General features: G+C 43.0%; 3 protein-coding genes across 4 annotated transcripts; 1 reads left to right on the top strand and 2 right to left on the bottom strand.

Moving 5' to 3' along the window:
* Window positions 1-8,869: 8,869 nt before the first annotated feature.
* LOC120022714 (terminal nucleotidyltransferase 4A-like) lies at window positions 8,870-25,055 on the bottom strand. The gene is made up of 12 exons (XM_038966700.1): window positions 24,656-25,055; window positions 24,489-24,535; window positions 24,262-24,382; window positions 15,144-15,251; window positions 14,013-14,141; window positions 13,634-13,847; window positions 13,330-13,456; window positions 13,033-13,136; window positions 12,649-12,812; window positions 12,381-12,527; window positions 11,675-11,839; window positions 8,870-11,301 (listed from the first exon to the last, which is right to left on the bottom strand). The coding sequence occupies exons 1-12, from the start codon at window positions 24,743-24,745 to the stop codon at window positions 11,122-11,124; spliced, it is 1,596 nt and encodes a 531-aa protein (XP_038822628.1). The 5' UTR covers window positions 24,746-25,055; the 3' UTR covers window positions 8,870-11,121.
* A 3,859-nt stretch (window positions 25,056-28,914) lies between these two features.
* srd5a1 (steroid-5-alpha-reductase, alpha polypeptide 1 (3-oxo-5 alpha-steroid delta 4-dehydrogenase alpha 1)) lies at window positions 28,915-36,765 on the bottom strand. Its single transcript, XM_038966701.1, has 5 exons — window positions 36,341-36,765; window positions 35,865-36,031; window positions 35,533-35,634; window positions 30,960-31,110; window positions 28,915-30,830 (listed from the first exon to the last, which is right to left on the bottom strand). Exons 1-5 carry the CDS (start codon window positions 36,649-36,651, stop codon window positions 30,764-30,766), a joined length of 798 nt encoding a protein of 265 aa, XP_038822629.1. The 5' UTR covers window positions 36,652-36,765; the 3' UTR covers window positions 28,915-30,763.
* A 381-nt stretch (window positions 36,766-37,146) lies between these two features.
* nsun2 (NOP2/Sun RNA methyltransferase 2) lies at window positions 37,147-45,360 on the top strand. 2 transcript variants are annotated; one of them, XM_038966698.1, is made up of 19 exons: window positions 37,147-37,705; window positions 38,181-38,338; window positions 39,375-39,479; window positions 39,569-39,674; window positions 39,797-39,868; window positions 40,027-40,111; window positions 40,489-40,684; window positions 41,140-41,214; window positions 41,290-41,420; window positions 41,507-41,580; window positions 41,837-41,967; window positions 42,250-42,346; window positions 42,482-42,651; window positions 42,718-42,810; window positions 42,982-43,117; window positions 43,868-43,960; window positions 44,055-44,193; window positions 44,306-44,345; window positions 44,497-45,360. In XM_038966698.1, the coding sequence occupies exons 1-19, from the start codon at window positions 37,625-37,627 to the stop codon at window positions 44,807-44,809; spliced, it is 2,295 nt and encodes a 764-aa protein (XP_038822626.1). In that variant the 5' UTR covers window positions 37,147-37,624; the 3' UTR covers window positions 44,810-45,360. The 2 variants fall into 2 exon arrangements, with proteins under 2 accessions (XP_038822626.1, XP_038822627.1); XM_038966699.1 differs by having other exon boundaries at window positions 37,150-37,705; window positions 43,880-43,960.
* Window positions 45,361-71,749: the final 26,389 nt, after the last annotated feature.

Below are 71,749 nucleotides of genomic sequence, written 5' to 3' on the forward strand. Positions count from 1 at the left end.
GGCCCAGTTCTTCATCTCCTTCTCCCTAGGCCTTTGCCAGGTTTCTTTGGGCAGCCGGCCACGCTTCCTTATCCCATCTGCTGTCCATCTGGGGCTGTCTTTGTGAGTGCAATATAAGATCAACTTTATTGTCTTGGACACAGTGCTGCTTAGGGTTTTAAAATTCTGTTAACTTTCTCAAAAATACCAGTATTACCAGAAATCCTGGTTAGAATATTTCTGGAATCAGTAAGGAATAAGCAGGAAATCTGGAATCCTCCAAACAGCATTTCTGGAAAACCTGGGAAAATTGGAAAAATTGCCTGAATTTATTATAAAAAGATTAATCACATTCCAAAACATGCATCCTGTTTGCAACAAGGCTCTAAAGTAATATTACAAAAAATGTGGCAAAGCAATTAACTTTTTGTTCTTAATACAAAGTGTTATATTTGGGGAAAATCCAATATAACACATTACTGAGTACCACTCTCCATATTTTCAAGCATAGTGGTGGCTGCATCATGTTATGGGTATGTTTGTAATCGTTAAGGACTGGGTTTTTCAGGATAAAAAAATAAATGGAATGGAGCTAAGCACAAGCAACATCCTAGAGGAAAACCTGGTTCAGTCTGCTTTCCACCAGACACTGGGAGATTAATTCCCCTTTCAGCAGGACAATAACCTAAAACACAAGGCCAAATCTACACTGGAGTTGCTTACCAAGAAGACAGTGAATGTTCCTGAGTGGCCGAGTTACAGTTTTGACTTAAATCTGCTTGAAAGTCTATGGCAAGACTTGAAAATAGCTGTCTAGCAATGCCGAACAACCAACTTGACAGAACTTGAAGAATTTTTTAAATAATAAATGGACAAATATTGTACAATCCAGGTGTGCAAAGCTCTTAGAGACTTACCCAGAACAACTCACAGCTGTAATAGCTGCCACGTGATTCTAACATGTATTGACTCAGGGGTGTGAATACTGTATTTCATTCTCAATAAATTTGCTAAAATGTCTAAAAACATGTTTTCACTGTCATCATGGGGTATTGTGAGTAGAAACATCTATTTAATCCATTTTGAATTCAGGCTGTAACACAACAAAATGTGGAATAAGTCAAGGGGTAGGAATACTTTCTGAAGGCACTGTATGTGAACAGAAGGCAGGCTGGCACAGGACTGTCATGCCATTTCCAATATTTATCCCCATCTTGGATCGGTGACAAAACGTAGCTTTCCCAAGGATCTATTCACTGTGTGTATTTGGCATGGATAGTTGACAGATACTGTGTTTGTATTTGGCATGAATAGTTGACAGATACTGTGTGTGTATTTGGTATGGATAGTTGACAGATACTGTGTGTGTATTTGGCATGGATAGTTGACAGATACTGTGTGTGTATTTGGCATGGATAGTTGACAGATACTGTGTTTGTATTTGTGATGGAAATATCCCCCAACACTTGTTGGGGAAAGGAGAAACATGACAAATTGCATCTGTGTCTACCTCCCTCTTATTGTTATTATTTATCTGTCTTTCTCTCTCTCTCTCCGATGTCATTACCTAGAGGTGCTCAGTCTTATCTGAGAACCTTTGATTCTCTTCTCCCTTTCTTCTCTTTCGAGTCATCTCTCTCCCCATCCCTCCCTCCCTCATCCCTCTCTCTGAACACTAATCCAGATGAGAAACCCTTATAGGCCGGTTACTTTACAACGCAGAGGCATCTCTCATTCTCCATCTCTCTCTCGCTCAGCCTCTACTTCCTTCGCTCTCCCTCTGGAAAATTATTCAGCTCAGAAATGTAATAAGAGAACACACTTATCATATTTATTTTTATTTAAAAGCCTTTGTAATGGGGTAAGGAGGGCAAGAGAGCGTCAGAGAGAGAGAGGGGGAGGGAGAAAGAGATCAATATAATACAGAAACACACAGACACAAACAACATGGACACATACCTATTGTCAGGCAGGTATCTCAACACGATGCTGCCCATTCCTGTGGAAACACAGAGGAGAAAAACATAAAACACTTACAGTACTAGTAGAGACATGAATGGGCAAACATTAAACACAGATCATGGCTTTCAGTTGAGGCTCAACACACACCTACAGTCCATGCCTAGTGAAATTCTACACACCCCTCCCACTGGGCAAAGATGTCAATTCAACGTCTATTCCACATTGGTTCAACGTCATTTCACTGAAATGATGTGGAAACAACCTTCGTTCAACTAGTGTGTGCCCAGTGGGCTGGCAGAGTCTTCACATTTTACTGCCTTAAAAATATATATATTTTTAAGTATTACATTGGATTTTCTTCCTATCGATGTACAACCTTTAAAAAATGAAAGATAAATTATGTACAATTTTTCAAATTAATTTTTAAAAAATGAAGATGTCTTGATTGCGTATGTCTTCACACCCCAGAGTAAATACTTGGTGGAAGCACCTTTGGCAGCCATTACAGCTGTGAAACATTTTGAATAAGAATCGACCAACTTTGGACAACTCTTAGGGTAACACACAAAAACATTGCTCAAGCTTAGTATATTTGGTTGGGAGTCATTGATGTCAGGACTGAGACAGGACTGGCCATTTTGAGCCTGTAATCAAACCCACAAATGTTGATGCTCCAGATACTCAACTAATCTAAAGAAGGCCAGTTGTATCGCTTCTTTAATCAGCACAACAGTTTTCAGCTGTGCTAATGTAACAATATAGCTTCCGTCCCTCTCCTCGCCTCGAACCAGGGACCCTCTGCACACATCAACCACAGTCACTCACGAAGCATCGTTACCCATCGCGCCACAAAAGCCACGGCCCTTGCAGAGCAAGGGGAACAACTACTTCTAGGTCTCGGGACGAGTGACGTCACCGATTGAAACACTATTAGCGCGCACCACCGCTAACTAGCTAGCCATTTCACATCGGCCATACTAACAATTGAAAAAGGGTTTTCTAATGATCAATTAACCTTTTAAAATTATAAAATTGGATTAGCTAACACAATGTGCCATTGGAACACATGAGTGATGTGTTACGTTCCCCAGTTTCTGTGTTGTATTTGAGTGTGTGTGTTTCAGGAGATGGCTTCCTGGAAGCCTCCGCAACCAGCTGATTGGTTGACCCCAGGCTAATTGATGATTGGAGCTGACCCCGCCCCCTCGTCAAGAAGCAGCTGACTCTAATCACCATTGCCACCAGAAGATATAAAAGCCAGTGTTCTGTTCAGAAGAAGGGAGATCATGAGAAAGATTAGAGAGAGAGAGATTTTTTTTTTTGCTGGAGAATTAGATCGTGATATAGTGTTGGTTGTTTAACAGAAAGTGTGGTATGTAATGTGTTAGTTGTTGTTGGTAGCAGCTTTGATATGTTCTGTGTTTGTTGCTTTGTCAAAGCTTCTTTAGTGGCCTGAGTTAGTTTACTCAGTTTTGTTGTAAAGTGTTTGTGAAATTGTTAATAATTATTCTGTTTCATTTGTTCCCAGGGGGGAAGGGGAAGGCACTTAGGGAGTGCTTAGGCAAGAGGCCCGAGGGCATACATATACCCGTAGTATATTCAATGTCTAGGCACACTAGGTAAGACCTGGGCGGACCACCCCCTGTATTTTGGTTAGGGCACCAGGTGGTGCTAAGTGGGTAGGCAGGTTAGATAGGAGAGGGGGAGCTTTGATATTTACTTTCTTTCCTTTGGTTCCGTCCAGCCCCTTTTCCCCATATTACCGTGTAGGAAATAAATCCTAGTAACGGTAAATTCTGACTTTTGTCATCCTTATTCGCACCTACAGTCCATACCTCTTTCACTTCACGGGGAGTTGAGTTGTAGCAGGGAGTTGCGTTCCCTCTTTATAGATGCGTGCGTAACATGATGGTTGCTGATAATGGGACTCTGTAGGCCTATGTAGATATTCCATAAAAGAATCTGCCGTTTCCAGCTACAATAGTCATTTACAACATTAACAATGTCTACACAGTATTTCGGATCAATTTGATGTTATTTTAATGGACAAAAAAATTTGCTTTTTTTTCAAAAACAACATTTCTAAGTGACCCCAAACTTTTGAACGGTAGTGTATACAGTACAGTTAAAATATATTTTTTGTGATACAAGACATTTCTGGGTTTAAAAAAAAGTTAAACTTGCTTTTTGCCGGAGTATGATGACATGGTTCTATACATAACTGAGTGAAGCATTAAATCTGTTTTTGGTTTGGGTATGGTGTCTGGCGGGGTGTGTTTGTCTGTTTGAAGTGTATGCAAATAGATTATACAAGTGGTTAGGCATTTAAAACACAAATGTTTCTTTAGAAGAGAAGTAGACAATTTCTCCTCAACCATGAAAGACTATGATGCATGTTGTTGATGTTAGTACTGTCTGTGCGGTTAAAGGCATGCTGCTTTGTTTTGAGTCAGCTGCAGCTTTGCTAGGTCTTTCTTTACTGCACCTGACTATATCACCAGACAGGAAAACCCACCTCAGTAGGTTGTGTAGATCAGTAGGAAAAACCATCTTATTTATTCCCTTTTGAGATTAAATTTGAAAAAGGCAACAAAATGTGAAGACTGCAAAGGGTGGGTAGACTTACACTGGCGACTATTTTCTTGGCCTGTGGGTGAGTGTCGGGACTCCTGATTATACGCCACAACATCAAATAGAGCCTAGGGAACTCTGAAGAATAGTTTTGAAGAACAGCAATTTGCCATGTTGCAAACTGGATTCAAGGCTATGGGCACAGATAGAACAATGAGACATATTTCCCCGGATGTATAAATGTGAAGCATTCATTTGTCGTTTCCACGCACTACCAAATATGGTGATGAGAGGAAGCCCAGTGGGCAGCAGTGGAAGAAGATGGAGCAAGATATATTTTTGCACCCATTCTGCTAATTTTCTCATTGATGAAACATTTGATATCCATACAGTTATGGTTCCAAAACTAAAACTTGTAACAAAGATGGACTGCACTTTGTAGAGTTTACCCTTTGCCAAAGTTTCATTTTTTTGTTGTTATTGCACACGCGGAGTTCAGAGTAGGCAGTCCCTAATGGAAATATGGAAATAAATACTAGAATTGGTCAATAGGATCTCACCAGCTCATGCTTGGCTCTGCCCACCTCCTTGCTTGTTCTGCCTACTATGAAATGACAGGCTCTGGTCTATCTTGGGTTAGTTATACAAATCTTTGCTATGGTTGTGCACCTAGTGTGCCACCTAGCGTAGATGAGCATTAGTACAGGATCACATTTGACCTAATTTTATAATCACGCTTTTCTGTATCTTGTAGAGAAGGGACTTACGCACATACAAAAACAAGACAAGATCACTATGATAACTGGCAGTTTTATGATGTTTATTAAAAAATAAAATAGAAAAAAATATACTGGTACATAAAAAAATGTTCAAAACAAAAGCCAGGCTGTCACTCTGTGACCGCCGCTAGTTTGGCGACCATTTTAGGAGTTCCTCTTCAGATGAGTTGGCCATGACAGAAGAGCCGCCACCTTTCACAAAATGGCGTCCGTTAAGTTTAAAATCCCTCATTGTGATGCAATGGAGTGCATTACATTGCATCTATGTGTACATGTGTTTCTTGTTCTCAATGGTCTAAAGAGGCTTCCTCTCCTCCACATCTCTCCGATCAGTAGGGTTTTAGATCGGTGAAAACAAAATGGCAGATCTACCAAAGGATTGGCTTTTACCTGTTCCAATTTCTTTCAGATCAGATAAAGGACATGAGGGGAGGAAGCTTGTGTAGACCATTGGGATGCACACAGAGTTGAATCCATACAGACGTCACACTACATTTCAGTCTTAATAGAATCTGTAAAAATGGTGGACAACTGACAGGCTTGACAAATCTCCAACCAGAGATAGTGTTTGAGCTCATCTCTGACAGATGCTGGTTCTATTCTCTAAAAGCAGACACAGTTTGAGTCCCAAATGGCACCCTATGTCCTATATAGCCCAGCTACCTTCCACAAGACACTCAAAGATCTAATCAAAAGTAGTGCAATACCTTCAGAACAGGATGCCATTTGGGGCCGACGACCCTGTCAAAGGCGGTATATTGGCCAGGTCGAGTTTTGATTGGTGGTTAAAAGTTGCTATAGTAACATTACAGAGAGTGACGTTGGCGCCTAACACTGTCTCAGTAAGGGTAGAGGACTCTAGTGCACTAGGAAGGGTATGAAGTCGTCCACTACAGAGTGCAAGTCGCTCCTCATGTGCACTCAAATGACACCCTAACCCCTATATAGGGCCCTACTTTAAAACAGCACTAGAGTACAATAGCATGCACTATATAGAGAATAGGGTGTCATAAAAAATAAAAATAAAGTCTTGCTATTCGCTCAGACAAGCCAGACATACAGATACCTGACCACTTAAACACACATCCCCTTCCATAGACTTTCTGCCAGATAGAAATACAAAACTAGAGACTTTTAAAACATCAGGACTTGCATACAAAGACAGAGTTTTGTGGTTCACTTGTAACCGGGCTGAGGCTGGCTAACCACCATCTAGCCTAGCCCACCAATTACAGGCCTAGTCGTTCAAACTGGAGTTTACAGTAACGTCACTCCGATCCAAGAAGCAGTGGTTGTCATTGGAAACAGAAATACTGGGGCACTCAAAAATAACCCACTTGCATAGTAATAACATCATATGTTCAGTGTGTAGCTACCGCGCTGAGCCTCAGCCACACACAGTCACTCGTGTGTGTGTGTGTGTGTGTGTGTGTGTGGGGCTGTATACTTGCAGAGACGAGACACACACACAATTAAACACAAAGAAAAGACAAACAACTAGCGGAAGTACCTGGCAATCAAATATACACTAGATTCCAGAATGGAATCAAAATGATTCCCTTTCCTCATTTCCTCCACTGTTCCAGAAGTCTCCAGAACTTTCTCCCCCGCTAAGAAGAAAGACCCTATTGCCTTTAGAGCACCTAGTCTTTTAGGGCATGTCTAAATGGTACCCTATCCCCTACGTAGTTCACTACTTGACATAGGGGGTAAGGTGCCATTTCACACCACTCACCAATTTTCAGGTCATTTTTGCTGTTCCTTAATCTAACTCCACCCCCATACCATGCACATCTTTAAAAAATGACAGACATACACCAACAGAAACACACTTGGAGCATACAATATGTACTTGGCCTTGTGCCAAACTCCTGCAATGGGAAAGAGTTTTCAGCCCTAGTCTATACTAGGACTGAGTAGCGGAAATGGCACAAACGTTAGGTGACTAAGTCCTCCTATGACTGATATGCGTGCACAAACACACACACTCACTCACCAAATAAAGATAAGGGTTTTAAAAACAACAGCTATGGTATTGGGTGTGACTAAGAGCTCAGTCCACTGTGTCTCTGCTATAGTAAGAGCTCAGTCAGTCAGTCAGTCCACTGTGTTTCTGCTATAGTAAGAGCTCAGTCAGTAAGTCAGTCAGTCCACTGTGTTTCTGCTATAGTAAGAGCTCAGTCAGTCAGTCAGTCAGTCAGTCAGTCAGTCAGTCAGTCAGTCAGTCAGTCAGTCCACTGTGACTCTGCTATAGTAAGAGCTCAGTCAGTCAGTCAGTCAGTCCACTGTGACTCTGCTATAGTAAGAGCTCAGTCAGTCAGTCAGTCAGTCCACTGTGACTCTGCTATAGTTAGAGCTCAGTCAGTCAGTCAGTCAGTCAGTCAGTCCACTGTGTTTCTGCTGTAGTAAGAGCTCAGTCAGTCAGTCAGTCACTCAGTCCACTGTGACTCTGCTGTAGTAAGAGCTCAGTCAGTCAGTCAGTCAGTTCACTGTGAATCTGCTATAGTAAGAGCTCAGTCAGTCAGTCAGTAAGTCAGTTCACTGTGACTCTGCTATAGTAAGAGCTCAGTCAGTCAGTCCACTGTGACTCTGCTATAGTAAGAGCTCAGTCAGTCAGTCAGTCAGTCCACTGTGTTTCTGCTATAGTAAGAGCTCAGTCAGTCAGTCAGTCAGTCAGTCAGTCAGTTCACTGTGATTCTGCTGTAGTAAGAGCTCAGTCAGTCAGTTCACTGTGACTCTGCTGTAGTAAGAGCTCAGTCAGTCAGTCAGTCAGTCAGTCAGTCAGTCAGTCAGTCAGTCAGTCAGTGTCAGTCAGTCAGTCAGTCAGTCAGTCAGTCAGTCAGTTCACTGTGACTCTGCTATAGTAAGAGCTCAGTCAGTCAGTCAGTCAGTCCACTGTGTTTCTGCTGTAGTAAGAGCTCAGTCAGTCAGTCAGTCAGTCCACTGTGACTCTGCTGTAGTAAGAGCTCAGTCAGTCAGTCAGTCAGTTCACTGTGACTCTGCTATAGTAAGAGCTCAGTCAGTCAGTCAGTCAGTCAGTTCACTGTGACTCTGCTATAGTAAGAGCTCAGTCAGTCAGTCAGTCAGTTAGTTCACTGTGACTCTGCTATAGTTAGAGCTCAGTCAGTCAGTCAGTCAGTCCACTGTGTTTCTGCTGTAGGAAGAGCTCAGTCAGTCAGTCAGTCACTCAGTCCACTGTGACTCTGCTGTAGTAAGAGCTCAGTCAGTCAGTCAGTCAGTTCACTGTGAATCTGCTATAGTAAGAGCTCAGTCAGTCAGTAAGTCAGTTCACTGTGACTCTGCTATAGTAAGAGCTCAGTCAGTCAGTCAGTCAGTCCACTGTGACTCTGCTATAGTAAGAGCTCAGTCAGTCAGTCAGTCAGTCCACTGTGACTCTGCTATAGTAAGAGCTCAGTCAGTCAGTCAGTCAGTCCACTGTGTTTCTGCTATAGTAAGAGCTCAGTCAGTCAGTCAGTCAGTCAGTCAGTCAGTCAGTCAGTCAGTCAGTTCACTGTGACTCTGCTATAGTAAGAGCTCAGTCAGTCAGTCAGTCCACTGTGACTCTGCTGTAGTAAGAGTTCAGTCAGTCAGTCAGTCCACTGTGACTCTGCTGTAGTAAGAGCTCAGTCAGTCAGTCAGTCAGTCCACTGTGACTCTGCTGTAGTAAGAGCTCAGTCAGTCAGTCCACTGTGTTTCTGCTGTAGTAAGAGCTCAGTCAGTCAGTCAGTCCACTGTGACTCTGCTGTAGTAAGAGTTCAGTCAGTCAGTCAGTCAGTCCACTGTGACTCTGCTGTAGTAAGAGCTCAGTCAGTCAGTCAGTCAGTCCACTGTGACTCTGCTGTAGTAAGAGCTCAGTCAGTCAGTCAGTCAGTTCACTGTGACTCTGCTATAGTAAGAGCTCAGTCAGTCAGTCAGTCAGTTCACTGTGACTCTGCTATAGTAAGAGCTCAGCCAGTCAGTCAGTCAGTCAGTTCACTGTGACTCTGCTATAGTAAGAGCTCAGTCAGTCAGTCAGTCAGTCAGTCAGTCCACTGTGACTCTGCTATAGTAAGAGCTCAGTCAGTAAGTCAGTCAGTCCACTGTGTTTCTGCTATAGTAAGAGCTCAGTCAGTCAGTCAGTCAGTCAGTCAGTCAGTCAGTCAGTCAGTCAGTCAGTTCACTGTGACTCTGCTATAGTAAGAGCTCAGTCAGTCAGTCAGTCAGTCCACTGTGTTTCTGCTGTAGTAAGAGCTCAGTCAGTCAGTCAGTCAGTCCACTGTGACTCTGCTGTAGTAAGAGCTCAGTCAGTCAGTCAGTCAGTCAGTCAGTTCACTGTGACTCTGCTATAGTTAGAGCTCAGTCAGTCAGTCAGTCAGTCCACTGTGTTTCTGCTGTAGTAAGAGCTCAGTCAGTCAGTCAGTCACTCAGTCCACTGTGACTCTGCTGTAGTAAGAGCTCAGTCAGTCAGTCAGTAAGTCAGTTCACTGTGACTCTGCTATAGTAAGAGCTCAGTCAGTCAGTCCACTGTGACTCTGCTATAGTAAGAGCTCAGTCAGTCAGTCAGTCAGTCCACTGTGTTTCTGCTATAGTAAGAGCTCAGTCAGTCAGTCAGTCAGTCAGTCAGTCAGTCAGTCAGTCAGTCAGTCAGTCAGTCAGTCAGTCAGTTCACTGTGATTCTGCTGTAGTAAGAGCTCAGTCAGTCAGTCCACTGTGACTCTGCTGTAGTAAGAGCTCAGTCAGTCAGTCAGTCAGTCAGTCAGTCAGTCAGTCAGTCAGTCAGTCAGTCAGTCAGTCAGTCCACTGTGACTCTGCTGTAGTAAGAGCTCCATCTAGTGAGACAATGTGAGATTACAGACATTTAACCTGTCAACAATAGAGGTTGCATTGCAGTAGTCTGAAGTGACTTAGCTCCTTCTGATTCTTCCTTTTCACACATTATAAAACACCCATGGGGGGGGGTTCAACTATACTTTGACACCAACAAGATACACACAACTCACCAATTGACACACACTCATGACACAGACACACACTCCGTCACACACTCTCCAGACCGGAGGCCATCTGGGGAAAGGTTCTGTAAACTCTTGGCAAAAAAAATACAATCTTAAAAGCATAACACCAAAATTCCTTTACATACACGAATAATAAAATTAAATAAAGATTGATAAGATAAAAAAAAAATAGAACACATTATTGCACAAATTAGAAACCGTCCATTGTGTGAACACTGAATAAGATACAGCTTGGCTGCGGGGTTCAAGTACAAAGGCCTTCACAACGCAACCCAGTCAAAAAAACAAAAATAAACACGACACTGGGCTTTCGCTACTTCCACCTGGCAAAGATGTCACTATCCTCAGTCTCCTTGAACGTATGTGAAAATGGGCAAAGCGCCATTATTTTAATATTAATGTGAACAATAAACATTAACAAAAAGAAAACAAAATGTGGATCCCAAACAGGAAGTGAAAGAGCAGACTGGAGAGCTGCGGAAAAGTTCTGGGGTCAGAATGCACGTTGGGTTGCGCTGCGTTCTGTTCGCTAGCCGCACTGCTCGTTCCCGTATCGTTGGCCGTTGGTTCATTGTGCAGTAAAAAACATGCAGAAATGGGGAGAGGATGAGCGATGGAGAAAGAGTTTTCCCAGAGCTACACTTCTTTCCCTCCTCGGGGCCAAAGTTCAGCAGCCCAAATTGTTGAATGAATCCCAATGCTGGTCTGGTGCCTCTGCCTGCCTGTCCTCCAAGTTGAACAGCAGGGAGCATTGTCTCGTGAAGTTGTCTTCCCAATCAGTCAGAATGAGAGAGGGATGAAGGCAGGAGGAGAGGAAAAGGGGGATGTTTTATCCTTTATCTGCTCAGGCTTACTGGCAGGCTGTCCCTCTTCCGACGGCGCCAGGTGTTGCGGTACTGCGTGTGTGAGTGTGTGTGGGCGTGTGTGAGAGGGTGCGTGTGGGCGCGGTTGGCCAGGGCGGGACTGTGGACCACAGCTGGATTGTGGAAGCCTTTCACGTGAAACTTAGGACCATTCTGGAGAGAGAGAGAGAAGCGATGAAGAGTTAGAATTCAAGTCATTGAGTGTTTGAAACCTGAATCAACACACACACACACACACAGACACACACTAAAAGCAAAGTGCTCTACGAAAGGAATCCTATATTCAGTTAAATCTTGCAGATATTCAATACAACAATGTAATCATGAAACCAAGAGGGACAGATTGAGAGAACAGAGAGAAACAGGGGGAGGAGAGAAAGAGGGAGAAAAGAAAGCAAGATGCGTTGGAAAGCAAAAAAGAGAGCAGAAATAAGAAAGTGAGAGGTGAGGAGTCTTAAAGGAGAGAGAAAGACAAAGAGGTTGCCCCAGTCTAGTGTGTGTAGCCGTTATTGCGGCCGGCGCCTACCTGGTGTGTGTAGCTGGTGGGGTGGGGGCTGGACAGAGGCTGGGGGTTGGATGGGACATGAGGGTTATGGTGGGCAGGGTGGTGGGTAGGGGGGGTCATGTCTATACCCACCTGTCTGACAGGTAAGGAGTGCATCGTCAGGCCACTGGGCAAAGACATACACGCCTGGAAGGAAGGGGCGGGAGAGACATTTTGAGCCATCACACGTCCAATCACAAACAGCTTTAGATCACCATTTCACAATCCCTGTTACTGGGATGTGAGTACTAAAAACACAAGGCATGGAGACCATTTCATAGAATTAAAAAAAATATATAGATATGACAAATCTTAATGATAAGATGGAGCTGGAAATTCAGGAATGCTGTTTTTTCTTTTTTATAAACGTAAAAGGTAGACTCTGCTGTATGATGCTGGCACAAGCAGCACCGCAGACATTAAGATGCAAGACTTTGTGGATACCTGTGGATGTGCACGGATGCACTTCACCCTGCTACAACGTGGTATCTACGGGACCAAAACAGCAGAGAAGTTTAGCCTTGTGCTTCAACGCTCTTAGTTGTTGCGGAAACTGGCCAGATATTGTTTATACTTAATGCGTTGCTGAGTCTACCTTTACTGTCCCACTCACAGAACATGTTGATCCATCACGCTAAACTCTCCCATCTCTAACAACACAAAGGTCAGTAGCTTCTAGGTTCTGTACCTGTGAGCCAGGGGACATGATGAGGTGCTGCTGGTTGATGCCAGGCTTGCCCAGTGCCAGGCCCAGGGGTAGAGTCATACCCAGAGACTGGAGGGTGTAGGGGGGCAGTGCCGGAGGGCGGCCAGGGCATGGCGTCGAATCAGAGTCCTGAAACACACAGCAGAGGGGAGGGCTTAAAACAGCTGTCAAATCATTACACAATTGCATTTATATAGTTCATCATAAAGACTGCAGTGTGTGTGTTTATTGTATGTGTCTGTGCCCTTACGTTGTCTGACCCGGAAAGAGAGGAGACCGAGGAGGCTGAGGAGTGTTGGTGAGGACTGGACAGGGACATGGGGGAGTCTGCACTGTGAGGGGAGACTGAGTCCCTCTGTTCCTCCACACCTAAACCCAACACACACCGTGCTGGGTCCTGCTCCAGGACAGAACCTAAAGAGAGAAACAGGTTATTATACACAGCAACACACACTTCCCAAAGTACCATACGAGACAACAAAAGGTTACCCTTGCACACACAGATCAATATATGCACACAAAACCTGCCATAAAAGAGTCAAGACTTATTTTACGCAGAGGTTACACACACAGGTTATTTCGTACACACACACACACACACACACACACACACACACACACACACATCTCTTACCCCGGCTCTCCATGCGGGCGAGGTGCCTTCCTCCCCACTTCGTCATGATCCACTCCCTGTAGTCAATCACTTCCTGGGTCACCTTGATTATCCTCCCCAAAGTGCTGCAGGGATAGTGAGAAACAGGAAAGGGCAGGATTTAAAATGTTGCACAGCAGTGGATTAGTTACACTTTCCAACACAACCACCATATTTATTTGACAATCTTTACTTTGATAACTTCTGTACTTATTCATGTACAAACATTTCTAGGCCCGGTTGGACACAGAAGACATTCTGAAAGAGGGGGGAACGAACCTGTCGATGTCCTTATTGGGGTAGGAGCGTGCTAGCGGTGACACGGCGTGACCAAGGACGATGTAAGCGTAGTCAAACACCTGCTTGACTTGCATGGCTCCGTACGAACTCCTGCCAACGTCGTTACCTGGAACACACACACACACGGTTAAAACACCTAAATCGGCCCATACAAACTATGGCCAACACCATTACCAATGGAAAACACACACATTCGCTCAAACACTGTCCAGCACACCGTCAGATGCACGCACATACACTCAGTCCTGCACACCATTAGATGCGCACACACACACACACACACCTGGCATCAGTGGGTCCTCTATACAGAGCATGGAGGGTCTGTAGCCGTTGGTCATAACCTTCGTCATGTCCTCCTTGGCCATGTAGGCCCCTCCGTTCTTGACGCGGATGCCCGTCTTCAGATAGTTAAAATGGCGGCCGTACAGCTCAAAGAACTCAATCAGCAGGATGCCAAGGTTGATGTTGGGGCTACTGGCGTCAATTCTTGGGTGGAGCTGGATGGATGGATGGATGGATAGATAGAGAGATAGAGTGAGAGAATAGGCAGACATGTTATGACAATATTACAAGTGCCATAACTGTACACTGTCATACTAGATTACACAAAGTGTGTGTGTGTGTGTGTGTGTGTGTGTGCGTACGCTCGTTTGTGTGTGTACCTGGAGGAAGCTAATGACCATCAGGATGAGGCAGTAGGAGCTGATTCCGCCAGTGAACACCTCGCTGAGATCTCTCTGGAGCAGAAACTGCTTCAGCACAAAGATCAGGTAAGGCAGCACGGGATACCTCTGTAGGGGCCCGAGAGAGAAAGGGGGGAAGGAGGGCGAGAGAGATTAAAAACAGTAAGGAGAGAATCGAATCCCTGCTCAATTTACACAATCATTGAGGAGCAGAGCACCTATTAAAAGTGGGAATTATTTCAAATTAGACGATGAAAAAGTCTTTATTTAATGAAAATATGTAACTTAGTATGAGGATCACTACTTGAAATACAATTCGCCCTCCTTTTTACAGGTTCTCATTTTTAAATCATATGCTGATTTTGGGGCTGCGGTTGTCAATGGGACAAAGACTCATACGTTATGGTTCTGGTGACGTTGGATTATGTCATTGAATAAAGGACAGGTCAGAGAAATTCCTTTACTGACAGCATATTGTAGGCCTATCACCAAATCTCCACCTAACCCCTAGGGCATAGGCACTACTGCAGAACTAATGAGATTGGCTAGAGAAGTAAAAGCACGGTTCATTTGAGCGGGAAAACCCTACATTACAGCAGACGACACCACTCTGAACCAATGTGCAGGTGTACATTCTCTGTTCTCACCCAATATGGAACATTCCATCTCAAATCCAAAATGCTGGAGTATAAAGTCAAATTTAAAATGCATACAGCGCCTTCAGAAAGTATTCACACCCCTTGACTTTTTCCAGATGTTGTTTTACTGCCTGAATTTGAAATTGATTACATTTAGATTTTGTGTCACTGGCCTACACACGCACATACAACATCCCATAATGTCAAAGTGGGATTATGTTTTTTTAATGTTTTTTACTAATTAACTCAAAATGAAAAGCTGAAATGTGTTAAGTCAATAAGTATTAAACTCCTTTGTTATGGCAAGCCTAATAATAAGTTCAGGAGTAAAAATGTGCTTAAGTTAAAATAAGTTGCATGAACTCACTCTGAGTGCAATAATAGTGTTTCATATGATTATTGAATGACTACCTCATCTCTGTCTTGGGAAAATGAAGCTAAAATAAAAAACTACGAATGCTACTGTTCTCACCTTTGTGTAGTCCTTGATGAAGAGAGCAGCTTTGACTCCCGTCTCCACATTGAAGCTGATGTCCACTTTGACGTCTGTCTCCTGGTCAGTCAGCTTGATGATTGGCACCTGGGAAAAAGAAGAGAAACATTGACTTTTCATAAAAATAAACAAAGTTTATTTCACATCCATTTCACTTTCATTCCCGCTCAATTCTCAGATCCAATCCTCAGTGCACACTTGTTGTACATTCAACTAAGTCTCATCTACTTGTTTATCCTGTTCAATTCTGACGCTCTCTGGTGTCATTTTCTAAGCGACACAAATTGTAACCTACCCTAATTAGATATAATTTTGAAATCGAAATGTAAGTCCTACAAACACATGCTTAGCACTGTTAGAAGGGTAAGTGCCGTGGGATTCTGATATATCTGTACAGCAACGTCATGACTATTAAAGAGGCGGAGCCGGCTCCACAAGGGGGCAAAAACGGCTTAGCCCCTCAGTTTAAACTTGTGCCCCCTCAGCTTAAGTTCTATGTCCCTATATAAAAATAGCAAAAATGTTTAAATGATGATGATGATTGAGTGACAGGTTGGCGCAAAATCTGTATTTCTGCTGCACTGCGTCAGTACAACGCACCGCAGTGTGTGAAGGGGGATATGGAAAGCCACTGGGGTGGTTAGGTAAGACTCCTTTGGGTGGTTGGCTAAATGGATAACGCGATACTCCTCCGCCTGTAATATTTCATTTATAAGGGTGGGGTCATGTTTACCGTTGAAGCTGCTTCAAGCAACTCCGCTTCACGCCCTACCACTACAGAGTTTAGTTAGCTTCTTAGCTAGCTGTAAAAAGTGCTAGTGTTATTAGCAGTACAGTAGTCCAGCAGGACAGAGGAGAAGAGACTGAGTGTAAAATACTTCTTGGATGCCGTCATTGGTGAAATGTCAGAACGATTCAGCGAACACAACAGCCAAATGGTGGAGGCCCTGTGTGCCTTTGACCTGGAGAGCCATGACTTTCTAGATGTGAAAAAGGTGAAACCACTGCTAGAGTTAAGCAAAACTAATTTGGTGGGAGCAGAGTTTAGTGTTGCTCGCCAGTTGGGCTGAAAAAGAATCACCCGCTCCAGCTCCAATGAGGACCCCACTATACACTGCAATGATTCTCTGGTTCTCTCTCCGCTATGCTGACCGTGCTTACTGCACTGACACATGGATCTCATTTTCCACTGACAAACATGTTCAGACAGCACAGAAGAAGCACACTACATCTGAGGAAAGCTCAACTAATCCAACTGTCATTTGAAGGGGATCTTACAATAATATTTCAGGGATAATGGAATGATCAATTACTCAGGAAGTTCCACAGAGCATCAAGGAGGCTGCAACTCTTCTGAAAAGAAACAATCTTGCTGGTTGGTTTTTATCAAAATCTTGGTGGTAGAGAACGTGGCGTCATTTCAGCAAAAACCTAGGATATGGAATGGCAAAATGACTACCTTAGCCAACAGCCTAGGTTTAACAGCCTCGTTTAGTGTGTAGAAGGCTGTCCATGGTGCTGATAGAGCGCAGCGGACAATTCACACCAACTGGTCACTTCTTGGTCAAAAGCACTCAAATGGTCTCGGAAATTGAACGTGTGTTTATTGTGGTACAGCATGATATAAGCGGAAATCTGTATAATTCCAATGCAAGAATCCAAATTATGCCCCAGGGTATAGCTACAGTACATACAGTTGAAGTCGAAAGTTCACATACACCATAGCCAAATACATTTAAACTCAGTTTTTCACAATTCCTGACATTTAATCCAAGTAAAAATTCCCTGTCTTAGGTCAGTTAGGATCACCACTTCATTTTAAGAATGTGAAATGTCAGAATAAAAGTAGAGTGAATAATTTATTTCAGCTTTAAATCCTTTCATCACATTCCCAGTGGGTCAGAAGTTTACATACACTCAATTGGTATTTGGGTGCATTGACTTTAAATTGTTTAACTTGGGTCAAACGTTTCGGGTAGCCTTTCACGAGCTTCCCACAATAAGTTGGGTGAATCTTGGCCCATTCCTCCTGACAGAGCTGGTGTAACAGAGTCAGGTTGTTAGGCCTCCTTGCTCGCACACGCTTTTTCAGTTCTGCCCACAAATTTTCTATGGGATTGAGGTCAGGGCTTTGTGATGACCACTCCAATACCTTGACTTTGTTGTCCTTAAGCCATTTTGCCACAACTTTGGAAGTATGCTTGGGGTCATTGTCCATTCGGAAGACCCATTTGCGACCAAGCTTTAACTTCCTGACTGATGTCTTGAGATGTTGCTTCAATATATCCACCTAATTTTCCTCCCTCATGATGCCATCTATTTTGTTTAGTGCACCAGACCCTCCTGCAGCAAAGCACCCCACGACATGATGCTGCCACCCCCGTGCTTCACGGTTGGGATGGTGTTCTTCGTCTTGCAAGTCTCCCCCTTTTTCCTCCAAACATAACAATGGTCATTATAGCCAAACAGTTCTATTTTTGTTTCATCAGACCAGAGGACATTTCTCCAAAAAGTACGATCTTTGTCCCCTATGTGCAGTTGGAAACCGTAGTCTGGCTTTTTTATGGCGGTTTTGGAGCAGTGGCTTCTTCCTTGCTGAGCGGCCTTTCAGGTTATGTCGATATAGGATTAGTTTTACTGTGGATATAGATACTTTTGTACCCGTTTCCTCCAGCATTTTCACAAGGTCCTTTGCTGTTGTTCTGGGATTGATTTGCACTTTTTGTACCAAAGTACGTTCATCTCTAGGAGACAGAACACGTCTCCTTCCTGAGCGGTATGACGGCTGCGTGGTCCCATGGTGTTTATACTTGTGTACTATTGTTTGTACAGATGAACGTGGTACCTTCAGGCATTTGGCAATTGCTCCCAAGGATGAACCAGACTTTTCTTCTGAGGTCTTGGCTGATTTCTTTTGATTTTCCCATGATGTCAAGCAAAGAGGCACTAAGTTTGAAGGTAGGCCTTAAAATACATCCACAGGTACACCTCCAATTGACTCAAATGATGTCAATTAGCCTATCAGAAGCTTCTAAAGCCATGACATCATTTTCTGGAATTTTCCAAGCTGTTTAAAGGCACAGTCAACTTAGTGTATGTAAACTTCTGACCCACTGGAATTGTGATACAGTGAATTATAAGTGAAATAATCTGTCTGTAAACAATTGTTGGAAAAATTACTTGTGTGATGCAAAGTAGATGTCCTAACCGACTTGCCAAAACTATAGTTTGTTAACAAGAAATTTGTGGAGTGGTTGAAAAAAGAGTTTTAATGACTCCAACCTAAGTGTATGTAAACTTCTGACTTCAACAGTATCTGTATGTTTCCGTATGGAAATAGATAAATTCTATTATGGTTTCAATGGTAGCTTAGTGGTTTTTGTGATTGTAAATGGAAATGTACGTATTAGAAACATGGTTATGGTAGGCTGGCATTGCTTAATTGATTGTGTGGGTCAAATTTGATCCACAAAAGTGGAATGTGTCATATGAAAGCGTGCTGCTGAATTCATGAGCGCCATGATTTTCCATGTTTGAAGCAGGCCTATAGGCCTATTTATTTAGCAAGACAGCTGAGCGTGGCTGCATCTCACTGTAGCAGGATGTTTTGGTTATTTGGATCTCCAATCGCCTTTTATTTACTGCTTTGTTTACTGTTAATGTAACTAGCCTGAATGTAGATTGTGTTATGCCTTTATTGATCTGATATTTTGTTTACTCGGCCTACTTGGTACCAGTGTTTCTTTCGCATTAATTTGTTCGCATTCACAGTTGCCAAACTGATATTCACCCCAAAAAATGTGCATGCATGAATGAATAACTAGGCTACTACTTTAGCATTTAATTTCGTTTGCATTATTTTGGGAAGACAGCGGTGTGTATAGGCTGCATTCACATAGGCTGTTTAATATGTTAATTACCCCCATCTACAATGCCTTCAGAAAGGATTCACATCTCTTTACTTTTTTTCACATTTTTAGTGTTACAAAGTGGGATTAAAATGGACTTAAATGGTCATATTTTATCTAAAAAACACACAGCCATCATATTTAACGATCTACACAAACTACTCTAACATCACAGGGGAAGAAAAATTCTAACATTTGTAAAAAGAAAAAAGAAAAAGAAAAAAAAAGAAATACAGCATCAGTCAAAAGTTTGGACACCTACTCATTCAAGGGTTTTTCTTTATTTTTAAAAACTATTTTCTACATTGTAGAATAATAGTGCAGACATCAAAACTATAAAATAACACAAGGAATCATGTAATAACCAAAAAAGTTTTTAACAAATGAAAATATATTTTATATTTTTCAAAGTAGCCACCCTTTGCCTTGATGACAGCTTTGCACACTCTTGGCATTCTCTCAACCAGCTTCACCTGAAATGTTTTTCCAATAGTCTTGAAGGAGTTCCCACACATCCTGAGGACTTGTTGGTTGCTTATCCTTCACTCTGCGGTCCAACTCATCCCAAACCATCTCAATTGGAGGCCAGGTCATCTGATGCTGCACTCCCATCACTCTACTTCTTGGTCAAGTAGCCCTTACATAGCCTGAAGGTGTGTTGGGTCATTGTCCTGTTGAAAAACAAATGATAGTCCCACTAAGCGCAAACCAGATGGGATGGCCTATCACTGCAGAATGCTGTGGTAGCCATGCTGGTAAAGTGTGCCTTGAATTCTAAATAAATCACCAACAGCGTCACCAGCAAGCACCCCCACACCTCCTCCTCCATGCTTCACGGTGGGAACCACACATGCGGAGATCATCCGTTCACCTACTCTGCGTCACATGGCGGTTGGACTCATCAGACCAAACACATCAAATTTGGAGGACAGATTTCCACCGATCTAATGTCCATTGGGCGTGTTTCTTGGCCCAAGCAAGTCTCTCCTTCTTATTGGGTCCTTTAGTAGTGGTTTCTTTGCAGCAATTCGACCATGAAGGCCTGATTCACACTGAACAGTTGATGTGTCTGTTACTTGAACTCTGTGAAGCATTTATTTGGGCTGCAATTTCTGAGGCCAGTCACTCTAATGAACTTGTCCTCTGCAGCAGAGGTAACTCTGGGTCTTCTTTCCTTGTGGCGGTCCTCATGAGAGCCAGTTTCATCATAGAGCTTGATGGTTTTTGCGACTGCACTTGAAGAAACTTTCAAAGTTCTTGAAATGTTCCGCATTGACTGACCTTCATGTCTTAATGTAATGATGGACTGTCGTTTCTCTTTGCTTACTTGAGCGGTTCTTGCCGTAATATGGACCTGGTCTTTTACCAAATAGGGCTATCTTCTGTATTCCATCCCTAGACAACCATTTTTCAGGCATTAAGAAGGAAATTAATTCCACAAATTAACTTTTAACCTTTCTAGCCCAGGGGTTCCGCTAGCGGAACACCCACAACATTCCGCTGAAAAGGCAGCGCGCGAAATTCAAAAATATTTTTTTGAAATATGTAACTTTCACACATTAACAAGTCCAACACAGCAAATGAAAGATAAACATCTTGTTAATCTACCCATCGTGTCCGATTTTTAAAATGTTTTACAGTGAAAACACAACATATATTTATGTTAGATCACCACCAAATCCAAAAAACACACAGCCATTTTTCCCAGCCAAAGATAGTCACAAAAGCAGAAATAGAGATAAAATTAAATCACTAACCTATGATAATCTTCATCAGATGACACTCATAGGACATCATGGTACACAATACATTTATGTTTTGTTCGATAATGTGCATATTTATATCCACAAATCTCGGTTTACATTGGCACCATGTTCAGAAATGCCTCCAAAATATCCGGAGTAATTACAGAGAGCCACGTCAAATAACAGAAATACTCATCATAAACTTTGATGAAAGATACATGTTTTACATATAATTAAAGATACACTGGTTCTTAATGCAACCGCTGTGTCAGATTTTTTTTTTAACTTTAGGAAAAAGCATACCATGCAATAATCTGAGACGGCGCTCAGAAATACACAACATTTCTCCGCCATGTTGGAGTCAACAGAAATACAAAATTACATCATAAATATTCCCTTACCTTTGATGATCTTTCATCAGAATGCAGTGCCAGGAATCCTAGTTCCACAATAAATCGTTGTTTTGTTCGATAATGTCCATTACTAGTGTCCAATTAGCTACTTTTGCTAGCACTTTTAGTTCACATGTCCAAACGCTGGCGCCGGTCCAGGCAAACTCGGACGAAAAACTTCAAAAAGTTATATTCCAGGTCGAATAAACTGGTAAAATTAAGTAGAGAATCAATCTTCAGGATGTTGTTATCATATATATCCAATAACGTTCCAACATGGCCATATCATGACTAGCGCGCGTGACCAGGAACTAGCATTCTGCCAGACCACTGACTCAAATAGCTGCCATCCGGCCCCACATCACACTAGAGGCTTCATTCCACGTTCTACTGACTGTTGACATCTAGTGGAAGGCGTAGGAAGTGCAGATCCATATCTTACTGGGATGTGAATACACGATGATTTTAACATCAACCAGCCCCAGAATTTCCACTTCCTGTTTGGAAGTTTGCCTGCCATATGAGTTCTGTTATACTCACAGACATAATTCAAACAGTTTTAGAAACATCAGAGTGTTTTCTATCCAATAGTAATAATAATATGCATATATTAGCATCTGGGACAGAGTAAAAAGTTAAGGCACAACTGTTAATTGAAAAGCATTCCAGGTGACTGATGCATAAAGCTGGTTGAGAGAATGCCAAGAGTGTGCAAAGCTTTCATCACGGCAAAGGGTAGCTACTTTGAAGAATCTCAAATCTAAAAAATATTGGTTACTACATGATTCCATACGTGTTATTTCATAGTTTTGATGTCTTCACTTTTATTTTTCAATGTAGAAAATAGTAAAAATAAAGAAAAACCCTGGAATGAGTAGGTGTGTCCAAACGTTTGACTGGTACTGTATATAAATAAACAGTAACACATCTTTATTTTATAAGTATTTAACTCAGAGTCAATACATGTTAGAATAATCTTTGGCAGCAATTACAGCTGTGAATCTTTCTGGGTAAGTCTTCAAGAGCTTTCCACATCTGGATTGTGCAACATTTGCACATTATTCTTTAAAAACATTATTCAAGCTCTGTCAAATTGGTTGTTGATCATTGCTAGACAACCATTTTTCAGGTTTTGCCATAGATTTTCAAGCAGATTTAAGTCAAACCTAACTCTGTCATGGTCTTCTTGGTAAGTAACTGCAGTATATGTTTGGCCTTGTGTTTTAGGTTATTGTCCTGCTCAAATATGAATTCATCTCCCAGTGTCTGGTGGAAAGCAGACTGAACCAGGTTTTCCTCTATGATTTGCATTACATTACGTTTCTTTTTTAACCTGAAAAACTCCGTCCTTAACGATTACAAGCATACCCATAACATGATGCAGCCACCACTATGCTTGAAAATAGAGGGTGGTACTCAGTAATGTGTTGCATTGTGTTCAGGACAAAAAGGGAATTGCTTTGCCACATTTTCTGCAGTATTATTTTAGTGCCTTGTTGCAAACAAGACGTGTGTTTGAATATTTTTTATTCTGTAGAGGCTTCCTTCATTTCACTCTGTCAATTAGGTTAGTATTGTGAAGTAACTATAATGTTGATCCATCCTCAGTTTTCTCCTATCACAGCCATTAAACTCTGTAACTGTTTTAAAGTCACCATTGGCCTCATGGTGAAATCCCTGAGCGGTTTCCTTCCTATCTGGCAACTGCGTTAGGAAGGATGCCTGTTTCTTTGTAGTGACTGGGTGTATTGATACACCATCCAAAGTGTGATAACTTCACCATGCTCAAAGGGATATTCAATGTCTGCATTTTTTTTTACCCACCATTGTTTGTGAGACATTGGAAAACCTCCCTGGTCTTTGTGTCTGAACCTGGGTTTGAAATTCACTGCTTGTCTGAGGGACCTTAAAGATAATTGTATGTGTGGGGTACAGAGATGCGGTAGTCATTACAAAAATAATGTTAAACATTATTATTATACACAGAGTCAATGCAACTTATTATGCGACTTGTTAAGCACATTTTTACTCCTAAAACGTATTTAGGCTTGCTATAACAAAGGGGTTGAATACTTATTGACTGAAGACATTTCAGCTTTTCATTTAATAAATTTGTAAAAAAAAAAAAAAATTACTAAAACATAATTACACTTTGACATGAGAGTTATTGTGTGTAGGCCAGTGACAAAAATGTTTACAAAATTGTCCCTTAGTTGGGGAATAAGAGATTTGAACGTCTAGGTTTGAAATAAAATAATCAATTACCATTCCAAAAGGACACAGCCATTTTAAAAGCGCAGGGCTTGTGGAAGGTGCCATGCTTTAATTTTTCATCTTACAGGAATGATATACATAAAGCTGAAGTTGTAATCTTTTTACTGGTATAATCAGATCTCATGTTTGATTTCCAGTTCGTACACTGGAAGATCACATGTGTCTTTGGAACACGGAAAATAGATGCGTCTGGTTTGATCTGGTTTGGGTAGTACCTCACTGTGCAAAAATGGCAGAATGGATTTTGAAGCCTGACATCTTAAAATGACCCTACTGATCGGGACTTTCTAGTTATCAAGTATTTTTTTTAAATAACACAGACAGCCAAGGAAACGTCAAACTACTTTCCCCATTGGAAACGAGTGAGATTGATCAATGGCGAATGTGGAGGATGCATTCAAGGTAATGTTATATTATATGTGGATGGTAAAGAAATGCATTGCCCTTTACATGCATACAATTTTTATTCACTTTTTGTCACTTGACCCAAATTATACACACTATGAATATGACCGTTGCGCATGATTTATGGCCTGTAGGGTGGACGGTAGTGGGGGCATTCTTATGACATCACCAGCAGTGAGATTTGAGATCGATTTCCAAAAAGACAAGTGCTGTAGTTTTCGAATGATAGGTCACTTTCTATTTTCTGAATGAAATTGACTGAATGGGTACAGAGCCTAAAACACTCAGAGTTTAACAGGTTATCAGTTTGAACAGCATTGAGCTATCCCAACAGATTGGGTATGCATTCTTTTAAAACACAGCACCAACTCACCGTAGCTTTGTCCAGCACTTTGATGGAGATAGGTTCCGCCACGTTGTGTTTCCGGAGGGCCTGTTCCAATTGCTGCAACGGAGGGCGTTCCCACTTCCCAAACACCACCAGGTCTATGTCACTATGGCAACAGAAAAAGATGGTGGTAGGTCAACTGGTGGCCAAGCACCTGGAGCAAATTCTGAGAACAAGATTCAACACATTACACAACAAGACTGCTCTCTTACCTTGTGGGTAGGTAGAGTCCAGTGCTGAAGCTGCCAAATATCTGCACCTGGAGAGAGAGTTAGAAAAAAGAAAAATATATTGTACCAATATTTGTAGACAAATGGCTAAAATGTCTGATGTGCTGGTTCAACGCCCAGCTCTGGTGTGTGTGTGTGTGTGTCCTCACGTCGGCAGTAGGCCACAGCTCCTTGATGACCGTCTCGATTCTGTTGACCACCTCCTTCCTCATAGAAGCCTCCTCGGGTTGGGGAGACATGAAGTTGTAGAAGTCCACCACCTCCTCATGGAGACTGGGGAGGGACAGGGGAACAGGGAGAGGAGAGGGTTAACAACATGCACACAGTTGCTCACCCGATAATAAACCAGTCAAATAATAGGTTGATTTACATGTTCTGTTTCATGAATTTAAAGGTCATCAGGTCGGGCCTACTGCCGGCATCTTCTCGAAAAAAGTAAGACAATCATGGAAGCAGAGATTTTTTTTATCCAAGGTTGATAATAATTTTAATAATGGGACATCTATAGCACTTTTCCAGGACCCAAAGTCGCTTGATTTGTATTTTTATTCAACCTTTATTTAACTAGGCAAGTCAGAACAATAAGAACAAATTCTTATTTACATTGACGGTTCTGCCCATGAACAACTGCCTTGTTCAGGGGCAGAATGACAGATTTTTACCTTGTCAGCTCGGGGATTTGATCTAGCAACCTTTCGGTTACTGGCCCAACGCTCTAACCACTAGGCTACCTGCCGCCCAGGCTTTCAAATAAGTTCAACATCCCAGATATCCCTTAGAACTGTGTGGTGGTAGTGGAGAAGCCATCTAGGATTTTTTTTTATACGTATCACCATAAGTCATCCACATCCCCTGGGAAGGAACAGTAGTAGTACTGGTCAGCAAAACCCTATAGCAATTTATTCACTAGGAATAGGCCTAAACGCTATGCTATGATTTTAGAATGAAACACTGAGCAGAGAGACTGTCACTATCACTTACTAGGACCCTGGTGGCGCCGTCAGAGATGGCAGCTTCGCTTATAAACCTTAGGAAACTGTGCAGTATTTTTTTTTTTTTTATGTATTATTTATTACATTGTTTGCTCAGAAAACCTTAAGTGTTATTACATACAACCGGGAAGAACTATTGGATATCAGAGAGACGTCAACTTACCAGCACTACGACCAGAAATACGACTTTCCCAAAGCGGATCCTTTGTCTGAACCTCCCAGGGCATTTGAACTGATTCCAGAAGCCGACCCAAAACAACGCCGCCGGAGGAGAGGGTGCCGGAGCGGTCTTCTAGTGAGGCTTCGGATGCACGCACACCACCCACCGCTCCCGAGTATATTACTTGCTAATGTCCAGTCCCTAGTTAATAAAGTCGTCAAAATCTGGGCAAGAGTTGCTTTCCAAAGAGATATCCGGGACTGTAACATACTCCATTTCATTGAAACATGGTTAACTGGGGACATGCTGTCGGAGTCCATACAGCCAACGGGATCTTTAGTACATCGCACCAACAGGAATAAACATCTCTCTGGTAAGAAGAAGGGCGGGGGTTTATGTTTCATGATTCACGGCTCATGGTATAATTGTAACAACATACAGGAACTCAAGTCCTTTTGTTCACCTGACCTAGAATTCCTCACAGTCAAATGCTGACCGTATTATCTCCCAAGAGAACTCTCCTTGGTTATCGTCACAGCCGTGTATATCCCCCCGCAAGCGGATACCAAGATGACCATCAAGGAACTTCACTGGACTCCATGCAAACTGGAAACCATATATCCTGAGGCTGCATTTATTGTAGCTAGGTATTTTAACAAAGCTAATTTGAGAACAAGGCTACCTAAATTCTATCACAATATCGATTGCTGTACACGAGCGAGGAACACGCTCGACCATTGCTACTCTAACTTCCTCGATGCATACAAGGCCCTCCTTTTGGCAAATATGACCATGACTCCATCTTGTTGCTCCCCTCCTACAGGCAGAAGCTAAAAAAGGATGCGCCTGTGCTTAGGTCTATCCAACGCTGGTCTGACCAATCGGATTCCAAGCTCCAAGATTGCTTCGATCACGTGGACTGGGATATGTTCCGAGTAGGCTCAGATAATAACATTGACATATACGCTGACTCGGTGAGCGAGTTTATAAGGAGGTGTATAGGAGATGTTGTACCCACTGTGACTATTAAAACCTTCCCTAACCAGAAACCGTGGATTGATGGCAGCATTCGCACAAAGCATTACTATCACCCGTGCAGCAAATCAAACAAACACCAAAATTACACGTTAACTGGTTGACTTTATGCATGACAAGATTACATCTTTTTACAATCATAAATAAAAGTAGATAACGTTAACTAATAGGAAACCATGATAGCTAGCTATCGCGGTTAACATTGCAAATTAGCCAAAGAGTATAACTAACTCAAGATAAACTAGAGCCTGTTGTTTCCAATGGGCGCAGATTAATCAGCGGACAGAACAAGCAAGGTGGGCAGAGCCAAGCACGAGTTAGTGAGATTATATTGGCGCGTTCCAGTATTTAATTGCATATTTCCGTTAAGGAACGCTTACTCTGTGAAACGCGTGTGTGCAATAACTCAATTCGCCCTTGCACTTCTAAACAACGCATTTTTCCCCTCACTTTGGCAAAGGGTAAAGTCTACAAAACTCAATCCACTCTGTTAGCTACATATTATAGTTAAGGATACAGAAAACTGTATGGAGATAAAATATTTAATCGGCCAAAATGTATATTGCCCAATCTTCTCCCACAGCCGGCCAATGGGCTTCCTCTCATCACCATATTTGGTAGTGAGTGAAAGGCCAACCGGATGTTACACATTTATACATCCGGTGAAATATCTGTCTCATTGTTCTATCTGTGCGTTGGCGTCAAACAATCCCAGTGGGGCAATGACCCTATCAAAAATACTCACCCATCAACACCGGGGCTGTATTTCCTCGTCTTCCAAGGAGTTCCAGTCCCCGAGCTAACATGGTTGTCATTAGTCCAGTTAGAAAGCAAGTAATTAATCCCATAGGTGCTCGCCTTGTTGTCACTTTTCCTTCGGCCTGGATGGTGAGTGTGGTTATTTAAGGGTGATGGCGGGTGACGCTTCACACAATTATGTTGGAAATTGTACTGAGGGTGATCCTGATGATGTCTTTGGTGGTGGTATTGGTTGACATTATTATGCATGCTTTCACTGAAACTAAAAAACAGATTGGCACCTCCAGGATTTTTATTACTATTTCCCGTTACATTGCCACCGCAAGTCCTTCCCAACGAGCAGTTCGAAGATGGACTGTCCGTTCCAGATTCCGTCTTTTGGGGCATTCCACTGTCTCCCAACAAATCTGTCGTTACACTGTTACCGTTCGCGTTGGACGGAGTCAATATGTTCTGTACGTTGCCTTTGGGTAACGTTGACCGGTAGGAGGAAAATGCAGTGCCGTGATTAGAAGTAGTGCGGTTTGAAATACAGTGATGGCTGCTGCTCATACTAGCAGTGGTGTTGCTGCAAATGCTATTGCTCAATGCCGCAACATTTTTATAAACGTCCAACGCTGGATAATTCCCATACAGGTTGTGGTTCTGATTATTATGATGCTGACCGGAGCTCGCTCGTACCTGAGAAATCTCCCAGATTCGCATCCATAATGCGTTCGCAGGTCCTTTCTGCTCGGGCTGATTCCAAGCCAGCCTCGGATCCATTCAACTTTTTTTCTGAACCCCCTTCAAGCAAATCAATGTGCCCGTTAAAAATACACTACTGCCCTGACTAAAGAAATGTGATAATAACCCGTGTTACAAAGACAGAGAGAAATGGTAACGCCAAATGAAGACCATTAGAAGACTGGTCCTTTTCAAACAGCTAGCTAAAAATCGCTAGCAGAAGTCTACGGTGATTCAATATGGCGTATTCTCTTCAAACCGAAGCGCCGTGCGCATGTCTGTAGGATTTTAAACGATCGGCTTGAACACACCCCGGTCGTCCCTAGTTACCACAGCCACAAAGTCATAAACCCTCGCCTATTTCTACAATTTCTCTTCTTAAAATCTGATTTTAAACCTAACCTTAACCACACTGCTAACATTATGCCTAACCCAAAGTTAAGACCAAAAAACGTATTTTATTTTTTAGATATAGCCAAGTTTGGCTTTGTAGCTGTGGTAACGACACACCTCGCTCTCAGCTGCCACACAATTTGACTCATTACAAATCACCCAATGCTGTTAAAAGTAAATATTTGAAGAATTTTAGACCATGTTTATACAGCAAAATATGTATTATGAATAATTCAATAACAGCACCCAGTATCATAACAGGAGTAGACAGCTAAGATAAAGTAAATTTGAAATAAGTAATCAGTCAACATGGTAATGAGAAATTTGAATAACCCTGGCAAAATGTTGGACAGCCTTTGTGCATGACAGATTTAATTGATTACATTAAGAAACAGGTCGTTTCATTTGGAGCATCCCTCTTATATCAGAAGATACTTTTTTATGTTAAATTGACTTCCTGGTCCTTGTAGAGGTAAAAAAAAGAAGAGAGAATGTATTACCACAAGCTGGGTGACTTTTTAATGTCATTGATCCTAGTCTCTCCCTGAATGACCCTGGTAAGCTAAGGAGCTCAGCATCCCATTTTACTGCTTGCTAACAGCTCAGTTCAGTGTGAGTAAAAATGCAATGCTGTCCTAAGACCACAAGGAATTCACAAGGTGAGCTCTTACCTCAGACAAATATGTTGCTTGGGGCAATGGGTGTAATAGCTTGAGTCTTGAGAACACTACACACACAGAGAGAGATGGAGTCCACAGTGCAGTTCAGGATTTCCAATTCAGTTACTTATTTTGATTCCATTCATGACATATCATTGAAATGAATCCAATGTTTCAGTAAAAAAAAAAATTGCTGCCCAATTAGAAATATACTATCCTCACTTACAGGATTTATACTATAAACTACATGTGAAGATAGAGGGCTGGGAAGGAGACGGGGAACACATAACTAGAGGTGTTCCTCATTACACACGCAAAGAGAGAGCGATTCCAGACACCATTTGCAGTCAACCCTACACACAGCTATCTTCCAGCCCATTACACTCTGTAATGGAATGAGCCTACTGGCAGCACCTTCTGTACTGTGTGTGCGCTCTTTGCATAATGTTTGCTTCCCTCCCTGCTCACGTGCTGCATGTGACAGAGCCAAGGAAAACCCCCAGAGCAAGAATGTCAGGTTGAGTATTGCTCACTCCCTCACTAGCCCACTCTCTCCCTCCATCACTATCTTTTCACTCTCCCTTTCTTTTGGTCTCTCTATGGCAGCAACAAGCTCTGGGTGATAGGCTAATCCAGTGGCCTTACTGACTGAATGGAGCATTTCTCTCATTTGTATCTCTCTTTGGTTCATAACTTCATTTTCAGCCCTAAGGCTGGGGTCGCCTCACTAAGTGTGTGTGTGTGTGGTGAAGGGTTGGTTCATCCTCAGTGCTGCTAGCACTAAATCATAGGGGAAGACTACAGCACTGCTCACGACAGATTCATCTGACACACACGAGTGCACGAATATACAAAGAGCTAGTTTCTTCCACAAGCAGTGAAATCTGTCTGTGTGCATTCCTGTGTGTTGACGGTAAGTTAATTCTCAGTCCTTCTAGCACTGGGTTGTCTCACCGGGGAAACTAGAGCTCTACTGACAGATTGTGTTTTGATGGTTGGCTCATTCTCCGCCTGCACGCAACAGAGAGGGCGAGAGATGCACACACTACTGCAGGGAGTTAGGGGAAGGGTAGAGGTTAGGGATGTGTTGAAATGGAGCTGAACCTTTGTAAGATGGATTGGTACTGTTGGTTGGTCTGCTGTGAATTTATCGTAAAAGTAATAGTCGCCACATACTATAGTAAATCTCATTGCGGGACATATCCAAGTTGATGGTGGTAGCTGAGGTGAAAAATATATCCAGCCACTCTTGGAGGATTTTTTTTATTTTAATAAAATAAATTGCCTCTACTTGGCATTGTAGCCTCCATCAGGGTATGTCTAATAATCTTGTCAGTGGTGTTGTGGTTTCTAGAGCTCTTCATATCTTCCCAGTGAATAGAATTGTCAGTACTCATTGTGTTCATCCTTGTACGTATTCTCGAGGTAAACACAAACAAGCAATAACAAACCTAACCAGACCCCAGATGATGTAGCATAGGGTCACAGCTCGTTGCGTTGGGCTGTTGGAGTTTGGATTGTTGTAGTGAATCATTATAATACAAATGGTATCAATGCCTTCCTGGATTTGGGGTAGTCTTCGAATTTCTGAAGGTACCACCTAGAGAGAAGGAAAGGCAGGAGGACATGAATTCACTATTATAGTATTACAAGTGTTAAAGGTGTATTTCATCCCAGACCGTGTGTGTGCAGTGTGTCTTCATGTGGAATGTGTGTGTGTGTTTCCTACCTGTGGTGAGCGAAGGCTCTGCTGGCAAGAACAATGAGAGTGAAGATGGAGAAGGATGCGCTGTGGACAGAATGAGCCGCCAGGGCAAATCCCGCCCACTCTGTTATCTCGCCAAAGAAGTTTGCTCCAGACACATACTCAAACAGCCCACCTACAGGAGAGAACATAAGACAGGGTACAACCAGTGATGTACAGTATATAAACCCTGGATTGCTGATGCTATGTATTGACCAGTGAAAGGCTTTGAAGCCACCGGTCAACCATATTGGCACTGCCCAGAAGAATGAATGGCACCCCCTATCAGTCATCTAGTGTATATATAAATAATTTGGTAGAACCACAGGAACAGTCACGACAGCAATGTGATTAACCAGGCCCGTGTCGCATATTTATCACTTGCGCCAGTCAAGATTCCACTGATCCAAGGTCTGGGTTTTAGTCTTAGCAGACGTGCTTATCCAGACCGACTTACAGTAGTGGTTACATACATCTTTGTACTTTTTTCGTACTGGTCTCCCGTGGGAATCGAATCCACAACCCTGGCGTTGCAAGCGCCAAGCTCTACCAATGGAGCCACACTACATTCATGGAAGCTAACACAGAGTTAGTTGGCTTTTAATATATATATATATATATAATATACACACTATACCAGTCTAAAGTTTGGTAACGCCTACTCATTCAAGTTTATTTTTTAAATGTTCTACATTGTAGAATAAGTGGTGAATACATCTAAACTATGAAATAACACATAATCATGTCGTGACCAAAAAAGTGTTAAACAAATCCAAATATTTTACATTCTTCAAAGTGGCCACCCTTTGCCTTTGACAGCGTTGCACATTCTTGGCATTCTCTCCACCAGCTTCACCTGGAATGCTTTTCCAACAGTCTTGAAGGAGTGCCCACATATGCTGAGCACTTGTTGGCTGCTTTTCCTTCACTCTGCGTTCCGACTCATCCCAAACCATCTCAATTGGGTTGAGGTCGGGTGATTGTGGAGGCCAGGTCATCTGATGCAGCACTCCATCACTCTCCTTGGTCAAATAGCCCTTACACAGCCTGGAGATGTTGGGTCATTGTCCTGTTGAAAAACAAATGATAGTGGGACTAAGTGCAAACCAGATGGGATGGCGTATAGCTACAGAATGCTCTGGTAGCCATGCTGGTTAAGTGTGCCTTGAAATCTAAATAAATCAGACATTGTCACCAGCAAAGCACCATCACACCTCCTCCTCCATGCTTCACGGTGGGAACCACACATGCAGAGATCATCCGTTCACCTACTCTGCGTCTCACAGACACGGCATTGGAACCAAAAATCTCACATTTGGATTCATCAGACCAAAGGACAGATTTCCACCGGTCTAATGTCCATTGCATATGTTTCTTGGCCCAAGCAAGTCTCTTCTTATTATTGGTGTCAATTAGTAGTGGTTTCTTTGCAGCAATTTGACAATGAAGGCCTGATTCATGCATTCTCCTCTGAACAGTTGATGTTGAGATGTGTCTGTTACTCTGAAGCATTTATTTGGGCTACAATCTTAGGTGAAGTTAACTCAAATGAACTTATCCTCTGCAGCAGAGGTAACTCGGGGTCTTCCTTTCCTGTGGCAGTCCTCATGAGAGCCAGTTTCATCATAGCGCTTGATGGTTTTTGCAGCTGCACTTCAAAGTTCTTAATGTTCCATATTGAGTGACCTTCATGTCTTGAAGTAATGATGGACTGTCGTTTCTCTTTTCTTATTCTAGCTGTTCTTGCCATAATATGGACTTGGTCTTTTACCAAATAGGGCAATCTTATGTATACCACCCCTACCTTGTCACAATAACTAATTGTCTCAAATTAACTTTTAACAAGGCACACCTGTTAATTGAAACGCATTCCAGGTGACTACCTCATGAAGCTTGTTGAATGTGCAAAGCTGTCAAAGGGTGGCTACTTTGAAGGATCTTAAATATAAAATATATTTTTATTTTTTAACACTTTTTTGGTTACTGCATGATTCCATATGTGTCATTTCATAGTTTGTATTTTATTCTACAATTTAGAAAATAGCAAAAATAAAGAAACTCTGGAATGAGTAGGTGTGGACACACCTACTCATTCCAGAGTTTATTTTTACTATTTTCTACATTGTAGAATAATAGTGAAGACATCAAAACTGAGATTTTTGGTTCCAAACTCAGTGTCTTTGTGAGACGCAGAGTAGGTGAACGGATTATCTCCGCATGTGTGGTTCCCACTGTGAAGCATAGAGGAGGTGGTGTGATGGTGCTTTGCTGGTGACACCGTCTGTGATTTATTTCTAATTCAAAACACCTAACCATCATGGCTACCACAGCATTCTGCAGTGATACACCTTCCCATTTGGTTTGCGCTTAGGACTATCATTTGTTTTTCAACAGGACAATGACTCAACACACCTCCAGGCTGTGTAAGGGCTATATGACCAAGAAAGAGAGTGATGGAGTGCTGCATCAGATGACCTGGCCTCCACAATCACCCAACCTCAACCCAATTGAGATGGTTTGGACTGCAGAGTGAAGGAAAAACAGCCAACAAGTGCTCAGCACGTGGGAACTCCTTCAAAACTGTTGGAAAAGCATTCCAGGTGAAGCTGGTTGAGAGAATGCCAAGAGTGTGCAAAGCTGTCAAAGGCAAAGGGTGGCTACTTTGAAGAATGTAAAATATATTTTGATTTGTTTAACACTTGTTTGGTTACGACATGATTCCATGTTTTATTTTTACAATGTAGAAAAAGGTACAACTAAGAAAAACCCTTGAATGAGTAGTTGTGTCCAAACTTTTGACTGGTTCTGTGTGTGTGTATATACAATTTTTCCCCCCCAATACGAATGTTTGGTGGTGAGCACCAATATCGATAATTAATGTAATACTGATATGAGCATGGAATATCGTGATATGGGTTTATCCTTGCTGTTAACCTACACTATTGTGTAAAAGTAAATTCATGACTGTTCCTGCAGTCACAGAACATCTACTTAGCATACTTAACAGCCTGCTGATGGGCCATCAACAGGCTTTCCATTGTTTTCAAGCTAGGTTAGGCTCCCAGAACATTCACACCTGGTCCATGGGAAATCAGGAAGCAGTTATCTGAACTTCAAAGCCTTGGAAGAGAAGTCCACACAGTTGCAATGTTATTCATTCAAACAGATATGTTTGATAAAATGCAACTGATTTCAATATAGATTTTCCATATCAGTGCCCATCACAATTCAATTTTTTATCTTGGTCCCAGATGTTTGTGCTGTCTTGCCAACGTCTATGATCATTCACTGGCTTGTCAGTACGAAAAAGTACAAATGTATGCACACACTATTGTAAGACGCCCTGTACAAGAGCATCTGCTAAATAACTTAAATGTAATGTCAAGGAGTTGGCTATAGAGTACAAACAGGTCTGGGACCAGGTTATAGCCATTGTACTATGATCGTGAGCTCTATCAAGATCTATCCATCCTAGGCTGCAATACAGAAAACCCACCTCTGATACAATTTCACACACTTGATTATTTTCATCAAGACCATTCAAATTATCATTGTGGTTGGATAATTGGAGAAAGAGATCCCTAAAATAATTGTATAAACTGCAGTTAAGTAAAGCATTCAATAGTGGCATTATTACAAAAGGAAGAAAAACACTACTGACGACATGTTAATCTACCCGTTTCAATTTCTTCAGGTCTCAGGTCAGTTTCCGGTGAAACTGTAGCATTGTATTTCAGATCCTTTCTCACAGTCTCTCTGGCTTCAAACCACTTCTAAGTCACTGAAGGTTGATCTCAATTTTTAGTGTTAATGTCATAGACTGATTAAATACGGCAGCATAAAAAATTATTCATAAACACGGCACTAAAGACCATAGATGGCTGCAGTCCTCCCCCCTGCTTGAACACAGACTGTGTACAGCCACTGCCTTCACCACTCCTCCTTTAAAACCATCATGTTTCTCTGGATTCCAGGAGTGCCTACAGGGCGGCAGGTAGCCTAACGGTTAAAAACGTTGGGCCAGTAACTGAAGGTCATTGGTTCTAATTCCTGAGCCGACTAGGTGAAAAATCTCTCTGTGCCCTTGAGCAAGGCACTTAAATGACTAAAATGTAAGAATGTTTCATACGGTGTGACTAGACTAACTGCATTCTTCTGTCTCTACCATACAAAGCTTTATTTCTAGAAGGCTTTAGGGTGGACAGGTTTCAACTGGTTCATCAGTTATGAACGGTTCACCTCAGGCACAAGGTGATGGTTTCGACCCTCTCTGGTGCTGTGTCATAGTGACACTGTACTCTGTAACCCTGGATTTAAAATAGAATACTGGATACACCCTCTGGAAAGAGTGAACTCCCTGTTTTAAGCAACACTGAACATCAGTGTGCTACTATGGTTGTAGCTAGCATAGACACATTTTACAGACATTATTTACAATGTGTTCAGCTGGCCATGAGAGAACTGATGTGAAAATGTTACAGCATGCTGTCCAAAACGGTCATGGCGTCTGGTCAGGGGAAACCTGTCTCTCTATATCTCTCTGTAGCAGGTATCTTACCTGTTGGTATCTTGTAGCCGGTCTCTCCAGGCTTCCGTAGGTTCCTCAGGATGTGGTCTGAGTGAACGTTCACCAACCAACCCACCAACCACAGCGCAGAGCCTGAAAATCAACCAATGGGGAAGCTGTTTATAATGACAGTGTATAAGACAACCAATGAGGTGAAAATGAGGAAATGTAAGGTATGTTTTGGATAGCATGACGTGGATAACTCTAGAACGAGAAGAAATTCATGGAACATATTGAAATAGACAACTGTGTAATTTGTGAATGTGTGGTTTATGCATTAATACAGACCCTATGCTGTATGTCATGTCAACCATGTCTCTTACCTGTGATAAAGCAAGGGCTGGTAACCCAATCAGCAGAGTACTCTGCATAGTGGCTCAGGTATCTGACCTGCATGTAGCCATTATAGATGCAGAACACAAAGGCCAAGGCGAACGATGCAAACGGTGTAGATTTCCCTCCACGAATTAAAAATGGATAGATGAGAGATCTAGAAGAAAATAAATAGAACTGATGAATAATAATTTCACCACCTGTTGTCTAGGATGCATGTCTCATGACTGGGAATGCACTGCATTTCAGTTACAACGTTGGCACATAATTTAGCAATGTGTTATTACAATTGAGAATTCAATTGCATATGAGGCGGTACTCTGGGCAGAGCAAAATGTACTTGGTGATAGTAACCAAAAAAAGATTGAGAACCACTGACCTAGAAGATATGACAGTTAGTGTTTGTCAAAGTAACACTGTAATTCACATGCATACAAAGTACTATCTTCTAACCATTGGGTCTTACCTTTGCACATAGTGGCAGAAGTACATGACCAGCAGTAACTGATTGGGAAGATGAGTGGTTTTCGCAGCAGAAGTCCACAGCACAAGGCACAGTGGCACCAGAAAAGCAGGTAGTTCCTGCACGAACCAGGCGAATTTGACGTTGACGGGGAATCCATATCTGCTTGTTGCGTATCTGCCATAGGGGACATTTTCAAAGAGTAAAGTTATGAAGGTACAAGCAGCCATGAAAATCATGAAGTATGCCAGGCAGTCCAAAACATACAACTCTTCTGTGTCGGAGGCGAAAAGCTTTAAAAGAATACTGTCCATCTTTACCAGATAAGCTGCAAATAGTGTAAGATATTACATTTTTATTCAAAACAATGTAAATAAAGTGAATGTATCCAAGGCAATTGTGAACACATATGTCACTTGCACAAGTATGCGTACTGCGATCATCTCACTGGTCTGCTCAGTTCCGTCGTCCAATCATAAGGATAAATAAAGGAGCCTGACTCATAATGAACCAATCGAGTCACTTTGTTTTGCATCGTCATTATCTAGCCAATTGAAAATGGATACAACGTTATTCAACTACAAGGTGTTGTTCAGGAGAAACCACCACACTGGTAAAAAGATGAAATGACAGTAAATTTAGATGAATTCCATTACATATTTATCCAAACTGTCGTTTCCTTAACTGGCGAGGAATATGCTACGGACTATATCGTTGATTCCTCGCCAGTTAAGGAAACAAGGAGCAATGGCTATATACTTCGTTTTTTTAAACGGCAGTTTGCATAAATATGTAATGGAATTAATCTAAATTTACTGTCATTTCATCTTTTTACCAGTGTGGTGGTTTCTCCTGAACAACACCTTGTAGTTGAATAACGTTGTATCCATTTTCAATTGGCTAGATAATGACGATGCAAAACAAAGTGACTCGATTGGTTCATTATGAGTCAGGCTCCTTTATTTATTGTTTGGAGGAAGGGGTATTCGTGCACACACAAAAAAAGCTTATCATTGGTTACTGTCTGACTAGCTCCAAAACGAAAACATATTTGAGTGTGTTTTTGGTTTTAGTTGGCCAAAATGTTGCACTGATATTTTCTATTTCTCAGGCTAATACATCGCTACCTATAAACTGGGGTCCTGTCTCACATGCGTGCGTCAGTCGCTGAAACAGAACACGAGTGCAGTACCATTCGCATTTCAATCATCTTGTTAGTAAAATACATTTAGCTACACCAGAACGTTGCTTCGCAGGTTCATATTTAGAGTGGTGTGTGTTTCCAAAATGGGGAAGAGAAGTCGACTGAGAAAGAAGGAGCATCAAAATAATAGCAAGCCTGGTGGAAGGGATAACCGGGACAATGCTGTAAGTTTTGATAGCTCTTCATAGCTAGCCGGCTAATTTAGCGTACTGTAGCTAACTTACCTAGGTCACCTCAAATTATTGTATGCCGAGTCAAAGAGATTTAATTTCTCCCCAGCAACTTTGATTTGATTACTACTGCACAACTCATTGCTTATAATGACTTGTTGACATAGCTATGTGTAGCTAGCTAGCTATTTTATCTTGGTCCCAGATGTTTGTGCTGGCATGTCAAGGAGTTGGCTATGCAGTAAAAAAAGATCTGGGACCAGGTTATAGCTATTGTACTATGATAGTAAACTATATCAATATCTATCCATCTGAAGTTGCAATTCAGAAAACCCACATCCTCTTCACACTTCACTTTACCCCCATCCATTCCTCTCCTCCCATGTCTCCTCTTCGGTTCCCCCCTCATCTACTCTCCTCCCCCTGTCGCCTGGCGTCTTCCCTCTCCTCCCATATCTCTGTCCTGTAGGGTTGGGGTGCAGGCTACGCTGACATCATCAAGGAGAACAAGCTGTTTGAGGCATACTACCAGGAGCTGGGCCTGGTGCCCGAGGGGGAGTTTGACCAGTTCATGGAGGCTATGAGAGAACCGCTGCCCGCCACCATCCGCATCACTGGATACAAGAGGTACGGAAGGGAAGCTACTAAGCTAGACCTCTGCCAAGTGGTCAGGGGTGTATTCACTAGGAAGTAAACAATAACGAACATGGAGGGACCTATCTAAATTTGTCCAATAGAAACTCTTGTTTGCCAGATGTTTTCTGAGAAACGTTTTGTTAGTGTGCACTAATAAATACATACATGGACTCTGGATCCTCTATGGCACAGATGGAAGTGGTCTTTCTCACCCTGTAGGTGAGGTGACAAACTTTTAGTTGAAATGTACCTCTTTAGATGTTTTGTAAAGGGATGATGATTTATACACTCCCACTCTTGTTTTAGCCTGGTCCCAGAGTTGTTTGTTCATGATAATTTGACATGACAATGACCATAGGGGGGTTAGCGAGGCAGCAGACACAGGTCTAGGACTAGGCTACTCTTGCTCTACGTCAGGATTCATACTTATGAAGATTGCTTTCCAAAACACCACTCTGTTAAACCTCTAAGTGTATTAAAAAGGATTGTCCATTGGGTTGTCCCCATGTACTTCCCGACGGGCCGCCCCCAGGTGTTGAGGGTAGGTAGCAACACATCCGCCACGCTAATCCTCAATACTGGAGCCCCTCGGGTGCGTGCTCAGTCCCCTCCTGTACTCCCTGTTTACCCACGACTGCATGGCCAGGCACAACTCCAACACCACCATTAAGTTTGCAGATGCCGAAGGAGGTCAGAGACCTGGCTGGGTCTGCATTGTTTCCCACCACCCGCCAACCCCTCTTTTACGCTACTGCTACTCTCTGTTTATCATATATGCATAGTCACTTTAACCATACCTACATGTATATACTACCTCAATTAGCCCGACTAACCGGTGCCTGTATATAGCCTCGCTACTGTTATTTTTCACTGTCTTTTTACTGTTTTTATTTCTTTACCTATCTATTGTTCACCTAATAACTATTTTTTACTTAAAAATGGCAATGTTGGTAAGTAAGCATTTCACTGTAAGGTCTACACCTGTTGTATTCGGCGCACGTGACAAATAAACTTTGATTTGATGTAGCCATGCCAAGGAGATCCTCCACTGTCTGAAGAACAAGTACTTCAAGGAGATCCAGGAGGTAGAGATCGACGGGCAGAAGATAGAGGCTCCTCAGCCTCTGAGCTGGTACGTATGCGCACACACACACGTGCGCGCACACACACACACACACACACACACACACAAAGGGTCATCTGCTGTAATTGTGTGTGTAGGTACCCAGATGAGCTAGCGTGGCACACCAACATGAGCAGGAAGATCCTGAGGAAGTCTCCTCTCCTGGAGAAGTTCCATCAGTTCCTGGTCAGCGAGACCGAGTCGGTGAGGAAGTCTTGAGTGTTATTTAAGAATTAGAAAGTAATTTAATAGGATCTCGGTGGTTTCTTAGCTGTATGGCTGCCTTATGTACTGTGGTGTTTCTTTCTCTACGTTGGTCTCTACAGGGTAACATCAGCAGACAGGAGGCTGTAAGTATGATCCCTCCTCTGCTGATGAAGATTGAGCCCCACCACAAGGTAAACGACACACTGGATGCCTTTCTGGCCAAGACCTGCTTCCATTTCGGTCCCTAGACCCTAAATCTGGGAACATTATTGTGTTTTTGTGGGTAGATTCTGTCCCTAGACCCTAAACCTTGGAACATTATAGTGTAACTGTGTATTTCTGTGGGTAGATTCTGGACATGTGTGCTGCTCCTGGATCTAAGACGGTGCAGTTGATTGAGATGCTCCATTCTGATATGGACGTACCCTTCCCAGGTAACCCGCGCGCACGTACAGAATCAAATCTGTAGAAAAATGTAACACACACCTGATGCATTGGAGTATCTGAATTGTGGCCCAATGGAAAGGGCGGTACGTTGCTGAATGTATATTTTCTGTTACTTTGTGACAGAAAAGATAGCGGTTAAGAGCATTGGGACAGTAACCAAAACATTGCTGGTTCGAATCCCCGAGCAGACTAGGAGAAAAATCTGTCTGTGCCCTTGAGCAAGGCACTTAACCCTAATTGCTCCTGTAAGTCTCTCTGGATAAGAGCATCTGCAAAATGACTAAAATGTGAAACAATGTAACAAAGCATTGTAATCCTGAACATCATCTCCCCCTCTTTCTTTCTCTCCCTCTTCCCCCTTCAGAGGGCTTTGTGATAGCCAACGACGTGGACAACAAGCGTTGTTACCTGCTGGTGCACCAGGCTAAGAGACTGAACAGCCCCTGTATCATGGTGGTGAACCATGATGCCTCCTGCATCCCCAGACTACAGATAGACACGGAGGACGGACAGAAGGGCACACTGTTCTACGACCGCATCCTCTGCGATGTCCCCTGCAGGTGAACAAAGAGTTAACCTGGTTACCTGTTTAGCTGAGAGAAGGAAGTAAATAGTGATTGAGAGAAGTAGGGGAGAAAGGTGGGGGGCAAAGGATAATCTGGGATTTTGGTATTCGACAGTCAAAACTAGACATGATGTGTAGACAGTCAGATATATGGAGAGATGTTAACATCATGGTTCTACCCTGTGTCTTATGATTGGCTCTTCTGTCTGATTTATGATTGGTGGCTGCACTGGGTAGGCTACTGCTTGTTTTGTTTTTATTAGGGGAAGAAAATGTGACCACAAGAATGAGACAGGAGAGAGGGCGATCTCCTGTAACCACATTGTTGGATTGTCTGTCTGGGAAAGCTAATGTGTAGTTAGATGATCCAGGGAAGCTGACAAATTCCAATTTTGGATTTTTCTCAAGTGTGTTGCTAAAAAGTAAAGTATTCTGTGTGTGTTTCTACAGTGGAGATGGCACCATGAGGAAGAACATTGATGTGTGGAAGAAATGGACCACCAGTAACAGCCTGCATCTCCATGGGTGAGGAGAGAGAGAGCAGGTGCGTGTATATGTATGTGTGTGTGTGTGTGTGTGATAACCTGTGTGTGTCTCCAGTCTCCAGATCCGTATAGCAGTGCGTGGTGTGGAGCAGCTAGCTGTAGGAGGGAGGATGGTCTACTCTACCTGTTCACTCAACCCTATAGAGGACGAAGCTGTCATAGCAACGCTACTGGAGAAGAGTGAAGGTAACACACACGCATGCATACACAAATACAGTGTCACACACACACAGGTGATAACTGCCTCTGTCTGCCTCTTTGTCTATCTCCAGGCGCGTTAGAGTTAGCAGATGCGTCAGTTGATCTCCCAGGGTTAAAATGGATGCCTGGAGTCACCAAATGGAAGGTATATAACTGTTGGAACACATGACCGCCACCTCATTCCTATTAATCACTGCTAGCGACTACTAGAGGTACTTGATAGGCCTGACAGTCTAGCCACTACAATAGTCGTGATATTCCACCACCATGTCAGTTTGACTACAGATTTAGCCCGTTTTATAACTGAGTCTTTTGCGCTCTCTCCCATCCCCTCCTCTCCCTCCAACAGCTACGTCTCACACACACTTAATCTCTCTCACCATCTTTCCTTCCATCTCTAGTTGATGACTAAGGAGGGTCAGTGGTATAAGGACTGGTCCGAGGTGCCAGCCAACCGCCACACACAGATCAGACCCACCATGTTCCCTCCCACAGACACAGAGAAACTGGCCAATATGAAGTTGGAGAGATGGTACACTCACCTGCGTACACACCTGCACACAAACACATAGGCCCCACTTTATTTGTTTAGAATATGCCTAAAATGTCAGTCATGACAATCATGTACATGTATTTGCTACACCTGTGCACACAGCTGCATACCTAATGCTAATGAGATTAAAAATTAAAAGCTGGACAGACTTTCAAATCCTTGTGAAGTGTTGCTGGTTTGTGTTGATTTGATTTCTACCAGCAGAGGGTGCTGTTGCCTCTAATCTTTGTATATACCGTGTATACGTATGTGTGTATTCAGTATGAGGATCCTGCCCCATCACCAGAACACGGGAGGCTTCTTTGTAGCTGTCCTGGTCAAAAACGCCCCCATGCCCTGGAACAGAAGATTTCCCAAGGTACACACACATGTACATGCACGGCCACACACTCACGGATAAGCCCACATCTCGGATGGAAGGCAACACCATCCGGTAGCTCATATACCACAGAGAAGTTCCCGTTAAAGTGAACTATGATCCATCTTTCTCCAGTTGAGGAAGGAGCAGTCATCCAGCTCTGTGCCCCAGCCAGAGGACTCTCCAGTGGGCACCCCTCTTCCTGAGATGCCCTTGGAGGATGGAGAGAGAGATGGAGGGAAGGAGGCAGGAGAGGACTCGCCCAAAGAGGCAGGCGATCAGACCAAGGAACCCAACGTGTGTGGGTAAGTTGAGAGAAAGAGAGGGGTGGGAGGGAAGAGTGTGTATTCTGACTCTGTTCTGTGTTCCAGGCCTCCTCCGAATAAAAAGATGAAGAGACATGGTTTTAAAGAAGACCCCTTTGTCTTCCTCACTGAAGACGACCCGGTCTTCCCCCCAATAGAGTGAGTGTGTTTGGTGTCTGGTGGATTGTGTAGCCTATGTAAGCAGCTGCTCGATATCAGCATTATCTGTACAGAGGTGACAATGTTTTGACCAAGCATAGATGGTATTACCTTTACATGTTTTGATTGATCCCTGGTTGTTGATCTATTCTGTCAATGTGTGTTTTGCAGGTCATTCTATGACCTGTCTCCAGACTTCCCTAAGATAAACGTTCTGACCAGAACCCACGAGGGAAAGAAGAGACATCTGTACATGGTCTCCAAGGAGCTACGCAACGTCATGCTCAACAACAGTGAGCGAATGAAGGTAGGAAGGTGTGTGTGTGAGAGACACCTGTATGTTCTCTAAGGAACAATGTGGCGCCCTGCCTAACAACAACTGTGTGTGTGTCACTGCCAGCCCATCAAGGGGAGTCCAGGTAACAGATGGGATCCTTTTCATCCCAAATCCCCCTAGTACACTCAGCTCCTGCACAGGTGGCCGTGTGTGTGCATTCAAGCAGACAGAGAACCCCCCATTCCGCTCTTTGTCTATTTCCCCTCCTCTCCTTGTCGCTCTCCCCTCCTCTCCTTGTCGCTCTCCCCTCCTCTCCTTGTCGCGCTCTCCCCTCCTTGTCGCGCCCCCCCTTTTTCGCCCTTTCCTTTTCCCCCTCCTCTCCCTATGTATCTCCCTCCTCTCCCTATGTATATCCCTCCTCCTTTCTGATGTTTTGATGTTTTAGACCTGACCCAGGTTCAGATCAGCCTCCAGGTAAGCAGTAGTAACAGACAGGCTGAGTCCATCACCAGACGGTTCCCAGAACTGCACACATACTGACATACAAGCAACATACTTAACAGGGTTCTGGCTCAATGATGGGAGAAAGTATTTCGTTTTCTTAAAAGCAATGGTTTATTTGAAATGGCCATCTCCTAATTGGAGCAATTTGACCTAATAAACAAATATTTGCATAACCAAAGAAATCTAGAAACTGTCATCACTATTATTGAAAACAACAATGACAACGTTGAAATGAGAAGCAATTGTAAATATGTTGCTGAAACAGTCATTATTTAGTGTGTTTTGCAGGTGATCAACACAGGGGTGAAGGTGTGGTCTCGCAACAGCGACGGGGAGGAGTTTGGCTGTGCCTTCAGACTAGCCCAGGAGGTAGGTGCATGCACACACACGCGCGCATTCAATCCTTGCTCTCCTCATTCTGCTCTCCTCATTCTGCTCTCCTCATTCTGCTCTCCTCCTCCAGGGTATCTATACTCTGTTTCCCTACATCCGCTCCAGGATGATCACAGTGAGTGTTGAGGACATTAAGATTCTACTGACTCAGGAGAACCCGTACCTCAGCAAACTGGAGGAAGATGCTCACCAACAGGCCAAGAAGATGGGTGTGTGTTCTCAACTGGAAAGCAATGATCTGTGTCTAAGGCCATGTTGGGTGTTGGCCCATTCATGTCTGTATTACTAGTAAGTCCTTCATGTTTTCCTCTGTTTCCACAGGAATGGGCAGCATTGTGTTAAAATACCGGCCTGACAATAGGTAAGTGTCCATTTTGTTTGCCTGTCTGTGTGTGTTATATTATCTGTTATCAGAGAATTCACCCTGACCTCCCTCTCACCCCCGCTCTCCCTCACCGTCCTCTCCCTCTACCCCCCCACTCCCTTACCGTCCTCTCCCTCTCTTTCCTCAGTAACCCTGATGGTCCTCAGTGTCCTATAGAGCTGTGTGGCTGGAGAGGCAAGACCTCCATCAGAGCCTTCGTGCCCCGCAACGAGAGGTTCCACTACCTCCGCATGCTGGGGGTCGAGGTATTCAGAGACAAACAGGGGCAGGGACCCAGGGAGGAAGAGAAGGAGGTGAAGGAGGGAGACGGGGAGACGGAGACGGAGAATGGGAATAAAGATGTCAGCACAAAACAGGAGTTGAGAGGTGAAAATCGAGGTGACGAGCACCTGAAAGGAGATGAGAGGGAGGGAGGAGGGGAGATTTTGACCAGCACCTGAGAGGAGTAGAAAGAAATGTGTATCTCAATAGTCTTAACAAGTTTTCCTCTCTTTGGCTGCACTGATGTTAATGAACTGGAGGTCATCCACCATGTTGTCACCCATGTTTTTGCAGATGGAGAAGAGGGGTTGAGAAACCACTTTAGACTAGTAAGATACACGGAGGAGGGAGGAAGAGGTGCTGTATGAGGTTGAGCAGTGCTGGCCAGACTAGAGCTTGACCAAACGTGAGAGAGAAGAGGGGTGTTGGGTAGCTCAGTAGTACTTCGAAACCACTGCCATAGCAGAATGGCCACCCCTCCTAGACAGGGCATGTGGACTCTTCCATGCTCCCCCAGACTTGGTGTGCTTCAATGCTTTAGTGACTTTTATTTTCTATTGTCGGTTTTATTTGAACAAAACTCAACTCCACTGGCAAAACATGGAGAGAGTGTTGTTTCTTTTCTTATTGTGCATGTTTGAAGGTTTCTCTTAATGGCCATTTCATTTTTTATCATTGTAAGTAAGAAGAAAGGTGGAATTGATTAAAAGTATTAAATTCATATAAAGTCTCTGAAGTGCATTGAAATATAATCTCAACCCCAACTCTGCTTCACAAGCTCAAACTCGCACACATGTAGGTGGTTGCTATGATGACTTACCTGTGTCATATCACACCAACCATACACACACGTACACATGTAGGTGGTTGCTATGATGACTTACCTGTGTCATATCACACAACCAACCATACACACACACACCATCAGCCATACATCTCCTGTTTCTAACCCATCTCTGCTGCCATGATGACAGGAGTCATGACGCCCGTGCAGCCCCCTCACCTCTCACTGCAGCTGGAAGAGAGGAAAAGAAAGAATACACTTGCTTTTCTCATTCCATCCTCTTCTTCCTCCATCCTCCTCTCACTGGAACTGGAAGAGGTAGAACAGAGAAAGAATACTTGTCCTTCTCATCCCTTTTCTTCCCCTCTTCTTTCATGCTGTCTCTGGAACTAGTGGAGACATAAGGAAGAGGGAACATTATAGAATGGAGACAATATAGGGGGAAATATGGGAGGGCGAGGTGCTGGAGCACGTGTCAAACTCATTCCACAGATGGCCGAGTGTCTGCGGGTTTTTGCTCCTCCCTTGTACTTGATTGTCACTGATTAGTAAGGAACTCCCCTCACCTGGTTGTCTAGGTCTTTTAATTGAAAGGAAAAACCTAAAACCAGCAGACACCAGGGCCTCGATGGAATGAGTTTGACACCCCTGTGCTAGAGGGATACTGACAAGGTGCAGTATGGGGGATGTGGGCTTGGAGGGAGACTGAAAAGGTACAGTATGTGAGGGGTGTGGGCTTGGAGGAAGAGGGAGACTGAGAAGGTGCTGTATGAGAGGGGTGTGGGCTTGGAGGAAGAGGGAGACTGAGAAGGTGCTGTATGAGAGGGGTGTGGGCTTGGAGGAAGAGGGAGACTGAGAAGGTGCTGTATGAGAGGGGTGTGGGCTTGGAGGAAGACGGAGACTGAGAAGGTGCTGTATGAGAGGGGTGCGGGCTTGGAGGAAGAGGGAGACTGAGAAGGTGCTGTATGAGGGGTGTGGGCTTGGAGGAAGAGGGAGACTGAGAAGGTACAGTATGTGAGGGGTGTGGGCTTGGAGGAAGAGGGAGACTGAGAAGGTGCTGTATGAGAGGGGTGTGGGCTTGGAGGAAGACGGAGACTGAGAAGGTGCTGTATGAGAGGGGTGCGGGCTTGGAGGAAGAGGGAGACTGAGAAGGTGCTGTATGAGAGGGGTGTGGGCTTGGAGGAAGAGGGAGACTGAGAAGGTGCTGTATGAGAGGGTGTGGGCTTGGAGGAAGAGGGAGACTGAGAAGGTGCTGTATGAGAGGGGTGTGGGCTTGGAGGAAGAGGGAGACTGAGAAGGTGCTGTATGAGAGGGGTGTGGGCTTGGAGGGAGACTGAGAAGGTGCTGTATGAGAGGGGTGTGGGCTTGGAGGAAGAGGGAGACTGAGAAGGTGCTGTATGAGAGGGGTGTGGGCTTGGAGGAAGAGGGAGACTGAGAAGGTGCTGTATGAGACGGGTGTGGGCTTGGAGGAAGAGGGAGACTGAGAAGGTGCTGTATGAGACGGGTGTGGGCTTGGAGGAAGAGGGAGACTGAGAAGGTGCTGTATGAGAGGGGTGTGGGCTTGGAGGAAGAGGGAGACTGAGAAGGTGCTGTATGAGAGGGGTGTGGGCTTGGAGGAAGAGGGAGACTGAGAAGGTGCTGTATGAGAGGGGTGTGGGCTTGGAGGAAGAGGGAGACTGAGAAGGTGCTGTATGAGACGGGTGTGGGCTTGGAGGAAGAGGGAGACTGAGAAGGTGCTGTATGAGAGGGGTGTGGGCTTGGAGGAAGAGGGAGACTGAGAAGGTGCTGTATGAGAGGGGTGTGGGCTTGGAGGAAGAGGGAGACTGAGAAGGTGCTGTATGAGAGGGGTGTGGGCTTGGAGGAAGAGGGAGACTGAGAAGGTGCTGTATGAGAGGGGTGTGCCTTGGAGGGAGACTGAGAAGGTGCTGTATGAGAGGGGTGTGGGCTTGGAGGGAGACTGAGAAGGTGCTGTATGAGAGGGGTGTGGGCTTGGAGGAAGAGGGAGACTGAAGACCAACTGCAGGTCTATGTCCCAAATGGCACCATATTACCAATTTAGTTTAATACCACCACTTTTGACCAAACCCCAATGGGCCTTGGTCAAAAGTAGTGCACTGGGAAATCAGGTGTCATCTGGTACATTGACTAGTTGTCACGGATGTGTTGCGTTTTGAGAGTATTAAAGAGGGAGGAACTTGTCTGTGTGTACCGTACTCTGCTTTGTCAGAGTGAGTGATGCCCAGTGCCTTTTAGCTGCAGCTCTCTGTGCCAGCTCACTAATACCATAATAACATGTCCCCTGTAGGAACACATCATTCATTTCCTACGCCTTCTACCTCGCTCTTTACTGTAACTTCATTCCTAATTTCTCTCTCTCTGCTCTCTAACCTCCCTCCACTATTCCCCCCCTACCTTCTTCTCTTTTTCCTCACGCCTTTTGTTTATCCATTTCTACTTTCCCCCTATTTTCTCTTCTAATCTCTTGCTCTCTCCTGTGACTGAGCTTTTAAAGCAGGCCTCTGCTTCAAGCTCTGGACCCTAAGTCTTCCAGACAGGCACTTTAATCAAATGGTCTCTCGAGACCAAGACAATCCACCATGTTTGCTAATCTAAACACCCATAACCTTCTCAGTTACTGTAAATACATCTGTGATGAGTGTACTTCGTCTTACGTTAGCCATTTTCAAATGCCATTGAAATGGCTGTATCAAAACCCTATTGTCTATCTAGTGCACTTCCTCCCATTGTTTGATCCGTCACTTGTTTTCATTAGGCTGAACCATCAACCCAGAATCAAGCAAGCGAACAGAATCTCCTCATATCACCCCTTCCCCGCTTTGCCTACCCAACCACCTTCCCCTGTTTCCACTTCCCTCGTCCTCTCCTTTCACCTCCTCTTCTTTCCTCATCCACTCCCCTCCTTCCAAACTCCTTTCCTCTTCGCTCTCCTCTTCTCCAATCTGTTGCATGCTTCATGCTCTCAGACTGCAAGCCTTGGCTCGTGGATATTAATATATGTTTCGGATTATATAATAGATGCCCTTACGCAACTCACAGATTCACATGGAGTGGAGGCATTTGGGGATAGAGCTTGTTTCATGTTTGGATTAAGTCAAATCCCACTCAGCCTCCACACACACACACATGTGGCTACAGGCTAACACAGACATTTCAAAATGCTAAATACTTTTAGTCCACACGCTTCCACTTAAATTCACCCATACAGACCTTAAACACACACACACAGATTTGCATGGATTTACGTGTCATTTGTAATGCAGCTTTAGCTCTCTGACTCATCTTCTGCGAAAATACAGGATTTGTGGTTTAAACCCCAAAAAGATATTTCTCTGCATTTGTCTACAGAGACCACCATAGTGACCATATGCCCAAAAACAGAACACTTTAATATAATTGAGGTACACTGAACAAAAATATCGACACTACATGTAAAGTGTTGGTCCCATGTTTCATGAGTTGAAATAAAAGATCCCAGAAATGTTCCATATGCACAAAAAGCTTATTTCTCAATTTTTTTGCACAGATTTGTTTACATCCCTGTTTGTGAGCATTTTCCTTTGCCAAGTTAATCAATCCACCTGACAGGTGTGGCATATTAAACAGCATACTCATTACATAGGTGCACCTTGTGCTAGGGATAATAAAAGGCCCTTCTGAAATGTACATTGGCGTTGTGTGACAAACACAATGCAGAAGTGTTTCAAGTCTTTAGGCAGTGTCCAATTGGCCTGCTGACTGCAGGAATATCCACCAGAGCTGTTGCCAGAGAATTGAATTTTAATTTGTCTAACAAGCCACCTCCGTAATTTTAGAGAATTTGTCAGTACGTCCAATTGGCCTCAAATGCAAACCACGTGTATGATGTTGTGTGGGCGAGTGGTTTTCTGATGTCAACGTTGTGAACAGAGTCCCCCCATGGTGGTGGTGGGGTTACTTTATGGGCAGGCATAAGCTACGGACAACGAACACAATTGCATCTTATCGATGGCAATTTGAATGCACAGAGATACAGTGATGAGGCTCATCCGCCACCATCACCTCATGTTTCAGCATGGTAATGCACAGCCCCATGTTGCAAGCATTCCTGGAAGCTGGAAATGGCCTAGTTCTTCCATGGCATGCATAATAACCAGATATGTCACCCATTGAGCATGTTTGGGATGTTCTGGATCAATGTACACGTTCCCGCCAATATCCAGCAACTTCACACAGCCATTGAAGAGGAGTGGGACAACATTCCACGGGCCACAATCAACAGCCTGATCAACTCTATACGAAGGAGATGTTGCGCTGCATGAGGCAAATGGTCACACCAGATACTGACTGGATTTCTGATCCCCGCCCCTGCCTTTTTTCAATATATCTGTGACCCAACAGATGCATATCTGTATTCCCAGTCATGTGAAATCCATAGATTAGGGCCTAATGAATTTCTTTCAGTTGACTGATTTTCTTATATGTAACTCAGTCAAATCTTTGAAATTGTTGCATTTATATTTTAGTTCAGTATAAATGCTCTAGAACAGGTGTCTCATGTTATTTGGATAATCACAGACCATTGTTAACAATATCTGGTTCCTGTTGCTGACTAGTCTCCATGGTGATGGGGTTTATTTCCTGTAGAGATTCAGCTAGCAGGGTCCACAGGGTTTACCTCCTTACTCTTCTCTCTACTGTTGGTTTCCCTCTATCTAATAGTCGTTCTTCAGAAATCACGGTCAGAGAGAAAAGAAGCTGTCAAGGTAAATGTGTTCTGCATTCATGGTAGAACATGACAAACACAAACTGCCAAGGTAGCTCTGAAGGTTCAAGGCCGTGCTGTGGATATCCTCTGCTTTTGGCTCAGGGACAATTTGAAGCTGAGGGGTGAGAAAAGGATGGAGAGGGAGGGGGTGAAGGAGAATAAGATGGGGTTAGAGATTATGGTGGTGAGAGAGGAATGAATACTGGGAGCGAGAGAGGCGGTAAGGGAGAGAGATGAAGGATGGAAATAGAAAAGGGGGTTGAAGAGGGAGGGGGTGAGTGGCTGGTGCAAGGCTTTATTTAGCCCATGCCTGCAGGTGTTGCCTAGTAACAGACAAAACAGAATGGAGGAAGAGAGACGGAGTGTGCATATCACCTTTTTCTCTTTCACTGTATTCCCTCCCTCACTCCGTCTCTCTCTGTTTCCGCTGTTTCTTCCCTTCTCGCCTTTCCCCTATGTGTCACTCAGGTAAACACACACAGTGATGACTCTGTGGCACTGCTGTTTTTCATTAGCAGTGAGAAAGGCTGCAATTATCTGGACAGAAGGAAGAGAGGATGAGGAGTGGAGGAGAAGAGTATAGAAGAAGAATGAGAATGAATTCCTCCATTTTAAAATAACAGCCCCAGTTGGTTGCCATGGTTTTAGCGCTGTACCTCTCGTTGCATGCCGTTTATTTGTAGTTGTAGCAGTGTGCTGCCATCTTGCCTCTAGCTAATAGCTGTTGAACTTGGTTAAATCATTAGATTCTCACCAGATTGAAAGCAAGGTCATATCAAGGTAGAAGAAGGTTAGAGTTCCAGAAATGATCATCCAGGCCTGTGTGTTTGTGTGCATTCTGGACACTGACCCAATTACCTGCAGGTCTGTTTAAAAATGCAGGAGTTAACAGAGAGACAGACGCAGAGACCAACAGACACAGAGAGAGAGCGAAGCGAGAGAGCAGAGAGAGAGAGACCTGGATTGCAGTTGAGATTAGATTTAAAGTACATGGTGCAAGTGATCAATGCCGTTCAAGTTTCTGAAGAGATTTTTACAGCAATTGTAAATCTCCACAGACCCGCAATGACCTAAGCAGGCCATCTTGAACATGCACGCATTATATAAGAAAAAATGTATAGTGACAGTAACCTACAAAATGTTGACATGGATGTGTTACTCATTTTAAGGTTGAATGTTACATTAACTTTAGGCTATTTACTCTATTACAAAAGTAATATAGAATTCTGTTTGGTTGACAACGCAACCAAATATCAACATTTAAAAGGAAATGTAAATACTGCTTGGATAGTTCCATCTGAGCCAATAGCTTAATCCCATTCTTTAACTTTTATTTTTGGTTGAGTTTGTTAGCAGTTGATGTTACTCTTCAATAACACAGACCAAGGCAAATCGGAGGGAGAAAAATAGGTTTATTCAAAGAGGACAAATCATAGATGTTGAGGTAGATGTTCATTCTCCCCTGTCCTCAGTGATTCTCTCCACAGAACAAAGAGACAGGATGTAGTTTATAACCCAACCCTAGCCTGTGGTTGTTCCTCCCATGTCTCTGACCCATTGATCATTAATTCCCTATTACTGAAAAAACACTTTCCATTGATTGTTAATTCCCTCTTGACCTTTAGTACTCTAATGACTTTTAGTCCTCTTGACCTTTAGTCCTCTGCATTGTGTATTTATCTTCTAAATATTCTTACACTCCTCCCTAGACCATTTAAAAAAGAAATATACTTAAAATGTATTTTTAGAAAACATGAAAATATACAGTATAAAAACACATTAGCAGTAAGCATAAATCATTCACATTAAACACCTTGCATTTCTATAAAACATAAAGGGCATATTTTACTTGCTGTTACAATAAGAAATAGATTTCAAAGAAAGTTACAGAAAATAAGTATTAACAGGTGTAATGATGATGTCCCTTACGATTCCCACCACATCCTGTATTAGGAGGAAACTCACCCCCCAAAAAATTTGTCTGCAAGACAATAATATTCTATCGTCCTATTGGCAAGGTAATCATTCACCAAGTCCTTTAAAAGTGACCAGCTCTTCCACACTGGTATCAGTCCCACATAGATAACTATTAGAGATTATGTTCTGACAGTCTGCCTGTAGTGAGGAATTATTCTTCCGTTCCACTGGTTGATAAGGACGTCTCTAATGAACACTTCACCGGTGATCTTGTATCGTTTCAGGTACAGTCTATCGGTCAAGGCATATTGCTTCAGTCGATAGATTACCATAACCTGTAACGAAGGAAACAAAAAAGTGAAAGTAACATGTCCTGGTTTCAAGAGAATTTGATATTTCACATAGATTTCCATAAGTAAGCATGTCCCAATTTTCAGGAAAAAGTTGGACATTTCACCTAGATTTTCCTAATATGGTGACTGTGGTGTACAACATAGAAGCTTATCAGGTTCTGATCATCTTACTATGCTTCTTCACCTGAGATTGACCCCCGATTGCTAATCAATCAGTTCTTTATTCTCCAGGCTCCGCTTTGTCATCTAAATGGACAACCTTGCAATAAGTGACATGTATCCATTGTGATTTTCCCTGGACTTTTACTGCTGACCTCGTTATGAGCAAAACTTGATAAGGACCTTCCCATTTTGGTCGTAATGTCTGTTACATTTTTTTTTTTTTACCATCACCAACTGTCCTGGTACTATGTCCTGTCCCCCCTCAGGAGTTATTCCCCACGCCTTTTTTACTTGTTTGTCTGCTTCCCCTAATGCATTAGAGAGTTGTATGCAATAGTTAAGCATTGTGTCACTCAAAAAGTGAACGTCTGCTTTTCTCAAATCTAACATGCCTGGTAGTGGCATTGGTCGACCTGTGACGACCTCAAAAGGACTCAACCCTGTGGTTTTGTTATGTGTTGCCCGTATAATACATAATACTTTAGGCAATGCATCCGGCCATGCTATCCCTTCTTTGATGCATCTTTGAAATTCTCTCTTTCAAAACTTGTTTTGTGCTTTCTACCTGCCCACTCGATCGAGGATGGTAAGGGCAGTGTAGTTGCCACTCTACCTCCTGACACACTTTTTCTGTGAAATGAGTGCCTTTGGTCGAAATGTAATTGTTCCTGAAATCCTCATCGGGAAATGATTTCTCAAATCAGGATTTTAGCTGTGTGTTGTGCTGCTCCTTTCTTAGTAGGGTAGGCTTAGTAGGGTATGCTTCTTACACTCCTCCCTAGACCATTTAAAAAGAAATATACTTAAAATGTATTTTTAGAAAACATGAAAATATACAGTATAAAAACACATTAGCAGTAAGCATAAAACCCATCGTGAGAAACGATCAACAACGACCAGCAAATCTTCCTGTCCTTTACATTTAGGCAGCGGGATGTAATCAAGCTGTAGATGTCTGAAGGGTTCTTGTGGGGCAGGCGCTCGTCGTGTCTGTACTTTCACTCATCCCTTGGTGGTGTTTTCCATACAAATGTTGCAATTCGCCCCGACAGCCTCAGCCTCTTTCCGCACACCAGGATTCCACCATTTGCCCACAAAACGATAAACTACCATGTCCACACCAATGTGTCCCAAAGAGTGGATCTGTGTCACCACGTAGGGTAAGAGTGCATTTGGCGCTACACATCTCAGGTTGTATTTCCACACACCTTCTTGATTGAGTTTGCACCCTGCAGCCATCCATTCCCACACTTCATCTTTTGGTGTACTGCTTTGCATGTCTCTAATGTGTTGCAATGTATCCAAGGTGTATTTCCTAATCAGTTTAGGTGACCGAGGTGTTCTCTTGGCAGCCGCCATGGCAGCTCTGTCAGCCAGATCATTACCTTCACTCTCCTCTGTAAAGATTTTTCCATGTGCTTTCATTTTCAAAATCGCAACTTGTCCAGGTAACTGGAGAGCATTCAGTAGAGCCATCACCTCTGGTCCATTCTTCACAGGAGCTCCCAGTGATGTCATGAATCCTCTGCTTTTCCATATTTTTCCAAAATCATGGGTAAGGCCGAAAGCATACCTTGAGTCTGTGTAGATATTAGCTGTTTTTCCTTCAGCTTGTTTACATTCTGTTTACATGCTGTCAAAGCCACCAACTACGCCACCTGTGCTGATATTCCTGCCTGTAACATGCCTGTCACTATCACATTTCCATTGTAGTAACTGCCCAGCCTGCCTTCCTCACACCCCCTCCACAATGCTTGAACCGTCTGTGTATAAGATAAACTCAGGGTTTTCCAACAGATTACTCTTAGTAAACCCATCAGAGAGCTGATCCAAAACCAACTCACAACAGGCGTGTTCAAGTCATGTGGTATCTGGAGGAAACATCAGATTAGCTGGATTACATGGTGTGCCACGTTGTATGATGATGTTAGGAGCCTCCAACATCGTTGACCATTTGTTCCAACGAGCAGCTGTGACCTGTGCAGCTCGATTCATTGTCAAAAGAATATGAACAGCATGTGGACACTTGATGGTAAGATGTTGGTCGAGAACAAGCGATGCCACCATCGACACAGTGACGTAAGTAGCCTGCATAGCTCTGAGACAGGGTCCCCATCCCAACATCACATCATCCAGTTTCTTCAAATAGTAGCCTACAGGTTTCTGACAATCACCATGGTCTTGTGTCAGCACTGAGGTCATGTAGCCATCTTTTTCAGCCACAAAGATGGTGAACGGTTAGTTGCCCTGAGTCCGGAATGACCAAACTGATGACAGAGCTAGCTTGAGTTAGCCAAAAACCTCTTTCTGTTCTTCCGTGAAGAGTCTTTTGAATCAGGGTCTCCCTTGAGGAGGACGTTAAGGGGTTGTGCAATGTCGGAGAAGGAGTCCACCCAGCAAAAAACTAAGTTAAACTAACAACAAATGAATATATCTCAATCAGGTAAATATAAATCATAAAGGTACGTACCTAATATTTCATCATATACATTCATATTTAATATATTACACAAACGTACATGGAGCTCTCTATGTTCTGTCTTTTATACAAATATGTCCAAATCGTCTCTAACATATGCAATCACAGGTTTTCTTAGGGCTAGCTTTATGGCCTTTGGCATGCAAGTGGTCTAACAGTGATTTTAGATCCTTAGCATGTGTTTCCTCATCTTCTGATGCCAACAATATATCATTAACATATTGTATGACAACAGATGACATCGGCGGAAGAAGATCTTGGAGATGTCTCTGCAATGCCTGATGGTAAATGGAAGGACTATTATGAAGGCCCATCGGAGTCCTAGTCCACTGATACTGTTGACCGTCCACAGAAAAAACAAGCCATGGATGGACCTCTGGATGTAAGGGTACCGACCAGAACCCATTAGCCATATCAATGACTGAGAACACAGAGTGAGCAGGTGACAATGAGGAGAAAATGGTTGAAGTGTCAGCCACCAGTGGAGTGAGCTTGGATATGGCGTCATTTCCATTCCTGTAGTCCACTGTCACTAGCCAGTCACCACTTGATCTTTTCACTGGCCCTACTGGGCTATTAGAGGCACAATGTGTCTTTTCAACTAACCCCATGTCCCATAGATCTTTAATCGCTACTTTAGTAGCGGCCAAAGCTTCTTTGCTAATGGGATATTGTTTTGTGCAAGATGGGGCAACACCTGTCAAGCACACTGGTACCGTATCCAAAGTTCCACACTCATTTTTCTTTGTAGTCCAAATAGGATGGTTCTGAACTGTAGATCCCTGCAGTTGTCTAATTTTCCACGTCACCTTTCCTTCAGAGATGTTCAATGTAGAGTCAAGTTGCATAATAACATCAGGGCCTAAAATAGGCTGTTCAAATGAGCCTATCCACATTCCTGCATCAACCTTCATTGGACCAATAGAAATTGATAATGGTTTGGTCTGTTTCATATCTGTTTCCCCTCCCCCATACCTGTTGCTCTCATCTTCTTGCCCGTGTACTGAGGACATATATGTTTTGCATAAGATATGGGCAATACAGTGACTTCAGCACCCGTATCTACTAAAAAATATACTGCAAAGTTGTTAACCATCATGTTCACATATATTCCATCCGATTTCATATTTACACCAGCTGAGATGGGATGTAAGAGGGGGTCTGTTAGTTACCTCCACAGCATCCAGCAAACTCTGCTGCTGAGCCGGAGAGAGCTTCTTACATTTCTACATCAGCCTTATGTTGTTGTCCTGTTTCCATTTTCACTTAGACGGAACCTGCTTCTCCTGGCCATTCCTCATAAGGACACGTTTTCTTTGCCGACATTCTCGTTGCCAGTGACCAGAAATCCCACAATAATGACATACAACAGGTTTCTCTTCTGCTGAACGAATAATGTTGTTGGTTTCACTCAGAACCTGCACATCTCTGATAACAGCCGGTTTATTATGTTGATTGATGTCTCTGTCCAGTCGTGACCGTCTGTCGATGATGTCACCGTAGTTTTGTCTCTCCCAGTCATTATTTGTGTAAACAAAAATTTTCCGCAAATCATCATGCATGGATTGCATCAGCTGATGGGTGATTGCCCCATTTTTGGAGGAATTGAGTGCATCTTCATCTTCCATGTCGAGTAACCCACTGTGTCTAACCACCTCTGCTCTAAACATTTCTTTAAATTCAACAAACTGTTCTTTTGGTTTTTGGACACATTTGGTTACCTCTCCCCAGTTGGTGGTTGCATTGGTCAGACCCTTAAGGAAAACATGTCTGGCTCTCCATCCATCAGCCACATCATGCTCTTCTCCACCCACAGCTCTATAAACATTTTCTTCAAGTACACCATGTTCATGGTTGTTCAAAACAAAGGTTAATAACTGTAACCCATCATAAGGACGTAGATTGTAGAGTTTCTTATAACGCTTCAAATGGTCCCGTGTCTTCATACCCACGTCTCGTGGATGCTTCAAAGTCTTTGACCATTCATCCAACTGTTTTGGAGATGTTTATTTATGTGTGATTACTGTCACTGGAGGTTTGTCTTTACTTCATTTTACCGCCTGTGTTCTGGTTGGCCTAAGACATCGTTTGTCACCGCTGTCAGAATATGTTGACTCAAAACCAGGTATTGCTGACCAGATGCTTGAAACCTGAGACTGGCCAATGAAAAGATTAAAATGGGCAAAAGAACACAGACACTGGACAGAGGAACTCTGTCAGCATCCCAGAGTCGCCTCTTCACTGTTGACGTTGAGACTGGTGTTTTACGGGTACTATTTAATGAAGCTGCCAGTTGAGGACTTGTGAGGCGTCTGTTTCTCAAACTAGACACTCTAATGTTTTTGTCCTCTTGCTCAGTTGCTGCACCGGGGCCTCCCTCTCCTCTTTCTATTCTGGTTGGAGCCAGTTTGTGCAGTTCTGTGAAGGGAATAGTACACAGCGTTGTACGAGATCTTCAGTTTCTTGGCAATTTCTCACATGGAATATCCTTCATTTCTCAGAACAAGAATAGACTGACGTGTTTCAGAAGAAAGTTCTTTGTTTCTGGCCGTTTTGAGCCTGTAATCGAACCCACAAATGCTGATGCTCCAGATACTCAACTAGTCTAAAGGACAGTTTTATTGCTTCTTTAATCAGCACTACAGCTTTCAGCTGTGCTAACATAATTGCAAAAGGGTTTTCTAATGATCAGTTAGCCTTTTAAAACAATAAACTTAGATTAGCTAACACAACGTGCCATTGGAACCCAGAAGCGATGGTTGTTGATAATGGGCCTCTGTACGTCTATGTAGATATTCCATAAGAAAATCTGCCGTTTCCAGCTACAATAGTCATTTACAACATTAACAATGTCTACACTGAATTTCTGATCAAGGTGATGTTATTTTAATGGACAAAAACATTTGCTTTTGTTTCAAAAACAAGGACATTAATAAGTGACCCCAAACTTTTGAAGAGTAGTGTATACAAACTCAGCAAAAAAAGAAACAGCCCTTTTCAGGACCCTGTCTTTCAAAGATAATTCTTAAAAATCCAAATAACTTCGCAGATCTTCATTGTAAAGGGTTTAAACACGGTTTCCCATGCTTGTTCAAGAACCATAAAAATTAATGAACATGCACCTGTGAAATGGTTGTTAAGACACTAACAGCTTACAGATGGTAGGCAATTAAGGTCACAGTTATGAAAACTTAGGACACTAATAAGGCCTTTCTACTGACTCTGAAAAACGTGGCCAACATCCAGTGAAAATGCAGAGCGCCAAATTCAAATAAATTACTATAAAAATGTAACTTTCATGAAATCACACATGCAATACACCAAATTAAAGCTACACTTGTTGTGAATCCAGTCAACGTGTCCGATTTCAAAAAGGCTTTACGACGAAAGCACACCAAACGATTATGTTAGGTCAGTACATAGTCACAGAAAAACACAGCCATTTTTCCAGCCAAAGAGAGGAGTCACAAAAAGCAGAAATAGAGATAAAATGAATCACTAACCTTTGATCTCCATCAGATGACACTCATAGGACTTCATGTTACACAATACATGTCTGTTTTGTTCAATAAAGTTCATATTTATATCCAAAAATCTCAGTTTACATTGGCGCGTTATGTTCAGTAATGTTTTGCTTCCAAAACATCCGGATTTTGCAGAGAGCCACATCAATTTACAGAAATACTCATCATAAATGTTGATGAAAATACAAGTGTTATGCATGGAGCTTTAGATAAACTTCTCCTTAATGCAACCGCTGTGTCAGATTTCAAAACAGCTTTACCGAAAAAGCACACCATGCAATAATCTGAGTACAGCGCTCAGAGCCCAAACAAGCCATACAGATATCCGCCATGTTGTGGAGTCAACCAAGTCAGAAATAGCATTATAAATATTCACTTACCTTTGATGATCTTCATCAGAATGCATTCCCAGGAATCCCAGTTCCACAATAAATGTTTGATTTGTTCGATAAAGTCCATTTATGTCCAAATACCTCCTTTTTGTTCTTGCGTTTAGTACACAATCCAATCTTACGACGCGCGGGCAGGTCCAGGCGAAAGTTCAGACGAAAAGTAATATTACAGTTCGTAGAAACATGTCAAACTAAGTATAGAATCAATCTTTAGGATGTTTTTATCATAAATCTTCAATAATGTTCCAACCGGAGAATTCCTTTGTCTGTAGAATTGCAAGCTAACTCTCACGTGAACGCGTGTAACAGTATAACTTTATGGCGTCCCCTCGCCCCGACCCGGGCGCGAACCAGGGACCCTCTGCACACATCAACAACAGTCACCCACGAAGCATCGTTACCCATCGCTCCACAAAAGCCGCGGCCCTTGCAGAGCAAGGGGAACCACTACTTCAAGGTTTCATAGCAAGTGACGTCACCAACTGAGAGGCTGCTAGCGCGCACCACAGCTACCTAGCTAGCCATTTCACATCGGTTACATTCACCCCCCTTTCGACCTCCTCCTTTTCCGCAGCAACCAGTGATCCGGGTCAACAGCATCAATGTTACAGTTTAACTTTAGACTGTCCCCTCGCCCCGACACCTGCGCGAACCTGGGACCCTCTGCACACATCAACAACAGTCACCCACGAAGCATCGTTACCCATCGCTTCACAAAAGCCGCGGCCTTTGCAGAGCAAGTGACGTCACCGACTGAGAGGCTGCTAGCACGCACCACCGCTACCTAGCTAGCCATTTCACATCGGTTACACGCGCATGACCAGCTCATGCCACTCTGGCAGACCTCTGACTCATTCAGCTCCCATTCCCCCCTCCTTCACAGTAGAAGCATCAAACAAGGTTCTAAAGACTGTTGACATCTAGTGGAAGCTATAGGAAGTGCAAAATGACCCCATAGACACTGTATATTTGATAGGCAAAGAGTTGAAAAATTACAAACCTCAGATTTCCCACTTCCTGGTTGGATTTTTTCTCAGGTTTTTGCCTGCCATATGAGTTCTGTTATACTCACAGACATCATTCAAACAGTTTTAGAAACTTCAGAGTGTGTTCTATCCAAATCTACTAATTATATGCATTCTAGCTTTTAGAACTGAGTAGCAGGCAGTTTACTCAGTGCACCTTTTTTCCCAAGCTACTCAAAACGTGACCCCCTGTCCCAAAGAAGTTAATGCAGCTGGTGGCCACATCAGATACTGACTGTTACTTTTGATTTTGCCCCCCCTTTGTTCAGGGACACATTATTCCATTTCTGTTAGTCACATGTCTGTGGAACATGTTCAGTTTATGTCTCAGTTGTTGAATCTTGTTATGTTCATACAAATATTTACACATGTTTAGTTTGCTGAAAATAAACACAGTTGACAGTGAGAGGACGTTTCTTTTTTTGCTGATTTTATATATATTTATATTTATAACCCTTTGAGGACTCAAACCTATCTTCTAGAACACAAATGGTTTCTGTATGGACTGATTACCTATAAAAACTTGTGTTCACCTAAAACTTGTTGAAGGCTTACATTACTCACACGTGTAAAAACTGCTACTCAACTAGCAACTCACTTCTATGCAACAAGGTTTCACAAAAAGGACTCAAACCTTTTAATAGAGGACTTGAGATTTAAATCTGATTTGGTTCTTTTAAATTTCATCGGTCTAGACTCACCCAGCAATATGTTAGCAGTCAATCAGGAGATTAAGAGTTGAATCCCATGGGTTGCGCTCAGCCCTCTCTCTCTCTCTTTTCCTTGGATCAACACACAGTTGAGTTTTTCAAGAACAATTCATCTGGTTCATGGCACAAAGTGTTAGCAGTTGATGTTACTCTTCAATAACACAGACCCCAAGGCAAATCAGGGGGGAGAAAAATAGGTTTATTCAAAGAGGACAAATCATAGATGTTATGCTGAGAGGTAGATGTTCATTCTCCCCTGTCCTCAGTGATTCTCTTCACAGAACAAATGGACAGGATGTAGTTTATAACCCAACCCTAGCCTGTGGTTGACCAATTAGAATTCCTTGCAATAGAGCTGTATCCTATTTCAGCCTCATTGTGTAGACAAATTACTCCCATGTCTCTGGTCCATTCATGATTAATTCCCTATTACAGAAAAAACACTATTTCCATTGATCATTAATTCCCTCTTGACCTTTAGTACTATTGACATTTAGTCCACTTCACCTTTAGTCCTCTAGTCCTCTGCGTTGTGTATTTATCTTTGAAATATTCTTACAAGTTGGAGAAATGAATCCAACATATAATTTGCTAACTTGTCATCTAGTTAATAGGCTATTTAATGTATTTCAAAAGTGATGTTGAAATGTGTTTGATTGTCAACGCAACGAAATATCAATATTTGAAGGAGATTTATTTTTTGCTTGGATAGTTCCATCTGTGCCACTGACTTAGTCTGGCTTTAATTCCAGTTTGTCTAAAAATGTATAATTGATGTTGGATTCACGTCATTTCACCCATAAACCAAAGTTAAAGGACTAAATCAAACTTTAAATGCGCTTCAAACCCTAACCCTAACCCTTTGGTCTCCCAAGTGGTGCAGCGGTCTAAGGCACTGCATCGCAGTGCTTTCGGTGACACTAAAGACCCGGGTTCGATCCCAGGCTGTGTCACAACCGGCTGTGACTGGGAGTCCCATAGGGTGGTGCACAATTGGCCCAGTGTCGTCCGGGTTAGTGGAGGGTTTGGCCAGGGGGGGATTTACTTGGCTCATCGTGCTTTAGTGACTCCTTGTGGTGGGCCGGGCGCCTGCAGGCTGACTTCGGTTGTTAGTTGAACAGTGTTTCCTCCGACACATTGGTGCGGCTGGCTTCCGGGTTAAGCAGGCGGGTGTTAAGAAGTTTGGCAGGTCATGTGTCGGAGGACGCATGACTCTCCAAAGCACTTTGGGGAGTTGCAGCAATGAAACAAGGTCGCAATTGGATATTACGAAAAAAGGGGTATAAAATAAAGGTTGATTTGACCCTATTCTTTAACTTTACAATATTGATGATATGAGTGATAAAGTATGGCCACATTTTATTTGCTCTGTTTAACCTAGCCTTAGGAATAACTTTGATAGCAACAGTTAATCAATTAAGTTAAGTGGCAATCTCAACCATTCTCATGGTAGCACATTGGTAATAATCAGTGACAAATATCATACCTAAGCAGGGCTGGGCTTGGTTAAAACCCTGGATGGGAGACCAGGGTAGCTGTAGATCAGTGGTCACCAAACTTTGAGTCGAGATCACTTTCTGAGTCAAATTGCAAGCCGAGATCTACCATTGATGTTTTTTTTTACAATTTCAATGCTTAGCAGGACAGGAAAATGTGATTTAAATCACATACTTATCAAGAGAACATCCCTGGTCATCCCTCCTGCCTCTGATCCGGCGGACTCACTAAACACATGCTTCGTTTGTAAATGATGTCTGAGTGTGCCCCTGGTTATCTGTAAATAAAATAAACTCAAATGTGGCTGACTGCTTTGCTTAAGACAAAGAATTTGAAATGTACTTTTGATACTTAGGTATATTTTAGCGATTACATTTACTTTTGATACTTAAGTATATTTAAAACCCAATACTTTTAGACTTACACTCAAGTAGTATTTTACTGGTTTACTTTCACTTTTACGCAAGTATGACTATTGGGTACTTTTTACACCACTGCTCCTATGTCCAAAGAAAGTGAAATATTCCTTGATATTAAAAAGACCCAAGCCGCTAATAATAACCCTATCGATACATTTTCCTAATCAGTCATTGCAGCTGCAGTGCTGGTTGTAGCACAAGTGCATTTTATAACTTATGTAAGTGTTGAATAGAAAGTGTTGACAGTGCCGAGTAAACTTAAGAGCTCAAAAACAGCAGCTCTGCTGTATTTGTTGACACTCTAGTCATAGATTTTATACTTTTTAAACTGTCTCAACTTTGCAGTGGCTTTGTCTGCTACATTACTGCAGAGAGTAATCTGAGCCATCCGATTGGCCAGTGGTAGGCACATAGTGCACTTGATTTGCTCCCCAAGGAGCACTGCGTGCCGGGTAGGCGCTGAATCTAGTGCACCTACCCCCAACAGTACAAGATGAATAAAAAAATAATTAGAACGCAAAGCTTATCTCTTGGTTTTTTACAGAAATGTTTGGCATCGACTAGGAATGCCTTGGCGATCGACCGGTTGTTGACCACTGCTGTATATCAGTTCCCCAGTAGGAGGTGCTGACCAGCCTATTGTTTTGTTTTCTGATAGTGGATATAATGTTGACGATCTGACGTAAAGTTACAAATTCAACAAGGTTTGTCTGTTTTAATTTGATTACCATGACAATCCTGTGGTTGAAATTCCACCTTCAAAACAGTTGATTACTTTTTCAAATCCAATGTATTTTTCACAGATTCCACATCACAATATTGATTCAACCAGTTTTTGCACAGTGGGACTCTGGGTCTGCCCTCAATGTGTCTCGTTAATATGATCTGTTTGAGCCGTGATGAGGGAGGGTGTGTGCGTGTGCTCACATGCAATTTAGTAGTCCCACCTCAGGCAAACAGGGTATTATAAATCAAGCCATTCTTCAGGGATAGAGAGTCTAGAGAGATAAGATCACCTTGAGGATCCCCAGTGCAGTCTGCATACACACATATGCAATGGAACACCCCCCCCCCACACACACACTACGATCCAAGCATCTGAGAGCGTTCAGAAAAGTGTCTAAAAATACTTTTTTTCCCACATGCACTGTGCCATATAAAATATTTATAGTGATTCCCAGTCCTTTAGCTCTGGCATTGATGCAGCAAGACTCAGAGGGTGTGCATGTGTGTGCACTTGAGTCAAGTTCAGGTTCTAGATCCCAGGCCACCACACAGACAAGGTTTAAGGAAGTTTGTTTGCTTCAAAATAAAAGTTTTGGTTACACCATTGCACACAAGTACTCAGTCCCAAAGATAATGTACATGCTTCTACTCATGGTAGTGCTTCTACTCAAACACTCATCCAGTATTTGCCCGTCCGTCGCCAGTCGTTCCTCATCGTCCATTTTCATCAAGTGTCTATGGAACCCAGCCCATGGTCCGGTCCAATGCAGGCGACAGGGGGGGGAGACATTCTGAACAGAAGTAGTCAACCAGACTCACATGTTTAAGGGTTGACCGTCCCACATACAGTATCTGCGTGGTAGGAGAGTGTGGTCGACTCAGGTCCTCATCTGGCTGCAAGGTCATTGGTGGCTGGGGTGACGGCGGCAGCAGCAGTTTGGCACTAGTCTTACTCCTATAGCAGCAGTCCAGAAATGAGTTAGAAGCTCTATTATAACCAAGCAGGTTCTTGTTAGGTCAATGAGGCCCAGGTGTGGCAGACCGAGGCCAATTCCCGTCTCCAAGGAGAACAGCTGTTATGTTTGAAAAGAAGCAAACAAACACTTGTTCTCAGTTGAGGCTGATGTTTATCTAAACGAGTAGCATCTCACATACAACAGAAACAGAACAACCAAATCACATAACGACTTCCGATAACAACAGATAAAACAGACTGTGCAATCGATGATGCGAATCATGGATGCTATACTAATCAATCAGTGATAAACACAACAGAACACCAGCCAAAGGGGAGGGGTCTACATTAAATCAAATATGAAAACAAGTAAGAGAAACACAGCAAACCAAGGTAAATCATGCAAAGTGAAATGGCAGACGTTTTGGAAATGAAAAGTCACTGCAAACTCTAAATACATATTAAATACACACAAAGAAGGCTTGTCTATAATTAGGGAAAATCTAGGGAGGGCAGCATGTGTCAAGTGTGTACCAGATTAAAAGAAAGGAGACAAGGATACAGCAGTTTGTTTATATTTTTTGATGGAAATCATATTAAAAGTATAGCTCATTTCTTTAATGAGTCTGACACAAAGGATATAATGTTGCTCCCGGACAATGCCCAAATCCCTGTCATTTGCATGAAGGAAAGAAGGAAATACAGGGGACGCAGATCAGGGTGCCTTGTGAGAATTCGTTGGCGAGTGGGTAACCCGCCTCTACTATCTGTTCTATTGGCCAACGTGCAATCACTGGAGAATAAACTGGATGAGCTCTGTTCGAGAATATCCTACCAACAGGACATTTAAAAACTGTAATATCTTATGTTTCACCGAGTGGTGGCTGAACGACGACACGGATAATATACAGTTGGCTGGGTTTTCCGTGCATCGGCAGGACAGAACAGCTACAGGTATATCCGGTAAGACGAGGGGTGGGGGTGAGTGTCTATTTGTCAATAACAGCTGGTGCGCGATGTCTAATATTAAGGTAGTCTCGAGGTATTGCTCGCCTGAGGGATGAGTACCTCATGATAAGCTGCAGACCACACTATCTACCAAGAGAGTTTTCAGCTATATTTTCATAGCCGTCTATTTACCACCACAAACCGACGCTGGCACTAAGACCGCACTCAACGAGCTGTATAAGGCCATAAGCAAATAAGAAAATACTCATCCAGAAGTGGCGCTCCTAGTGGCCGTGGACTTTCATGCAGGCAAACTTAAATCTGTTTTACTTCATTTCTACCACCATGTCACATGTGCAACCAGAGGGGAAAAAAACTCTAGACCACCTTTACGCCACATACAGAGACGCGTACAAACCTCTCCATTGCCCTCCAATTCGGTAAATTGGACAATAACTCTACCCTGATTTCTGCTTACAAGCAAAAACTAAAGCAGGAAGTACCAGTGACTCGCTCAATACGGAAGTGGTGAGATGACGCGGATGCTACACTACAGGACTGTTTTGCTAGCACAGACTGGAATATGTTCTGGGATTCATCCAATGGCATTGAGGAGTATACCACCTCAGTCACCGGCATCATCAGTAAATGCATCGACAATGTCATCCCCACAGTGACCCGTACATGCATATCCCAACCAGAAGCCATGGATTACAATTAACATCCACACCGAGCTAAAGGCTAGAGCTGCCGCTTTCAAGTAGCGGGACACTAATCCAGAAGCTTATAAGAAATCCCGCTATGCCCTCAGACGAACCATCAAACAGGCAAAGCATCAATACAGGACCAAGATTGAATGGCACTACACCAGCTCTGACGCTCGTCGGATGTGACTACAAAGGGAAATCCAGACGCGAGCTGCCCAATGACGCGAGCCTACCAGATGGGCTAAATGCCTGTTATGCTCATTTCGAGGCAAGCAACACTGAAGCATGCATGAGAGCACCAGCTGTTCTGGATGACTAAATGATCACGCTCTCCGTAGTTGATGTGAGCATGACCTTTAAACACATCAATGTTCACAGGGCCGTGGGGCCAGATGGATTACCAGGACGTGTACTGAGAGCATGTGTGGACCAACTGATAAGTCACTTCACTGACATTTTCAACCTCTCCCTAACCGAGCCTGTAATACCTACATGTTTCAAGCAGACCACCATAGTCCCTGTGCCCAAGAAAGCGAAGGTAACCTGCCTAAATGTCTACTGCCCAGTAGCACTCACGCCGGTAGCCATGAAGTGCTTTGAAAGGGTGGTCATGGCTCACATCAAAACCATCATCCCGGGACACCATCAAACCCTAGACCCACTCCAATTCACATACTTTCTCAACAGATCCACAGATGACGCAATCTCAATCGCACTCCACACTGCCCTTTATCACTTGGACAAAAGGAACACCTACAGTGGCAAGAAAAAGTATGTTTACCCTTTGGAATTACCTGGACTTCTGCATAAATTGGTCATAAAATGTGATCTGATCTTCATCTAAGTCACAACAATAGACAAACACTGTCTGCTTAAACTAACACACAAACAATTATACATTTTCATGTCTTTATTATACACACCGTGTAGACTTTCACAATGCAGGGTGGGAAAAGTATGTGAACCATTGGATTTAATAACTGATTGAACCTTCTTTGGCAGCAATAACCTCAACCAAATGTTTTCTGTAGTTGTGGATCAGACCTGCACAACGGTTAGGAGGAATTTTGGACCATTCCTCTTTACAAAACTGTTTCAGTTCAGCAATATTCTTGGGATGTCAGGTGTGAACCGCTCTCTTGAGGTCATGCCACAGCATCTCAATCGGGTTGAGGTCAGGACTCTGACTGGGCCATTCCAGAAGGTGTATTTTGCCATTCTGTTGTTGATTTACTTCTATGTTTTGGGTCGTTGTCCTGTTGCATCACCCAACTTCTGTTGAGCTTCAAATCGGCGGACAGATATCATTACATTCTCCTGCAAAATGTCTTGATAAACTTGGGAATTACTATTCCGTCGATGATAGCAAGCTGTCCGATGTTGGTGTGCTGTGCCTTTTTTTCTCCACGCAGTGTTGTGTGTTCCTTCCAAACAACTCAACTTTACTTTCATCTGTCCACAGAATATTTTGCCAGTTGCACTGTGGAACATCCAGATGCTCTTTTGTGAACTTCAGACGTGCACAATGTTTTTTTTGTGGACAGCAGTGGCTTCTCTCGTGGTGTCCTACCATGAAAACCATTCTTGTTTGGTGTTTTACTTATCGTAGACTTGTCAACAGAGATGTTAGCATGTTCCAGAGATTTCTGTAAGTCTTTAGCTGACACTCTAGGATTCTTCTTAAAACCTCATTGAGCATTCTGCGCTGTGCTCTTGCAGTCATCTTTGCAGGACGGCCATTCCTAGAGAGAGTAGCAACAGTGCTGAACTTTCTCCATTTATAGACATTTTGTCTTACCGTGGACTGATGAACATCAAGGCTTTTAGAGATACTTTTGTAACCCTTTCCAGCTTTATGCAAGTCAACCATTCTTAATCTTGGATCTTCTGAGATCTTTTTTGTTCGAGGCATGGTTCACATCAGTCAATGCTTCTTGTGAATAGCAAACTCACATTTTGTGAGGGTTTTTTAGAGGGCAGGGCAGCTCTAACCAACATCCCCAATCTCGTCTCAACGATTGTAGTCCAGGTTAGCTGACTCCTGACTTTAATTAGCTTTTGGAGAAGCCGTTAGCCTAGGGGTTCACATACTTTTTCCAACCTACACTGTGAATGTTTAAATTATGTATTCAATATAGACAAGAAAAATACAATAATTTGTGTGTTATTAGTTTAAGCAGACTGTGTTTGTCTGTTGTTGTGACTTACAGTAGATGAAGATCAGATCAAATGTGATGACCAATTTATGCAGAAATTTAAATAATTCCAAAGGGTTCACATACTTTCCACTGTATGTGAGAATACTGTTCATTGACTACAGCTCAGTGTTAAACACCACAGTGCCCACAAGGCTCATCACTAAGCTAAGGACCCTGGGACTAAACACCTCCCTCTGCAACTGGATCCTGGACTTCCTGACGGGGTGCCCCCAGGTGGTAAGGGTAGGCAACAACACATCTGCCACGCTACTCTTCAACACATAGTCCACTCCTGTACTCCCTATTCACCCACGACTGCGTGGCCAAGCACGACTACAACACCATCATTAAGTTTGCCGATGACACAACGCTAGGCCTGATCACCTACAACGATGAGACAGCCTATAGGGAGGAGGTTAGTGACCTGGCAGTGTGGTGCCAGGACAACAACCTCTCCCTCAACGTGAGCAAGACTAAGGAGATGATCGTGGACTACAGGAAAAAGAGGGCCGAACACGCAATTCACATCGATGGGGCTGTAGTTGAGCGGGTGGAGAGTTTCAAGTTCCTTGGTGACCACATCATGGTCCAAACACACCACGAAAGTTGTGAAGAGGACACCACAATGTCTTTTGCCCAGATCCTCAAAAAGTTCTACAGCTGCACCATCAAGAGCATCCTGACCGGTTGCATTACCGCCTGTCATGGCAACTGCTTGGCATCCGACCGTAAGGCGCTACAGAGGGTCAAGTTTTACTGGGGCCAAGCTTCCTGCCATCCAGGACCTCCAGTTGAAGTCGGAAGTTTACATCCACCTTAGCCAAGTACATTTAAACTCAGTTTTTCACAATTCCTGACATTTAATCCTAGTAAAAAATCCCTGTCTTAGGTCAGTTAGGATCACCACTTCATTTTAAGAATGTGAAATGTCAGAATAATAATAGAGAGAATGATTTATTTCAGCTTTTATTTCTTTCATCACATTCCCAGTGGGTCAGAAGTTTACATACGCTCAATTAGTATTTGTTAGCATAGCCTTTAAATTGTTCAACTTGGGTCAAACGTTTTGGGTAGTCTTCGACAAGCTTGTTGGGTGAATTTTGGCCCATTCCTCCTGTCAGAGCTGGTGTAACAGAGTCAGGTTTGTAGGCCTCCTTGCTCGCACACGCTTTTTCAGTTCTGTCCACAAATTTTCTATAGGTTTGAGGTCAGGGCTTGTGATGGCCACTCCAATACCTTGACTTTGTTGTCCTTAAACCATTTTGCCACAACTTTGGAAGTATGCTTGGGGTCATTGTCCATTTGGAAGACCCATTTGCGACCAAGCTTTAACTTCCTGACTGATGTCTTGAGATGTTGTTTCAATATAGCCACAAAATTTTCCTTCCTCAAAATGCCATCTATTTTGAGAAGTGCACCAGTCCCTCCTGCAGCAAAGCACCCCCACAACATGATGCTGCCACCCCTGTGGTTCACGGTTGGGATGGTGTTCTTCAGCTTGCAAGCCTCCCCCTTTTTCCTCCAAACATAACGATGGTCATTATGGCCAAACAGTTCTATTTTTGTTTCATCAGACCAGAGGACATTTCTCCAAAAACTACGATCTTTGTCCCCATGTGCAGATGCAAACCGTAGTCTGGCTTTTTCATGGCTGTTTTGGAGCAGTGGCTTCTTCCTTGCTGAACGGCCTTTCAGGTTATGTCGATATAGGACTCGTTTTACTGTGGATATAGATGCATTTGTACCTGTTTCCTCCAGCATCTTCACAAGGTCCTTTGCTGTTGTTCTGGGATTGATTTGCACTTTTCGCACCAAAGTACATTCATCTCTAGGAGACAGAACGCGTCTCCTTCCTGAGCGGTATGATGGCTGAATGGTCCCATAGTGTTTATACTTGAATGTGGTACCTTCAGGCGTTTGGAAAATTGGGCGGAGCACAATTGGCCCAGCGCCGTCCGGTTTAGGGGAGGGTTTGGCTGGGGGAACATTACTTGGCTCATCGCTCTCTAGTGACTCCTTGTGGCGGGTCAGGCGCCTGCAGGCTGACTTCGGTCGTCAGTTGAACAGTGTTAAGGAGACCGTTTTTGCAGATCATGTTCGGAGGATGCATGACTCAACCTTCACCTCTCCCAAGCTCGTTGGGGAGTTGCAGCAATGAGACAAGATCGTAATTCGGGAGAAAAATAATTATTTCTCATTCCTTATACCATGGCATTGTTGAATACTCATTTCTGATTGGATTGAAGGGCATTCTAGAGTGTGCATTATTTCCCTATAAAGCATTGGTATATTTGCACAGTATAATTCAATGGCTATAGTTAATTTTTACAGGTTTTGTTTGAGCTGCTTTAGAAAGCAAAATACAAATTGAAACCTGGACTGGAGTGTGGACCTCAGTTCATCTTTCAATCACCCATGTGGGTATATGCTCCTAAAAACCATTGAGGAAATGGCATGTGGGTATTTGCTCCTAAAAACCAATGAGATGGGAGTGGCGGGACATGCAGCGTCAGGCGTCACATAGAACCAAGTTGTAACATGCTGACCACACCACTCGCGTCGAGATGCAAAATAAATGTACACACATATTATTCAATCATTGCACCCACACTGCTCGTGCGAGTCAATGCGGTTCTATTTGTTTTACTCGTGAATCTTGATGTGCTGCAAGTCCCGCCTCTCCCATCTCCTCATTGGTTTTTAGGAGCATAAGCCAACATGGGTGATTGAAAGATGAACTGAGGTCCACACTCCAGTCCAGTTGGTAGTGGTAATGCACCTTAAAGTTGGTTGCCAACCGCCATATAAAGCCCAAAGAAGAAGAAGAACCCTGAAGAAGGAGAGAATACTAGAAACTAACTCGGTTTACCCTTTTATCTGTGGATTAATTGTCTGAGTAGAGGACCTTGTTGTGCATTTCAGATCAAATAACAACCCAATGTTTATATCCCAGGACAAATGAGCTAGCAACAGCAAGCTAGCTAGCTAAATTGCCATAAATGTTTAATTTTTTTATTTATTTATTTTTATTTCACCTTTATTTAACCAGGTAGGCTAGTTGAGAACAAGTTCTCATTTGCAACTGCGACCTGGCCAAGATAAAGCATAGCAATTCGACACATACAACAACACAGAGTTACACATGGAATAAACAAAACATACAGTCAATAATACAGTAGAAAAATAAGTCTATATACAATGTGAGCAAATAAGGTGAGATAAGGGAGGTAGAGGCAAAAAAAAGGCCATGGTGGCGAGGTAAATACAATATAGCAAGTAAAACACTGGAATGGTAGATTTGCAGTGGAAGAATGTGCAAAGTAGAAATATAAATAATGGGGTGCAAAGGAGCAAAATAAATAAATAAATACAGTAGGGGAAGAGGTAGTTGTTTGGGCTAAATTATAGATAGGCTATGTACAGGTGCAGTAATCTGTGAGCTGCTCTGACAGCTGGTGCTTAAAGCTAGTGAGGGAGATGCTTTAAAAAAAAAAAATGCTTTTTGACCTATCCCCAAATGAATGTAGTTGGTTCAGAGTTCGTTTTGATATTTCAACC

Source organism: Salvelinus namaycush, chromosome 27 (genome assembly GCF_016432855.1).
Source record: "Salvelinus namaycush isolate Seneca chromosome 27, SaNama_1.0, whole genome shotgun sequence".
Lineage (NCBI taxonomy): Eukaryota > Metazoa > Chordata > Actinopteri > Salmoniformes > Salmonidae > Salvelinus > Salvelinus namaycush.

Bases quoted from the DNA above. Each gene is read 5' to 3' on its own strand.
- LOC120022714 (XM_038966700.1), bottom strand. From the start codon at position 24,745: ATGTCTCCCCAACCCGAGGAGGCTTCTATGAGGAAGGAGGTGGTCAAC. The intron at 24,536-24,655 runs GTGAGGACACAC...CTCTCTCTCCAG, and splicing joins AGCTGTGGCCTACTGCCGAC to GTGCAGATATTTGGCAGCTT. The intron at 24,383-24,488 runs GTAAGAGAGCAG...CTGTTGCCATAG, and splicing joins GGACTCTACCTACCCACAAG to TGACATAGACCTGGTGGTGT.
- srd5a1 (XM_038966701.1), bottom strand. From the start codon at position 36,651: ATGGACAGTATTCTTTTAAAGCTTTTCGCCTCCGACACAGAAGAGTTG. The intron at 35,635-35,864 runs GTAAGAGACATG...GTTGATTTTCAG, and splicing joins CAGCCCTTGCTTTATCACAG to GCTCTGCGCTGTGGTTGGTG. The intron at 31,111-35,532 runs GTAAGATACCTG...TCTCTCCTGTAG, and splicing joins CGGCTACAAGATACCAACAG to GTGGGCTGTTTGAGTATGTG.
- nsun2 (XM_038966698.1), top strand. From the start codon at position 37,625: ATGGGGAAGAGAAGTCGACTGAGAAAGAAGGAGCATCAAAATAATAGC. The intron at 37,706-38,180 runs GTAAGTTTTGAT...TCTGTCCTGTAG, and splicing joins GGGATAACCGGGACAATGCT to GGTTGGGGTGCAGGCTACGC. The intron at 43,118-43,867 runs GTAGGAAGGTGT...GTCATTATTTAG, and splicing joins ACAACAGTGAGCGAATGAAG to TGTGTTTTGCAGGTGATCAA.